Consider the following 72,089-nt stretch of genomic DNA (forward strand, 5'->3'; position numbering starts at 1 on the left):
ACTACAACATATAGAAAATCTTTTGTGTGTTACAAAGTTAAACTATTCTTCATTAAAAACTAAAGAAATTAAAATAGTTGAGTTTAAAAGAAATTATATATAATTGTATACAATTTTATATATTCTTGATGATCATAAGAGAGAAAGTAAACTTAATTAAATACATATAATACCCACATAATCCAAGAATTGGAGGCAAGTTTGCAAGCTTAGCATAACTGATTCCTTGAGGTATGGCCAAGCTAGCAATGGTGATTCCGGCAATGAGGTCCGATTTCAAGAACTGAAACGTATAGCTCGGACCCCATTCAAATATCGGGAAGAAATACTGGAGGCCAAGAATCAACCTCTTCGAAGGAGGCTGGTTCTTGAACCTCCTCAACGGGTCGTCCGGAAAGAATGTCTCCTTCAATGAGTATTTTAGAAACTTGAAAAATGGTTGTGGTGGTGGAACAACCACACGAGGATGTTGTTCACTCTCATCACTATTCATGGATGAAGGGTATGATGAATAATCAACATTACCCATTTTTCTCTAATAATACTATATCTTATCCTTAATAATTAGTACAAATATAATTAATGGTGCTAAAAATATGTATGACTACTATGTGTTATATATACTACTAAATATTAATAAAGTGGTTTTAGTTTGGTGTATGTTGGGAGGAATAATAATTAGGAGAAATATATGTGTTATATCTAAATTATGGTGGATGAGGTTGGTTTTTTTGGATAGAAATTTAGGTATAAGAAGAAGGCCAGAGAGGGACAAAATATTTGAGGAAGAAGAAGGAGGGTGGTGTGTGTTTAGAGTGTGAATGACATGGCTTTATATAATAGTTTTTGTGCACATATAGCCTAACTTATATTATATGCACTATATAATAAGTTATTAAATTATTGACATATTGTTGAAAAAAAAAGTAGACAATTATATGATTTATTAATATGATTTTTTTATTATTTTATTAGTTTTAGTTTTCTTTTTAGCAACTTTTTTAGGTTTAATAATTTTCTCACTTTCCATGGATGTGAGATAATTGTATGTATGTCTTAATCGATATAGTTGTTAATATGTTCGTTGTCAAAAGTTCTCTTTAATTAATTGCATCTGATTTAATTTGACCTTAACCCAATATTAGTTCAGTTCTAGTAGTTAGGATTAGGCTCATTAGGAGTTATAGGGAGGTTTTAGTTATTTGATTAGGCATATAAATAAGTATATTGTCCCATTGTGTATTAACAATTTATACTCTCTTACAGAATTATAAATCAATTAGCTATTGATTCTTTTTTATTTATTTTAAGATGATGACTACTCACGTGAAATTTTTATGTAAAAATAATATTTAAAAATTATTAAATAATTTAACATATTTAATTAAATTATTATTTAATAATTTTTAATTATTATTTTTATATAAAAATAATTTTATGTGAATCGTGACAAATTAAGTTGAAACACATATCAAGGGAAATTATTTATTACCATGTCAACACCATCAATTCATTGCTTTTTTTCTGATAATATGCTAACTGCTTCTTTTTAAAAGCCTATATTTACTAGATTATTCTAGTATAAAAACTTTAATTAATCTTGTTTAACTCATAAAAATTATAAAGAAGACATTAATTTCTCTAAAAAAATTATTTTAAAATCTCAAATGTGAAACATCTAATGATTTAATTATTCTATTAGTTTTATAATTTTACTAAATTTTTAGTTAAATTTTTATATTTTTTAACTAAATTTATATATTATTTTTAATTTTGTAATTAAATTTTTTTAGTATAAAAATATTAAAATTAACAAAATATTTCTTTTAAAATACATGTAATCAAAGATTTAATTAGATTTTTAATTATGAATATTTTTAACTTATAAAAAATATTTAATTAATTTTAATATTTTTTATATTAAAAAAAAATTTATTATAAAATTAAAAATAATATAAAAATTTAATTAAAAAATATATAAATAAATTATAAATTTAATAAAATTATAAAAAATAAAAAATAATTAAATCGATAAAGACACGGCATATACATGAAACACCACCTTTGAAGAAATACATGGTAGTATTAATTTCTCTCTGCTTTAACCAATGACATTGTGTTTATATGTTGATTACGTTACTACCTTAAAACGTGAAATGAATAAAAATTGAGTAGTGGGGTCAAGGAATTGAAGATTCTCTAGAAATTTGAAGTGCGCATATAGATATGCATGGGACCAATTGATATTAGATGATTGCTACAAAAGAAGGATAGTGGGTGAAGAAGGGTAAGGGATGGAAGCTAAGGGTATCCCAATAATGTTATTTTCCATTAAACTATTCTCCCAATATAATATAGGACTGTCAAATGGGCTAGTCTGTTCCATTTAGATCTGGCCCATTAAGTCTGTGGGTTAAACAAACTAACCCGTTTAAGTCCGCTTTATTTGTGGACTAGAATTTTTTGACCCAAATCGTTTATGGTCAGCCCGATGGGTTAAACGGACCAGTCCGTTTATCATTTTATTTTATTTTTGAAAAATATTTTTGATAAAAAATATCACTTTTAGGTCAAAAATCATTAAAAAAAAATATTTTTTTTAATTGATGGGTCGAATTTTCAGGTTGGATCGAGAGAAATATTAGCTAAAAGTATTACTTTTTTTTTTAAAAATGTAAAAAAAATTAAACGGGCCATCCGTTTAATCCGCGGACTAGCCTGTTTAACACGTCATTTTTTTTGGGTTAATCGAGTTCAGCCCGTTTAGCTCGAAATTTAAATGGGTTTAATTTTAGAGACAAAACCCACCCATTTAAACGAATAAATAAGTTGGCCCGATAAATTTAACCAATTTTCACAGCTCTAATATAGTACCACTGTATGTGAAGATTGCACCTCCCAATTTCGTGCCTATTTCTACTTTTATTTCTCAATAATAGAAAAATTATATTATTAATTATAGTTGTATATTTGTGTGCCAAACAATGTGGAAGCAAAATAAGCTAGGTCACGTATCTTCTCTTGTTTTGTACGTGATGATTTACGTTCTAATTACAAGGAAAAAAAAAATCAAAAGAGGATCAAAATTTATTATTTTTAGTCATTAATTAAATTTTTTTAATTTAGTAATATAATAATATATTTTAATTTATATTTTTAAAAATTTATAGTTAATTAATAATAAAAAATAATAAATTTTGATAATTTTTTAATATTTCTTTTAGAAGAATATTTGGTGTGTTCACTATTTTGCGAGTTATTTTACCACCTTAGACTTTGCATTTCTTCTCCGAATAGAAATACCAAGACGAAAATAAAAACAGAGACGTTTGATTTGTTATTTATTGACGGTTTTAATTCTTGTTAAAAAATTTTACAATAATTCAAAAACTGTCGCTAATTGAAGTGTCGAAAGCGTATTAAGTGGCATTTTTTTCGACCACTGGTTAAACTATTATTGCTAAAACATTTGTCTAACCGTTGCTAACTACTGGAATTTTAGCAACGTTATAAATCGTCGCAATTGAAAATAATCGTCGCTAAATTACAATAATTTATGTGGTGATTTTTTGCTATATTAATTAATAAGTGTGAATAACTGTTACAATTAATATACTCATATTGTTGATGAATAAAGCATAATATTACTTATACATCACATTTTTAATAATTAAAATAATTTTGAGTTGATATAATATATTTTGGATAAACTACTATTTTTACACACGAATATTATTAAATATTATTATTGAATATTCAATAATAATATTTAAAAGTTGTTAAACATCATCTCTTTCATGGTCTACTATTAAATATTCTATTTGTATGCTATATCTTTTTTTATTTTCATTCAGTGATAAAAGGCATATAAGTGAGGCATTAAGAAAAAGTCATTGAAAGAAAATACAAAGAGAGAAACTTAGAGAGAAAAGCTAAGATTTATGTCTAATCTTTTTTGATTGTATTTCTGTTTTGTATCATGTACTTGAGAGGTATCCTTTGCTAAGTTGGGTGAGCATTTAGTGGTTGAAAATCTAGGGAGTGAACCTAGTCAAATCTAGTTTGAGTAGAAGTTGGGTTTGTCCCATATAGGATTGGGTTGAATCCTAGGAAAAATTGGTGTATGTAATATTTAAAAAGATAGTGAAAATTTCACCACTATTGTAGTAGAGACTGGATGTAGGTTGCATTGCACAAGGCAGCTGAACCAAGATATATGGTTGTGTTATCTTCTTCCTCCCTATTCTAATTCTGTTTTTCACGATTTATGAGACAAAATAAAATTGTCTCCTACATAATCAATCTCGCAAACTAAACTGAAGCCAAGTTTCATCTTTTGATTTGAGGACTTATTATTCAAGATTAAAAGAAGGCCATAGATTCAATCCCCCTTCTCTACGCTATCAAAACCTTCACTATCTTATCCGGTTATTCCTAATTCCCAACTCTTTTTATTACTATAACTCAAATCTTTTCTCATCCACTTTCATCTCAGTTACTACCACCACTACGGTCATCATCACTGTTATTACTAGAAAAATTATTTTTACTGATAATTTATATTGTTTTTAGCGGCAATAAAAATTAGAACTAATATATTTACCGGCAATTAAACATTAGTCATCTTATATTTTATCGCTAAAAAATTTTAGCAATAACTATCAATAAAAACTTTTTAATAACCACAAAAAAATATATAATTATCTTTATAACATATATAATAATAACAATAATTATATAATTATTATGAAATATAAATTAAATAAAATATATAATGATCATTATATTATTGTTGTTAAAAATTTACCACCAAAAATAATTCTTCTCGTAGTGTGCCCAAAGCTACTCGTTCATAAATTTATTACCATCCGGTCATAAATTTCTTTGATACACACGTAATGAAAGTTATTGATTTTAAAATAATATATATATATATATATATAAGGGTAAAATATTAAATTGGTCTTTTACATTTGGGTTTAATTCTATTTTGATCCATAAGATTTTAAGTATTCTATTTACATTTAAAAAGGTTAGCTTCAATCAAATCCTGCCGTCAAGTCATGGTAAAATTAGTAACGGTGTGTTCTCACTGTTCTACATGGCCGAAGCATCCTCAGTCCATCCTCTGTATCTTCTTTTGGAAACTTGTACCACATCATAGCGATATTTTCTACCAAATAGCCATGTTCGACTACTATCTCAACAGTCTCGAACCTACTCCATCTATCTTCATGACAATAATCTACCATGGAAGTCTCACCACCCACGTAGTGTAACGGTTCACCATCAAACCCAAATCTCCCACTATAGTGTATCTTGACACTAAAATAACTCATTCCCTTAACAATCTGTCAGATAAACATAAACTACTCAATAAAAATCACATATTGATAAACAACAACAAAAAGGCATAAACTCATTCATTAGGGAAAAACAAAAAATCCCAAATCAAATAAAAAAAGACTATTGAACATAAAAAATATCCAATCATACACACAGCAGCATCACATACATCATGCATTAACATAGGATCCAAATGGGTAGAGGAGATTTTATTCATGAATACATGACATGTCGTTCTTCAGGCGTTGGAGGGTTTCAAACTAACTGCCTAGGTAGAACTTGTATACGAGCGACCGCCAATGTCGCCTCTCTACACTTGAATCGCAATCCTTGATTGAAGATCGATAGGGTCTGTGGTTCGTTTTTGGTTTCGTGGTTGACAAAAAGAAGAACAAGAGTCAGTGTGAGTGTATGCGTTCTAAGTCCCAACATGAGAACACTTACACGTTTATTAACCACAAACCCTTAAACAACCATGTAAGACATGCCGTTACTAATTTTACTGAGTCTAATCAAATTTTTTTTGGATGTAAATAGAACATTTAAAACCTTAGGAACCAAAATAGGATTAGGCCCAAACATAGAGACCAGCCAATTTAGCGCTTTACCTTATATATAATTTAAAATTTAGATTCCTATACTAAATATAACCAGGGATGAATCCACTTATACAAGGATATTAAATTTTAAGAAAACAAATAATAAATATATATGTGTATTTGTATTGTCCCTATTACAATAATATATTTTCTCCCACATTTAAAAAAAATTATTTATGCGTGAAAAAAAATTATACTATTAAATATTTATACAATGATAAAAATTATTATATTACATAAATTTTAAAAAAAGTATAAAAAATAATTTTTGGTTAGTTAATATTAACTTATTTTAATGTTTAGGTTTATAATTTAGGATTTAAAATTAAATATTAATAATTTTAGATTTAGATTTTAAGAAAAACAGAATATTTTTAAAAATTGGCCGATATTAGCTAAAAAGAATTAGTTAATTCCATAAAAAAATTATAACATAAATATTATAGAGTGTCAATTTTGTAATTAAATAATAAAAAAATATTTGAATAATAGTTTAATAAAAAAGAGACATTATTTATAACTATATATAAAGAAATTATGATTTGTTTGAATTTTTAATTTTTATATTTTACACAATTTTTTTATTGTCCCCTCACATAATTATATTTAAAAATCGAAGTTAGTCCATTTAAACACTATAATAGAAGCGGCAGATAGTGGCGGTTGTTTTTTCGGATAGTAGTGATTTTTGACTGCCACAAAACGTATAACAACGGTTGATTGACCATTGAAACATATGGCGCTGGTAAACCTTTAGCAGCGATTTTCTGTGACCACTGGAATAACCACTACTAAATGATATTTAGTAGCAAAAATGTTTTGCAGCGGTTAGTGGCCGCTGCTATTTACCAGAACTGATTTGAATCAGTTAACTGCTACTAAATCTGTCATAAAGAAAAGTAGTTTTTGTGGATTTTAATAGAAACCGCCACTAAAAATGATATTTTGTATTCCATTTACATATCTTATTTGAATTTTCATTTCATATAAAAAATCATCAATTAAAAAAATCTTTTAATCTAAAGCTGATACGTATTAATTTAATTGATTATGTTTTCAATTATAATAAAATAATATAATTAAAGCATAACACAATGTTAGAATAATCCAAATTATATATATAAATGCCAAAATAAAATAGTTAATTGCAATTTGTCCTCCAAGTGCACTTTTCATAAAGCAAACAAAAAAAGGTTGTTAGAAGATTTCTATCTATTTTGTTGCTCTTTCCAAAGACTCCAGCTCTGCAGCAACTTTAGGTGGCAACGTGTCTCCATGCTGTTGGATTATGTATCTCAACAAATTCTACATGGTCTATCTCTTTGCCTTCTCTTCTGCTGCCTCTGCCTTTAGTTCTGCTGCCGCTCTCTTCAATTCTTTAATTTCCTTTTGATACTCCTCAATTTGCACTCTAGAGTTCGATTGTTATATAGTATTATGAATAATTTCGGTTAGACATGGTCCCAAACCTTACCCCTTGACTCGTCCTGAATGCTCCTTTCAAGGACTCGTGCAACCGAGTCATTTTGTGAGGTCTCCTTCGAGGAACCATCTTGGCAAGCGCTTCCTACAAACATACCAGAAGTGGGTTATTGTGATTTCAAAGTTAGCAACATGGATAGAGCAAGACATGTAAATAACTATAAACCAATACTTATTCCAACAACACGTGCATCATCATTCATATACGAGCCATTCTTTTTTTTTTTTATGAACCATAGACCATACCTCTCCTCTACTAATGTGCCTTTGCTGTGCTTTTTCCTATGACCACATTAAATAAGTTCACAATCGTACATGTAACAAATGAATATGACAAAACACGAAAAAATATATGAAAGATAATAGACACAAAATTACTTCTTCATCCTTTCGCCTTGCCAATGTCTTCAAACCCCAATATATGTATAAAGTTGCTTCGACTGATTTAGAGTATTTTGTCTATACTTTTTCCATAAATAAAGACAAAAATAAGTACCCTATTTTTTTAAGGTTTAGAAACATAATGGACTCATTTTTTGGGTTTCTAATTCTATCACAGTCAATCAATCATTTTATTCAGGTATTCAAAATGTTTCAAATTACAACACTAAATGGAATACCAATTCAATGTTACTTACCTTCGTAGAGTCCTTCAAACGATATTGAAAGAACCATTTCCACTGCTGTGCATTTATTCCTAATGGTTTATGCTTAGTATTTTCTTCTAAATTCTTTCTCTCGTCATAAAACTTGTGAAATAAGGTTTTTCTTGATTCCTTCCAGATTTTTTCTATCCTTTGAATCATTAACCGCTTTATTTTCCTGTTGTCATCCTCCTCATATTGAAAGGTCTGCTAAAAATTTGAGACATAATGCGATGCATGTCAAAAAAAGGAAAAATAACGACATAGATCATATTTTACATAACATAATAAGCTATGAAATTTAACACTATACCTTAACTATGTCGTATGCATGTGATGAGCGGATAATTTATACGCTTTTTGGCATTATTTTTAGTATATTTTTAGTAGAATCTAGTTACTTTTAGGGATATTTTTAATAGATTTTATGTTAAATTCACATTTCTGGACTTTACTATGAGTTTGTGTGTTTTTCTGTGATTTCAGGTATTTTCTGGCTGAAATTGAGGGACTTGAGCAAAAATCAAATTCAGAGGTTGAAGAAGGACTGCTGATGCTGTTGGATTCTGACCTCCCTGCACTCAAAGTGGATTTTCTGGAGCTACAGAACTCGAAATGGCGCGCTTTCAATTGCGTTGGAAAGTAGACATCCAGGGCTTTCCAGCAATATATAATAGTCCATACTTTGACGAAGAATAGATGACGCAAACTGGCGTTCAACGCCAGCTCTCTGCCCAAATCTGGCGTCCAGCGCCAGAAAAGGATCCAAAACCAGAGTTGAACGCCCAAACTGGCACAAAAACTGGCGTTCAACTCCACAAATGGCCTCTGCACGTGTAACACTCAAAGCTCAGCCCAAGCACACACCAAGTGGGCCCCGGAAGTGGATTTATGCATCAATTACTTACTTATGTAAACCCTAGTGACTAGTTTATTATAAATAGGACCTTTTACTATTGTATTAGACATCTTTTTGGACGCCTGGTTCTTAGATCAGAGGGGCTGGCCTCTCGGCCATGCCTGGACCTTTACTTATGTATTTTTAACGGTAGAGTTTCTACACTCCATAGATTAAGGTGTGGAGCTCTGCTGTTCCTCAAAGATTAATGCAAAGTACTACTGTTTTCTATTCAATTCATCTTATTTCGCTTCTAAGATATTCATTCGCACTTCAACCTGAATGTGATGAACGTGACAATCATCATCATTCCCTATGAACGCGTGCCTGACAACCACTTCCGTTCTACATTAGAATTGAATGAGTATCTCTTAGATCTCTTAATCGGAATCATCGTGGTGTAAGCTAGAATGATGGCGGCATTCAAGAGAATCCGAAAAGTCTAAACCTTGTCTGTGATATTCCGAGTAGGATTCAATGATTGAATGACTGTGACGAGCTTCAAACTCGCGAGTGCTGGGCGTTAGTGACAGACGCAAAAGGAGGGTGAATCCTATTCCAGCATGATCGAGAACCGACAGATGATTAGCCGTGCTGTGACAGAGCATGTGAGCATATTTTTCACTGAGAGGAGGGGATGTAGCCACTGACAACGGTGATGCCTTGCATAAAGCCAGCCATGGAAAGGAGTAAGACTGATTGGATGAAGATAGCAGGAAAGCAGAGGTTCAGAGGAACGAAAGCATCTCCATTCGCTTATCTGAAATTCTCACCAATGAATTACATAAGTATTTCTATCCCTATTCTATTATTTAGTATTCGAAAACACCATTATCAATTTGTATCTGCCTAACTGAGATTTGCAAGGTGACCATAGCTTGCTTCATACCAACAATCTCCGTGGGATTCGACCCTTACTCACGTAAGGTATTACTTGGACGACCCAGTGCACTTGCTGGTTAGTTGTATCGAAGTTGTGAACCATGGTATTGGCACCATGTTCTTGGCACCATTGCCAGGGAAAGAAAGAGCCATGAATTTTACATAATTAAAGTGTAATCACGATTACGCGTACCAAGTTGCTCACGTTGCCAGGGATTGTTCGAGCCTGGACATCACAATTTCGTGCACCAAGTTTTTGGCGCCGTTGCCGCGGATTGTTTGAGTTTGGACAACTGACGGTTCATCCTGTTGCTCAGATTAGGTAATTTTCTTTTTGTTTTCTTTTCAAAAATTTTTCAAAAATCTTTCAAAAATAAATTTTTTCTTTTGTTTTCGAAAAAAAAAATTTTTTTACTAAAAATAATGTTTTCAAAAATAAATTATTCTATGGCTTCAAAATTTTTAAGAATGAATTCTAGTGTTTCATGAAGTATGTTGAAGCCTATCTGGCTGTAAAGCCATACCCAAACTGCTTTGGGATTGGCTAATCACCTCAGTGGAGTCATGCCCAATCCTTTTGGATAGGGTATGTCTGGCTTGTCATGTCTGAATTACACTCATATTTTTATTAAAGCTTGGCTGGCTGTTAAGACATGCCTGACCCTTTGATTGGAGCTTTAAGACTAACATGACAAGATTCCTGGAATTCATATTAAAGATTTTGGAATCCTTATTTTTATTTTTCAAAATAATTTTCGAAAAAAAAAATAAAAATAAAAATACAAAAAAAAATTAGAAAATCATAAGAATCAAAAATATTTTTGTGTCTCTTGCTTGAGTCATGTGTCGGTGTCAATTGCATGTGCATCTTGCATTTTTCGAAAATTTCATACATTCATAGTGTTCTTCATGATCTTCAAGTTGTTCTTTGTCAGTCTTCTTGTTTGATCTTGATGTTTTCCTTGTTTTGTGTCTTTTCTTGTTTTACATGTACATTTTTTATTTATTAGAGTCTAAACATGAAAGATTTCTAAGTTTGGTGTCTTACATGTTTTCTTTGCATATAAAATTTTTCAAAAATATGTTCTTGATGTTCATCATGATATTCACGGTGTTCTTGGTATTCATCTTGACATTCATAGCATTCTTGCACACATTCATAGTTTTGATCTAAAATTGCCATGCATTGCATCATTTTTCTTGTTTTTCTCTCTCATCATAAAAATTCAAAAAATCAAAAAAAAAAATATCTTTCCCTTTTTCTCTCATCAAATTCGAAAATTTGGATTGACTTTTTCAAAAGTTTTTAAAATCAAGTTGTTTCTTATAAGTCAAATCAAATTTTCAATTTGAAAATCTTATCTTTTTCAAAAAAATTTTTCAAAAATAAAATCTTTTTCAAATTTCTTAGTTATTTTCGAAAATTCCAAAAATATTTTTCAAAAATATTTTTCTTATTTTTATATCAAATTTTCGAAAATAACATAAACAATTAATGTTTTGATTCAAAAATTTCAAGTTTGTTACTTACTTGTTAAGAAAGATTCAAACTTTAAGTTCTAGAATCATATCTTGTGATTTCTTGTGAATCAAGTCATTAATTGTGATTTTAAAAATTCAAATCTTTTTCAAAAACTAATTTCTATCATATCTTTTCAAAAATATCTTCTTATCTTATCTTTTTCAAAATTTGATTTCAAAATATCTTCTCTAACTTCCTAACTTCTTATCTTTTCAAATTTGTTTTAACTAACTAACTTTTTGTTTGTTTCTTAACTTTTTCAAAACTACCTAACTCACTCTCTCTCTCTCTCTCTCTAATTTTCGAAAATATCTTCCCTCTTTTTCAAAAATTTCTTTTTTATTAACTAATTATTTTTATTTTTGATTTTAAAAATTTTTCGAAAAAATACTAACCTTTTTCAAAAACTATTTTCGAAAATCACTAACTCTTTTTCAAAAATTGTTTTCGAAAATTCACTTCCCCCTCTCATCTTCTTCTATTTGTTTATTGATATACTAACATCTTTCCTTCAACTCTCCAAAAATCCGAACCCCCTCTCTCTCTGAGTTCAGATTTTCTTCCCTTCTTTTCTTCTACTAACACAAGGATCCACATACTGTGGTATAAAGGATCCATATTATTATTACTATTTTTTCTGTGCCCTCTTCTTTGTCATATGAGCAGGAGCAAGGACAAGAACATTCTTGTTAAAGCAGATCCAGAACCTGAAAGGACTCTGAAGAAAAAATTAAGAGAAGCTAAAATACAACAATCCAGAAATAACCTTTCAGAAATTTTCGAACAGGAAGAGGAGATGGCAGCCGAAAATAATAATAATGTAAGGAAGATGCTTGGTGACTTTACTGCACCTAATTCCAATTTACATGGAAGAAGTATCTCCATTCCTGCCATTGGAGCAAACAACTTTGAGCTGAAACCTCAATTAGTTTCTCTAATGCAGCAGAACTGCAAGTTTCATGGACTTCCATCTGAAGATCCTTTTCAGTTCTTAACTGAATTCTTGCAGATATGTGATACTGTTAAGACTAATGGAGTAGATCCTAAAGTCTACAGGCTCATGCTTTTTCCTTTTGCTGTAAGAGACAGAGCTAGAATATGGTTGGACTCTCAACCTAAAGATAGCCTGAACTCTTGGGATAAGCTGGTCACGGCTTTCTTAGCCAAGTTCTTTCCTCCTCAAAAGCTGAGCAAGCTTAGAGTGGATGTTCAAACCTTCAGACAGAAAGAAGGTGAATCCCTCTATGAAGCTTGGGAAAGATACAAACAGTTGACCAAAAAGTGTCCTTCTGACATGCTTTCAGAATGGACCATCCTAGATATATTCTATGATGGTTTATCTGAGCTATCAAAGATGTCACTGGACACTTCTGCAGGTGGATCCATTCACCTAAAGAAAACGCCTGCAGAAGCTCAAGAACTCATTGACATGGTTGCTAATAACCAGTTCATGTACACTTCTGAGAGGAATCCTGTGAGTAATGGGACGCCTATGAAGAAGGGAGTTCTTGAAGTTGATACTCTGAATGCCATATTGGCTCAGAATAAAATATTGACTCAGCAAGTCAATATGATTTCTCAGAGTCTGAATGGAATGCAAGCTGCATCCAACAGTACTCAAGAGGCTTCTTATGAAGAAGAAGCTTATGATCCTGAGAACCCTGCAATAGCAGAGGTGAAATTACTTAGGTGAACCATATGGAAACACCTATAACTCATCATGGAGAAATCATCCAAATTTCTCATGGAAGGATCAAAAGCCTCAACAAAGCTTTAATAATGGTGGAAGAAACAGGTTTAACAATAATAAACCCTTTCCATCATCCACTCAGCAACAGACAGAGAACTCTGAACAAAATACTTCTAATTTAGCAAACTTAGTCTCTGATCTATCTAAGGCCACTGTAAGTTTCATGAATGAAACAAGGCCTTCCATTAGAAATTTGGAAGCACAAGTGGGCCAGCTGAGTAAAAGGATCACTGAAATCCCTCCCAGTACTCTCCCAAGCAATACAGAAGAGAACCCAAAAGGAGAGTGCAAGGCCATTGACATAAGCACCATGGCCGAACTTACTAGGGGAGTGGAGAACGTGAATCCCAAGGAGGAAGACCTCCTGGGACGTCCAGTGATCAATAAGGAGCTTCCCTCTGCAAAACCAAAGGACTCTGAGGCTCATTTGGAGACCATAGAGATTCTATTGAACCTCCTTATGCCCTTCATGAGCTCTGATGAGTATTCCTCTTTTGAAGAGAATGAGGATGTTACTGAAGAGCAAACTGCCAAGTTTCTTGGTGCAATCATGAAGCTGAATGCCAAACTATTTGGCATTGATACTTGGGAAGTTGAACCTCCCTTGTTCATCAATAAACTAAGTGATCTGGATCAACTGACATTGCCTCAGAAGAAACAGGATCCTGGAAAGTTCATAATACCCTGTACCATAGGCACCATGATCTTTAAGGCTCTATGTGACCTTGGTTCAGGAATAAACCTCATCCCCCTCTCTGTAATAGAGAAACTGGGAATCTATGAGGTGCAAGCTGCTAAAATCTCCTTAGAGATGGCAGACAGCTCAAGAAAACAGGCTTATGGACAGGTAGAGGACGTGTTAGTAAAGGTTGAGGGCCTTTACATCCCTACTGATTTCATAGTCCTGGATACTGGAAAGGAAGAGGATGAATCTATCATCCCTGGAAGACCTTTCCTGGCCACAGCAAGAGCTGTGATTGATGTTGACAGAGGAGAAATAGTCCTTCAATGGAATAAGGACTCCCTTGTGTTTAAAACTCAAGGATCTCCCTCTGCAACCATGGAGAGGAAGCATGAAAAGCTTCTCTCAAAGCAGAGTCAACCCAAGCCCCCACAGTCAAACTCTACAACCAAACTCTAAGTTTGGTGTTGAACTCCCATATCCAAACTCTAAGTTTGGTGTTGGAGAGTTTCAACAATACTCTGAACATCTGTGAGGCTCCATGAGAGCCCACTGTCAAGCTATTGACATTAAAGAAGCGCTTGTTGGGAGGCAACCCAATCTTTATTTATCTAACTATATTCTTCTTAGTTATATGTCTTTATAGGTTCATAATCATGTGGAGTCACAAAATAAATATAAAAATTGAAAACGGAATAAAAAACAGCAGAAGAAAAATCACACCCTGGAGGAGCATCTGCCTGGCGTTCAAACGCCAAAACAGAGCATGGTTCTAGCGCTGAACGCCCAAAATGGGCAACATCCTGGCGCTGAACGCCCAGAACAAGCATGGTTCTGGCGTTCAACGCCAGAAATGACAACAAATGGGCGTTGAACGCCCAAAATGGGCACCAACCTGGCGCTGAACGCCCAGAGTTGTGTGCAAGGGCATTTTGCATGCCTAAATTGGTGCAGGGATGTAAATACCTTGACACCTCAAGATCTGTGGACCCCACAGGATCATCTCAGGATCTGTGGACCCACAGGATCATCTCAGGATCTGTGAATCTCACAGGATCCCCACCCACCTCACCCTCTATCTCTCCATTCATGACCATCCCTTCTGTTTTCCATCCACCACTCACATCCATACACACATCCCTCCATCTCCTCCATATCTTCTTCTTCTTCTATTCCTTCTTCTTTTGCTCGAGGGCGAGCAACATTCTAAGTTTGGTGTGGTAAAAAGCATAGCTTTTTTGTTTTTTCCATAACCATTGATGGCACCTAAGGCCAGAGAAGCCTCTAGAAAGAGGAAAGGGAAGACAAAAGCTTCCATCAAGGGTCTATAGCTCAGTGGTAGAACATTTGATTGCAAATCAAGAGATCCCTGAGATACCTCAGGGGATACATTTTCTTCCACACAATTATTGGAAGCAACTAAGGGTGGAACATTAAGAGCATTCCATCATCCTTCATGAAATCAGAGAAGATCTAAAAGCAATGAAGGAGGAGCAGCAAAGACAAGGAAGAGACATAGAAGAGCTCAAGGACATCACTAAGGTGGACTCATTCCTTGTTCTTACTTTCTCTGTTTTTCGTTTTCTATGTTATGTGCTTATCTATGTTTGTGTCTTCATTACATGATCATTAGTAGTTAGTAACTTTGTCTTAAAGTTATGAATGTCCTATGAATCCATCGCCTCTCTTAAATAAAAATTGTTTTAATTTAAAAGAACAAGAAGTACATGAGTTTCGAAATTATCCTTGAACTTAGTTTAATTATATTGATGTGGTGATAATGCTTCTTGTTTTCTGAATGAATGCTTGAACAGTGTATATGTCTTTTGAAGTTGTTGTTTAAGAATGTTAAATATGTTAGCTCTTGAAAGAATGATGACTAGGAGACATGTTATTTGATAATCTGAAAAATCATTAAAATGATTCTTGTAGCAAGAAAAAGCAGCAAAGAACAAAGCTTGCAGAAAAAAAGAGAAAAAAAATAGGCGAAAAAAAAATTTATAGAAAGAAAAAGCAAGCAGAAAAAGCCAAAAGCTCTTAAAACCAAGAGGCAAGAGCAAAAAGCCAATAACCCTTAAAACCAAAAGGCAAGGGCAATAAAAAGGATCCCAAGGCTTTGAGCATCAGTGGATAGGAGGGCCTAAAGGAATAAAATCCTGGTCTAAGCGGCTAAACCAAGCTGTCCCTAACCATGTGCTTGTGGCGTGTAGGTGTCAAGTGAAAACTTGAGACTGAGCGGTTAAAGTCAAGGTCCAAAGCAAAAAAAGAGTGTGCTTAAGAACCCTGGACACCTCTAATTGGGGACTTTAGCAAAGCTGAGTCACAATCTGAAAAGGTTCACCCAATTATGTGTCTGTGGCATTTATGTATCCGGTGGTAATACTGGAAAATAAAGTGCTTAGGGCCACGGCCAAGACTCATAAAATAGCTGTGTTCAAGAATCATCATACTGAACTAGGAGAATCAATAACACTATTTGAACTCTGAGTTCCTATAGATGCCAATCATTCTGAACCTCAATGGATAAAGTGAGATGCCAAAACTATTCAAGAGGCAAAAAGCTATAAGTCCTGCTCATTTGATTGGAGCTATGTTTCATTGATAGTTTGGAATTTATAGTATATTCTATTCTTTTTATCCTATTTTGATTTTCAGTTGCTTGGGGACAAGCAACAATTTAAGTTTGGTGTTGTGATGAGCGGATAATTTATACGCTTTTTGGCATTGTTTTTAGTATATTTTTAGTAGAATCTAGTTACTTTTAGGGATGTTTTTAATAGATTTTATGTTAAATTCACATTTCTGGACTTTACTATGAGTTTGTGTGTTTTTCTGTGATTTCAGGTATTTTCTGGCTGAAATTGAGGGACTTGAGCAAAAATCAGATTCAGAGGTTGAAGAAGGACTGCTGATGCTGTTGGATTCTGACCTCCCTGCACTCAAAGTGGATTTTCTGGAGCTACAAAACTCGAAATGGCGCGCTTCTAATTGCGTTGGAAAGTAGACATCCAGGGCTTTCCAGAAATATATAATAGTCCATACTTTGACGAAGAATAGATGACGCAAACTGGCGTTCAACGCCAGCTCTCTGCCCAAATCTGGCGTCCAGCGCCAGAAAAGGATCCAAAACCAGAGTTGAACGCCCAAACTGGCACAAAAACTAGCGTTCAACTCCACAAATGGCCTCTGCACGTGTAACACTCAAAGCTCAGCCCAAGCACACACCAAGTGGGCCCCGGAAGTGGATTATGCATCAATTACTTACTTATGTAAACCCTAGTGACTAGTTTATTATAAATAGGACCTTTTACTATTGTATTAGACATCTTTTTAGACGCCTGGTTCTTAGATCAGAGGGGCTGGCCTCTCGGCCATGCCTGGACCTTCACTTATGTATTTTTAACGGTAGAGTTTCTACACTCCATAGATTAAGGTGTGGAGCTCTGCTGTTCCTCAAAGATTAATGCAAAGTACTACTGTTTTCTATTCAATTCATCTTATTTCGCTTCTAAGATATTCATTCACACTTCAACCTGAATGTGATGAACGTGACAATCATCATCATTCCCTATGAACGCGTGCCTGACAACCACTTCCGTTCTACATTAGAATTGAATGAGTATCTCTTAGATCTCTTAATCGGAATCTTCGTGGTGTAAGCTAGAATGATGGCGGCATTCAAGAGAATCCAAAAAGTCTAAACCTTGTCTGTGGTATTCCGAGTAGGATTCAATGATTAAATGACTGTGACGAGCTTCAAACTCGCGAGTGCTGGGCGTTAGTGACAGACGCAAAAGGAGGGTGAATCCTATTCCAGCATGATCGAGAACCGACAGATGATTAGCCGTGCTGTGACAGAGCATGTGAGCATATTTTTCACTGAGAGGAGGGGATGTAGCCACTGACAACGGTGATGCCCTTGCATAAAGCCAGCCATGGAAAGGAGTAAGACTGATTGGATGAAGATAGCAGGAAAGCAGAGGTTCAGAGGAACGAAAGCATCTCCATTCGCTTATCTGAAATTCTCACCAATGAATTACATAAGTATTTCTATCCCTATTCTATTATTTAGTATTCGAAAACACCATTATCAATTTGTATCTGCCTAACTGAGATTTGCAAGGTGACCATAGCTTGCTTCATACCAACAATCTCCGTGGGATTCGACCCTTACTCACGTAAGGTATTACTTGGACGACCCAGTGCACTTGCTGGTTAGTTGTATCGAAGTTGTGAACCATGGTATTGGCACCAGGTTCTTGGCGCCATTGCCAGGGAAAGAAAAAGCCATGAATTTTACATAATTAAAGTGTAATCACGATTACGCGTACCAAGTTGCTCACGTTGCCAGGGATTGTTCGAGCCTGGACATCACAATTTCGTGCACCAGCATGTTCCTTCATAGCAATGTCCATTGTCTTCCAACTCTCTTCATTAATGGGAAAATGTTGAAAGTCAGCACCCAAACTTTCTAGAAACCCACTTAATAATCCAGTTGCCTGACTGATCGGTTGTAACTCTGTATTAAACTCCAGAATAATATGTCTACTAGGAGGTAGTACTATAGCCTCCTTGATGCTCAAGTTCATCCTTTTTGTGACGCCATCGTCTAAGAAACATATTACAAGGTTTAGTTACATTATCGTTGCCTAAAAATTAAATAGAATACTAAAGTCATCCAATTATAATTAAATAATCAAGACTATAGGAAAAAAATTTACTGACAACAACAACACTCCAATAATCCGTATCTTTGTGACTGTTAGGATTGTTACAGCCTACAGCTTCTTGTTCGGCATATAAGTTGTCAACATGATCATCTCATGACTCAACCTCATCAGCCTCGGGATCATAATCTTCATCCTTCGAAGATATTTGGGCAGCCTCAGCAACATGTTTAGTCTTTGTGCGTCATGCAGAAGCTTCAACGGCATCATTATGAGTTGACGGAGCTAGCCATCTTTCAATACGCGGTGGACAGATCTATTTTTTTTTTCCAGACGTCTGAGCATTGATATGCTGAGTTTTGTCAACAGTGGTGACATCGGGGATACATCTGTATAGTCTCCTCGGCATATTTTCAAACTTCACACAAACTATAATCGTTATACAGTTATTAGAGAGTAGAATCTACAGAAATACTAATAACAAAAAAAGAATAATTTTAAAATTTCAATGTAACCAAACAAATGATTAGCCTAAACTAAAAATCACATCTATCATGAAAAGAATGAAATCAAATTATTAAGATTACATGGCAAATACAATGAATACTTGAAAGTAAATACACAGCACCAATTCATATTTCCATGCGGCCTTTTTCAGAAAAGAGTAAACAATATCTTTTAAACCGGGTTATGACTAACATTTATAACATACTCACGAATTAAAAATAATTTAGAAAAAAATAACCTGGTGCTATTAAAAATAGATTTTCTACATGTTACTCCCAACTACAACGATTAACAAGTTTACTAATCACTCAATAAAACATAATTAAAGTCCATCAAACTTGAATAAGGTTTTAACAAAATTATAGTTAAAAATTAAGGATAATAACATATCACAACACAATTTTCATGAACACATTTCGAGAAAAATAACTAAGGTCTTCACTGAACTTGTTGAAAAGGCTTATATTCTAGGTCTTTACTTTTTATAAATGAGTCTTAAATCAAATAAATTAAATCTAAGTTATACATGAATTTTACAATAAACCAAACTATAAATGGTTAACATAAATCATAACATGCATAACTCTTCTATAACAAATCAGAAATTACAAAAAATAAATTCACAAAACAGAAGTTCACATGAGACATTAAATTTCATAGACCGTCCACTAATTAGGAGTTGGAAGACATACTAATACTAAAAGTTCTTATATAGCCACTACCTTAAAAAGCAACTCACACATAAAAAGCTTTTACAATGAAAGACATACTAATACTAAAAAATTTAATTAATTATAAGGCATGATTTTATTAGCAAAAATTCCAATATCAAGCTAATTATTATGGTCCGTTAATTTCTACTTCTTTTTCCTATAATAATATAAAGGTTTAATTACTCTGTTGGTCCCTATAATTTTGTGAAATTTTTAATTAGGTCTCTATACTTTTTTTCTTTTTAATTGGGTCCCTGCACCAATTTTTTTTTTCAATTAAGTCCCTCTTAGTAATTGGCTTAATTTTATAGGGACCCGACTAAAAAGAAAAAGAATTGGTACAGGGACCTAAATAAAAGGAAAAAAAAAGTGTAGGGACCCAATTAAAAAAAAATTTGGTGCAAGGACTCAATTAAAAGAAAAAAAAGTATAGGGACCTAATTGAAAATTTTGCGAAACTATAGGGACTAGCAGAGTAATTAAACCTAATATAAATTATTTTTGAACATCTAATGAATTAATTATTTTTCAGTCAATAGTAAATAATTTTTTTATTTTTTTTAATTTTATCTTAAATTCTAAATACTAAATCTTAAAATCTAAAATCTAAATTTTAGATTAATGATTTTAAATCCTAATTCTAAATCGTAAAACCCCTAAAATAAGAATTTATAGAAAAAATAGTTAATATTATCTTATTCAAAATTGATTCCTTAAATTTATTCTTATTGTTATGAAATATTTAGGCTCAAATATGTTACCACTCCAAATCCAAAGTGTAATTGAAAAGTGCTGATTATAACATCTTTATTCTGGCACTCTTGAACTGGCTAGTTTGGTCCCTTTTAATATATAGTTCATAATCTCTGCTCATTGGGCAAACAGAAGTAGATCATTTCTAATTTCGTCAAAATTCTATTTTGCATATTTGTATAATTATTTAAATAACAGAGAGGAACACAAAAAAAAAAAGAGAACACTAGAGACAAAAAATTAAAGTGTAACCTACTAGCTATCCAAAATCCATCACCAGCAACAGTGAAACACTTTGCACCTACACCCAGAGCAGTAGCACTTTGCACCAATGCACCCCGATTTCCATTTTATATTTAGGTGGTAGAGCAGAGTAAGAGTTCAAAATCAGAGGTGAATAATATAAGACATTGAGAGAAAGCAAAAACAATTAATTACCAAGTTAATAGATATTTACCTGCTGCCCTTGGTTGATGAGTTGAAGCAATTATGGAATGACGTTGAAATCTACGAGGCTAATAAGAAATGCACTTTCAAGATGTTTGCGGCATTGATGTGGACTATTAGCAATTTTTTAGGATTGAAAAACTTATCTGGGTGGAATACGCATAGCGGCTTGGCATGTCCTACCTGTAATTTGGATCATAAGGCACATCGACTCACGTTTAGTCAAAAATGGTGTTTTATGGGTCATCGTTATTTTCTAAGTCAGGGACATAAATTTAGACTAGACCAGCTAAGCTTTGACGGCTAGATAGAGAACAGGGATCCCCCAAAGATGTTGTCTAGAACAGATATCTTGAGGCAACAATCAAATGTTCACGTGTCATTCGGAAAGATGACAAACGTGATAAGACAAAAAAGATGCAGTGGTGAAGATGCCAACCAGGGTGACTCCAATTGGAAGAAGATGAGTGTTTTCTTTGACCTCCCATACTGGGAAGATAATATGCTCTGCCATAACTTTGGTGTAATGCATATAGAGAAAAATGTTTGCGATAACGTAGTGTTCACTGTATTAAATGATAGTGGAAAGTCAAAGGACAATCTGAAAGCTCGAAAGGATTTATAATGCATGGGCATAAGGCCAGAGTTGTGGCCGCGCAATAATGAAAAATATCCTTCTGCAATATTTACCATGTCAAATTCACAGAACGATATATTTCTGAAGACTTTTCAAAAATTTATCTTTCCAGATGATTATTCTAGCAATATTACGCGTTGTATTGACTTGTGACAGTGTAAGTTAACTGGGTTAAAAAGTCATGATTGTCACATTTTGATGGAACATTTACTTCCAATTCTAGTCAAGAATGCACTACCTGCCCCTGTGGCCGCCGTGATTGCCGATCTTTCATCATTTTTTGAGCACTCTGCGGGAAAGCCATTAACCCTTTACAGCTTGATGAACTCCAAAATCATGTTGTTTATACCCTGTGTCGTATGAAAATTATTTTTCCTCCATCTTTCTTCACAGTCATGGTACACCTTATTGTGCATCTTGTTGAAGAAGTAAAACTTGGTGGCCCCATATATTATCAGTGGATGTATTCAATAGAGAGGTTAGTTTATATATAACCCCGTTTACAACATGCGGTTCAACAATTTGATACTAAGCATATGAATTGGTTTTTTTGAAAGGTATATGGGTTGTTTGAAGCAGTATGTGCGCAACAGCGCTCAAGCAGAAGGCTCAATTGCGGAGGGATACTTATCTAAGAAAATTCTAAGTTTCTACTCTAGATATCTAGATAATATTGAGATTAAAATGAATCGACCGGTGCAAGTTGATGATCAACCTAGTAGAGTACCCCCTAATGCATGTGAAACTATGTTCCCAAAGTTGGAAAGGCGTTAGGGGCTGCAACACATTTTAAGTTAAGCCAAATGGAATGGCATCAAGCACATCGTCACGTGCTAGTCAACTGCGAGGCTATTTCTGAATTTATTGAGTAAGTAATCTTATGTTATACTTCAAATCTTGGATATAAATCTGGTCACCCATGCACTATTGGCGAATAATATTATGCTATTTTATATAGTTCATTTAGAGAAAAAACAAAGAGAAGGCTACGAGATCAAACAAGTTTGCAATCAAAATAGACAACATTGTGCACAAGGAATTTGTTCAGTAGTTCAAACAAGAGGTTAGCATAGAGTATGCGTTATGCCAATTTCCTTGATAGCATAAAACATTTACTACAATAAAATGACCTTTGATGAAATTAAGAATAGTTGTTATATGGTAGTAGGTTTCAATGGAGAGCACTCAGTATTCAAATGAGATTAAATGGCTTGTATGTGGGCGGTGGACCCATACTTCAAGCAACACGTTATGGTACATACAATGTCAACAGGTATAAGTTTAGAACTATGGCAAAGGAGAAAGGGATGAAAACCCAAAATAGTGGAGTATGTCTCGTCTAATACACGAATTTATGCAAGCATGCGTGACAAAAAGTGGCTGTTGGTAACGTTTCATACTATGGCAAAAGAGTAGACATAATTGAGTTGAATTACAGCTATCGGTTCTCAATCGTGTTGTTCAAATGTGTTTGGGTGGATACGTTTGGGTCTTACTAGTGTTAACTTCTCTCGTTCGATACACACTGGTGATCGAGAGGACCATGAACCGTACATATTGGCATCAGAGGTTCATCTTGTATACTATGTGGATGATGAAGTAGATAAAGAATGGAGTGTTATGGTTCATGTCAAGCCACGAGACTTATATGACATGGGAGAAGAGAATGAAGAAGTTGAAGTTTGTTTTTCTCCACAGCCAGGGTTGAACATCTCAGCGGCAGGAGACATTGGAGACTAGCAGTTGACAAGGGATGATGATGCAGACAATGCATCTGAAAATATCGACTAGGTTGTATAACGGAACTAGGATTAAAGTCAACGATTGTTAACAATGGTCTTTTTATAATTAATGTGCTTAATAATGTTCATGGCGTATGTAGTTTGATAGTTATATCACGATTGCTATTTTCAGAATTCAATTAAATCTTTACTAAATTGTTGGTTTTAATAAATAAAAGTCACTTCCTATTTCTTTATATGATTTTTTTAGAAATAGTTAGCTTAGAATAAAGTATTAATTTCGTTATTATTATTGTTGTTCTTAATGTCGTTCTTAAGATAATCATGCTATCTATTAGTTATAATCAATGCTAATATTGTTATCACTAATAAATGTTAGTACACATAAAATGATAGCGTAACTAGCAAATAAAAACGGAGGATTTTTCATCATGATGTGAAAGCACAACATTTGCTAAAGAGATGGCTATGGCCTCTCCATTCTCTTTATTGGAACATACAATTTCTGTTGCTAGAGATATATGGTTTCGCAAAGTGAATGTTAGGTGTTGGTTGGAGGCTATATCAAGACGCTCTTATTTTAACCAATACTTGGAAATGGCTAACGAATCTATCATGTAGGTTTGTTCATCAAGCATACCCTGTTAAACATGTCTTAAACTATATTTGATTAATACATATGTTAAGTTGACATATGCTAACAAACTTGCTACAATAATATTTGCAATGTCAACATTCATATTTGTAAGAACTTTATGAATGATGATCAATGTACGAGAAAAAATTTGGATATGTTTTTGTGATATGTGCATCTGGGAAGAGCTCTGAAGACATACTTGCTGAATTGAAGGTAAAAAAATATATAATATAGAAAGTTCATCATAAAGACACAGTATTGACCGAAAAAGATGATGAACTATATTTTTTATTATATAGATGTGCTTTACAAACAAACATACGGTTAAGTTGGATACTGCATCACAGGAGGAAATGAAATCTATAGAATTGCACATTACAAAACTTTTTTCCAAAAAATCTGCCCAAACTGTCAACAAGAGAGATGATAATTGTTGTTTATTTTTGAAGCCTGTGTTAGCAAATTAACGTACCTTTTTTTTTCTAAATTACTATCTAATGACTTGGAAGTTGTTGGTCTCTTCTAATTATACTAAGATTTTTGTATGCGGGTTGATATTTTCAGTGTTAGCTGAATATTCAGGCGAAATAGTTAATGACAGTCTAGATGAGACAAAGATTAATTCAACAGACAATTTAGATGACATCTCCTCCATTGGAATTGACATGTCCATGCAATTTGATCTGAATAAGGTTTCGGAAGAAAACAATAAAACTTTAGATGACCAACAAGGAGAAGATGACGTACATGTTGCAAAAAGGGGCTTCAATTTGAACAAAAAATATGGTTTGGAGATGACATATCAGATCCTCTATCACCTGAAGCCAGTAGATTCGTGATAGAATATTTTTTGTCAGGTCATTACAATGTTGAAGAGAAAATTTGACCTTTTATTTTAGCACTTACATTGTTTCCTTTAATTTAATGATTTGGATTGCGGTATTACATATTTCACTATTTTAAGAATTTATTGATTTATGATTAGTAAGGTATAACTTTGAAGAGGCCTACTATTAATAAATGCTCAATTGAAATTAGCATTGATTTATACATATTTTACCTATTTCTTTTAGATTTATGCTTGAATGCAAATTTAGAAGATCTTATAGTAAATGAAAAAATCTAATTTTCAAATTTGTTCACATGAGTAAATAAATATATTCTTAAATTAATTAATTTTTTTACGTAAAACAAATCCAAAAATAGTGAAACGGTTTAGGTAACAATGACTTAAATATATTTCTCAAAATAAACTTATTAGAATATATCGAAAATTAAAATATAGGCAAATTCAATTTAATTACTAATGAAAAACTCTAATTTTACGAAAGACAACATTTTTCTATTACAACAGTGAAGAAACTAGTGTGAATTTAAGTAGTTTATACTCTGTTGGTCTTTAAAAAGAGACTACATCAGAATATCGAATTGGAGGTTTTTAATAAAATTGGCGGCGGTTAGGATGAAACTGGCAGTAAAAATAAATATTGAATCAGCCACCGCTTCCCGCCATTAGGTTAATTTAACAGCGGTTAGACCTTAACCGCCGCTAAAAGCCAAATGAATACCAACGGCCCACATAGCCGCTGCATCAACCGCCGTTATTCTTCATACTGCGGTGGTTTATAACTGCCGTCGCTATCTGCCGAAATTGTTGTAGTGAAATTAAAATTTTTAAAGATTTTTTTAAATATTAAAGTATAATGTTTTTATTCTATAAAAAATAATCAATAAAAATAATTTTTTATGAATGTTTAACAAGATACTAGGATTATAATTAAATATTATGTGATATATTAAAAAATTAATTAACATATTTTAAATTTTAAATATATAAATATATTATTATTTTTGTCTTCACTATTAAAATTTTTTGAATCCCTCATTAAATATATATATGCAGAGCAATGCCTAATATTATTTGAACTCATATTTGATGCAAAATTGAAAAGTTTTGGTTAAACTAATGTTTGATATTATTAGTGAGTCCCTATATGATACAATGATTGAAGGTTTAATTTCTTCCATCAAAATGTGACGTAAGATGGCACCGTCTATGATATGTATTGGCTTTGGCAGTAGGTTGGGTGGGTTTGTCCTTTGTCGGTTTTATGTCTTATTTTATTTTTATTTTAAGAAAAACATGAAATTAATTTTTGTGATGAATTGAAAAGATTCTAGACGATCTTCCACCAACTAAATGATCCTAAAGATTTTAATTACTTGGCCCGAAATAAAATCAGAAGTTGAAGTTTCCCACTTTCCTCCATATAACACAAGGATTTTGTTCGTTGCATGTATCCTTCCAACTAAATAAGTGTATTGTAACAAGCTGTCACATTCTTTAGAGAGAGAGAATGAAATTTAGTAATAAGATATCACAAAATGAATAATCATATATGTAGGCATTTTTTTAAATAAATAAAAAAATTATATATTTATTACTTTATATAAAAATACAAATATTTATTATTTCACGTGTTTACTCAATTTTATACAAAATTCACGCTCCAAATCTTAAGAAAGAGGTTATGTTGATTCTATATTATAAAATTTATTATTAAAAAATTTAATTATTATATAAATAAAAAATATTATGTACACAATAAAAATAAATCATTATGTATTTATGTATAATAAATATATATAATTTAATTTATTTTTAATATATATATATAGGTAAATTCTACCCAACCCCCTCTAAAATAACATGTAAGTTACCCTTCATGATGTGTCACATTTTAATTGGTCATTACTTAACTATAGTTGGGTTATTTTGTAATTTATTATTTAAGATGGGTAATTGTATAATTTCTTAAAATATTAAAATTCTACCCCATTAATTGAAGCACGTTCTCACGCAATCTCTTTCTACAGTGCATCATTCCTTAACGAGTCGTTGAATTTCCATGGCTTGTAACTTCTTCGTTCTTCCCAGTATAGTCAGCACTGACTTCCAGTATAGTCAGCACCGACTCCATTGCTATCTCATGTCCTCTCACTCAATCTCTTTTTTTTTTTTTTACCATGGATCATTCCTTACCAATAGAATTAATGGTTAGTTTGGTTATTAATTTTTTTTCATTAAAAATAATATATGGAATATATATTCATATGTAAAATATAATATAATATAATAAAATAAATCTATTAAGAGTACTTAAAAGTATAATTAAAATCAGAAATATACAAATATAATAATAAAATTTGTACTCTAAACAAGTAAACATATCTTTTATCATACATAAATTATTTAAAAAATATATAAATTGTTAAAATTAATAACACAAATTTAAAATGATAAAATTCAACTTTCTTACAAGTAATTTTTATAGTATTTTTATTCTTTTAATTTTTAATTTATTAATATTTTATTATTTAATTAATGATTAAACAAATTATTTTCATGAGAAATATTTTTTGTATAATCTTAAAGAAGAGACCAATATACCAATTTAAAAATTAATGTAAAAATGATATTTTAAATAAAAAATAGTTAATATTAAAATTTTTAAATACAAAAGCAAATTATATAGATATTCAGGATATAAATATAAAATACATGTTTAAAATAAATAAAGGAGACAAAAATAATTATTTATTTCTCATGAGTACTTCCATTTTATCTGTTTTATTTATTTTATGCATATATTTTATATTTATCTTTTAAATATTTATACAAATTATTTTTATATTTAAAAATTTTAATATTAAATATTTTTTATTTAAAATTTCATTTTTACTTTATTTTTTAAACTAATATATTGATCTCTTCTATAAGATAATAGAAAACATAATTTTTTATAAAAATAATTTGTTTAATCATTAATTAAATAATAAAGTACTAATAAATTGTAAATTAAAAGAATAAAAATATTATAACAAATACAGTAAAAAATTGGATTTTATTATTTTAAATTTGTATTATTAATTTTAATAATATATTTATTTTTTAAATAATTTATGTATGATAAAAAATATGTTTACTTGTTTAGAGTACAAATTTTATTATTATATTTATATATTCATGATTTTAATTATACTTTTAAGTATTTTAAATAGATTTATTTTATTATATTATATTTTAAATATGAATATATATTCTATTTTGTAATTAAATAAATATATATTTTTTTAATGAAAAAATTTAATAACTGAACTAACCATTAATGATGTTGATGTTGGTAAAGAGTGATTCATGGCAAAAAAAAAAAAAAAAAAAAAGGTGGGGATTGAGTGAGAGGACAAGAGATAGCAATGAAGTCTGCGTTGGCTATACTGGGAAGAACAGGGAAGTTACGAGCCATGGGAATTCAACGACCCGTTAAGAAATGATGCACTGTAGAAAGAGATTGCGTGAGAACGTGCTTCAATTAATGGGGTAGAATTTTAATATTTTAAGAAATTATACAATTACCCATCTCAAATAATAAATTACAAAATAACCCAACTATAGTTAAGTGATGACCAATTAAAATGTGACACATCATGAAGGGTAACTTACATGTTATTTTAGAGGGGGTTGGATAGAATTCACCATATATATATATATATATATTATTTTAATGTGTATTATTAATAACTGATTTTAGTATATACTTAATACAGTTATAATTAAATATATATCTTACTTTCATAATTTATTTAACTCCCTTACTAGAAGAAAACAAATTCTCCCCTACACTATCGCCTTATGTATAATAAGACCCTTTGACATTGCATCAAGATTCCAGTTTTTTCCGTATTACTCGAACCTTTATCTAAAATTGACACACAAGAATAGAAAACACAAATCAATATCAACATGATAAAGTATAATTAAGATAATCAAACTTTTCAAAATTAGTATTTGATTGATAATAGATCCATATCATAACGCAAGTGCATATATGCACGTATAAGAAATAATAGTACTTTTTTCTTGAAAATTAGGACTACTTTTCTGTTGATGTGGCCAACCAACAACAAACTAAATTGCCAAATGATCTTCTTCTTGTAGCAACTTTTCAAGTTGATACCTACATATACGTGTATTAATAAACCTAATAAAGTAGTACTATATTCTTAATAATAATTAATTATATAATTATCCAATCATGTCTACTTTATTATTTGAATTTCATAATTAATAATATTAATTACTTCAAATTTCACTCACATATTAATAAAATTAATTAATTGATTCATAATGTAATTCTTTTAATAAAATAACACAATAATTCCTTAAAGTTAATTTTATTTTTATATAAATTTACTTTTATATTTAACCTGATAAAATTCGTTGATGCCACAAATTAAAGAAACCATATATGTAAAGTGTATATTATAGTGACTATTATTAGAGTAGTTATGATGGTTATACATTTTTTCACTACAAGAAAACAGTTCTATTGTCACGCTTTTAAAAGGGTCACATTTGTAAGCATGGCGGTTGATCTATTGCTACGCTTTTAGTGACCTACTGCCACGCTTTTTTTTCCACATTTTTTACAGATTACCACGCTTAAAAACGTGGCTGTATGTGCGATATGGCCATGCTTTGTATGTGAGAAGTAGCTTATTTCATGGCAATTTTTAGTCCATCTAACTGCAGATTTCCCGGCACAACCAGCAGAGCGGTTGCACAAAACACACAACATTTTGAAACACAAAAATATACAAGCTTGAAGCTTGGTTCTTTAACTTAAGATAAAACTAAACAATAACTGAAACAAGTGAAAGTCACTTGAAGGCTAAATAATGAATAAATAGATTGCAATTTAGTTCAGCATAAATACAGCTTCTTAACATTAGATGACCAGAAATCTAGAACTGTTCCATGCTAAAATAATGAATAAATAGATTGCAACGAACAGAAAATTCAACAAAATTCCAAATCATTAATATTGAGTGGGGCATAGGAGAAGGTAAAAGAATGGACAATTTCATCAAGGAACAGTGGTAACAAATATCATACATCTTCCAAAACAAAGATGTTGTCTGTGTAGTGCGTACCTTGCCACTGAACTTCTTCTCAAGCTCTCTAACAAGTCTAACATGAATCTTCCGGAAATCTTTCCTTAATCTGAAGGGAACATGGATAACAACAGCCTTTCGACCCCCAGACACATCAACTTGACTGCATATTAAAACCAGCGATACGCATCAAAGTTAACAACTTTCAAATATATATAGAGGATTGAAGAACGAACCTTACAATGAAAAAATAAAGAATCGTATCCACCTCTGACCCCATTCTTACTCAGAAACTCGGACCTATCCTCCAATCGCAAACCACCATCACCATCGCCGCCACCTTCACCACCGCAATCATCATCCACGTCATCACAACGCGCAATAGGTGGAAGACCGTTGCATACACCTTCATCATCATTTAAGACAATGTTCAATCCATCGTCGTCGTCATTATCACTCAAGGAGCATTTGAGACAGAGAGAGCACTGACGGAGGGAGCGCCGAAGGAGGGGTTGGAAGCACGATGAAGCTCTAGCGTTAGGGTTGGAGGTGCGATGAAAAGGCTTTGGGGTCAGGGTTGGAGGCGCGATGAAAAGCCTCTGTGGTCAGGGTTGGAGGTGCGATGAAGAGGGTCTTGTTTAGGGTTGGAGGCGCGATGAGCAGACTCTGGTGGGAGCAGCAATGATAGGAGTGCCGAGAAGAGAGTTAGGGGTTTAAGGTGGGAGCAGCGATGGTGGGAGCGCCGACGGAGGCATTGTGAGCGCTGGCGATGTTCTTCGTTCTTTAGGGGTTATTAGGGTTTCACCGTCAGTGCAGGGTTGTAAGCGGCGGAGGCATTGTAAGAGTGCTGGGGTTATTAGGGTTATTTGCTAAAGGTTGGGTTTCATGAGAGAGTCTCGAAGGTGTTTTGAAATACAAAAGCTTTTTTTTTTCTAAAAGCTTTTGGCCACGCTTTTAAAGTGTGTCAAAAGAGTAACAGAAAACGGCCACGTTTTAAAAATGCTATTGTAATAGAACCATGTTGCCACGCTTTCAAAACGTCCTTGTTTCTCTCTATGGCCACGCTTTTGAAGCGTGGCAGAAAAAAAGTGGCAGTATCTCTAATCAATCGCCACCCTCATGAAAGCGTGGCCATTGACCATTTTCGCTAGTTTTTTGAAGCGTGGCGAGAAAAAATGTGACCGAATCTCTAATCAATCACTACCCTCATAAAAGCATGGCCATTGATCTTTTTTGGCCACGCTTTTAAAGCGTGACAAGAAAAAAGCATGGCCACGGACCTATTTTCTTGTAGTGTTTGCAACACTTACAAAAGTGTTACTAAAATTCAAATAACATCTTTTTAATATTTAAATTTTTTAATTTAAAAAGTAAAAATAAAAATATTCCAAAAATATAAAAAGTTATAAACCAATTTAAGTATGGTCGAAATTATATAACTACCTTAATCGCTATAATTACAATCATGATGAACTCCACTTATCTATAAATCACATCAACAAGAATAACTCTCTCAAAAAAACACGTAATTTTTTTTTTCCTATCTTAGAGGGAACATCAAATTTGACTATGGAGGCATATATCATCCACGGAAATTAGTCATTATATATACACATACAATTTCAGTTTTGAAACAAAAAAATTGAAAACACGCCTTTGACAAGACATAACATGAGTGCCAAGTTTTAGAATTGTCAACGTCACATATATATATTACCAATAATCATCCAATTAAGTTATCAAATAATATATAAAACAAAATTGCTGTTTCAGGAATCAGCCTAAACAATTGCGGCTCAGCACTGTGCTGGCAAAACTTTGTAATCATGTGCCAACGAAATTTCCTGAAGTCATGAATGTTATTGTCTTCTTTTAAAATATTCAAGAAAGTTATTTGTATACTGGTTTTAGTTTATTTAAAAAAATATAATATATTTGTTGTCTTTTAAAAAAAATATTCTTAAGTTTTATTTTATTTCAATTTTGTCTAAAAATTTTTCGATTTGTATCAAATATACTACCGGTGTCAAATTTTTCAAAAAATTTAGAATCAATTCAACAATAATTTCATAAGAACAACCTTCAAGTCCTTCAACACAAGCAAATCAAGCATAATTTTTATGCATTTTTGTTGGATTAATCTTAAATTTTTTGAAAATTTTGCCATGGAAGATATATTTGATGCAAATAAAAAACTTTTAGAACGAAATTGAAACAAAATAAAATTTAGGGATATTTTTAAAATTTTTGCTAAATTTTAAGAATAAAAAATATACTTTATCTTAAAAAAATGAGGATATTTTATAATTTATAGGTAAATGATTACATATTTTAGTTTTTTTATTTTATTTTATGAATAACAATAATTGAAATTTTTTTGAAAATTAAAATTATTAATGATGTTATTATTTGTAGGAGTAGAATTTACAATTAGTAATAATACACATTTTTTTACATATATACAAATTCATTATTTATATAACTAAAATTCTTAGTTATTTATATTTTATTCTAAAAGTATGTTAACATATTTTGATTCGGTTATCATTCAAAAACATATATTACAACGATGTAAGTGTATATATATGATATATATACCATATATATAGATCATTAGTATTTTATTTTTAATTAAAGAAGCAAAATTATGTGTTAAGAAGAGTGTCAAACTGTCAATGTCACAGACATGAGATTCTTTTCCCGAAAGACAAAAGAAAAGTTAATATATGAATTTTCCCTTAGCATGCGTGTTAATAACTCATCCTTTTTATTTGTGTGTTTAATTAAATTAAACATATATAAGACTTTTTTTTTCTAACTTCATAAATATAACAAAGTAAATGAGATAATAAGAGTTCGCATTATTTATTTATTGAATAGTTTTCCCCCCACTTATTGAGTGGCAATTAACTTTAAATAAGATTAAGATGGATGAGGCATGCATATACAGACATGATGGAAGCAAAAGGGTATCAAGAAGTGAGTTTCAGGGAGCAAATTTAGTGGCGGATCACAGAAAGTTTATAATCAATGTTCTAATTAGATATTATTAACTGTCATTAAAGAAATAATAAAGTATTTGAAACTTGAGGTTCTTAATAGTTAAAAGATCTATACATATCTTGATGATCAGCATATACCCCCATAATAATTAAGAATACTGTGAAGTTGAAATAAATTAATCTTATAATTATATATTAAGGATGAGATTTCGGATCGAGTTGTCTTTTTTGTCCTATCTCGTATGTTCAGGTTAGGTCTTTTGTTCTGATCTGAACGTTTATATATTATTTTAAATTTTTTCTTAATATTTGATTTTAATTTTATTAGTAACGTTAAATATGTTTCAATTATAATTCCGATATGGACAACATATATATGATATGACCAAGGTTCTGAATGAACTGCTCATTGAATCGCTTTAGTCATTAATTTATTGGTTTATTAATCTAATTGGTCTAACTATGATTTAATTAAAAAAATTATTTTATAATAAAATAATAAATAAATTATAAATATATATTTTTTAAATTTAAAATCTTACATAAAATATCACCAACTAAATATAATTAATTATCAAAATATGTCAAAAATGGCTCCAAATTTGTTGACAATTCAAAATTACACTTCCATTAAATTTTATAAATCGAATGGTCAAATTTATATAAATTCACAAATAGAAGAGTCAATTTTGTATTTCAAAAATAAAAAAAATTAAACTTCACAAATCTAAAGATTAGATTTATGATCTTCATAAAAAAAAAAAAAAAACGTATTTTACACATTGTTGAAAAACACTATTATGAACTGAACTGAATATTAAAGTTAACAATCCCGTTACATTACCAACAGCATTTTTGCCAACTTCTGCCAATTCTTATTTATGATCGTATTTGATGAACGTGTCTTTGCAAATGTGCCTAATAAAAATATTTTTTTTACAGTTATGTTTAATAGAAGTGTCTTTATAGATGTATTTTCTAAATATGTCTCCTTATACATGTGTTTAAAATATAATAATTAATCATTATTGACAAATAAGTTAACAGATTGTATATTAGTACCTTATACTTTTTCTAAAGTTAAAAAGCGTCAACTATTTAACCTTCTCTCTTCTATGAATTAAAACATAATATCATACCATTGTGATCGACAACTCATAGGAAGCGTTGAAATAGATTAATATTCTGATAAAATGAACATTTTTGTGATAGATATCAATGCTATAATTTGGATGCTTTTCTTTGTCAAAATCCGACCATCAAGCACTGTTGTTAACCAAATCCAAGGCATTCAAATTTCTTCTTCTCACCTTCCTAGTATCTATGATCATAAAATGGTATAAAAGTTGGAATACCACAAAAAAGAAAAAAGAAAAACCTTTACTAAGTTTCATACATCTGTCAATATTAATGAAGATACAATGACAACATAGGCCAGGAAAAAGAAAATGGCAATCTGTATTAAAAACTTGGGATTTTCCCTCATGTTTGGAGATGTCACCGATCTGAAAAAAAAAAGTTTGTATGAGAAAATCACTTAAGAGAAAGATGAAAGGATTTCACCCTCTCAGTCAAGCAAAATGTTTACCTAGCAATTCGCTGAGAAAGTCTATGAAACGGTAAGCTTTGTATGAACACGATGCCTGGTCCTGTGAGAAGAGCTATCACGGCATTATCACCCTGCAATTTTGAGGACAAATCAAATGTAACAAATTATAGATAAAAATATAAGATATGGCATGCAGAAGGGGTGTTATGGTGGCTTACATAATTAAATTAATTGCAGCAAGAACAAACGGTGGTTGCATGTTTGTGGAACAAATTCCATGCATGCAGCGAAAACACCCATAACCACTCATCCTTTTGATTTTTCTTAACTTCTTTTTTTATTATTTTTTATATCACTTTCAAGCATTGTAAATATTTCCCAAAACATAATCAACTGTCAATTACCTGGGATCTCCTTGGGTTAGGAAATAGTAATGTAAGATGTAACTCCCAATCTCTCTCTTAAATCAAACTATACGATACTTTGAATAATAATCCAAACAACAATACAGTTAAAAACTTCTAGAAGCTCACTACGCGCAGAGACAAGATAGGTCTAACGTGTAAAATATCAAACAATATTTATCTATAATTTGTTGCTATACCAACCATGTTAATGCAAAAAATGATAACTGTATATTATGGGAATATTAAGAAAATAATAATAAAATAAAAACAAAAATCAGTAGTAGAAGAGTTACTTACTCCAAACATTGTCCTTCTTGGAGGACCATTATATTTTATTTGGACATTGACCGTACTTGTCACAGCAACAATGCATGAAACATCAACTGCTAGAACTTCACCGCTCTCAAGATTTTTCTGTACAACTAACAATAAACAAAACCCAAGGATAACCAAGATAAGCAATAAAGTAATATTATAGTAATTAGTCAAAAAAAAAAATATTATTCGCATAGACCTTATTCAAGAATGACATTTAAAAGCTGGAAGATAAATTGGAAAGGGAAGAAACAGTTGCAATTGATTTTATTTCTTCCATAAGTAGCATCTTAAGCATTGTAAAGGGAAGAGAATTGTACCAGATCCACCAGCAAGTATGAATGCAAGCCCTTGACCTGATATCTTCTGCCTCAAAAATCCCTATAACAATACAATTGTTGTCTTAGATGAATAATATGGCAATATGTATGACAAGAGGACTTGTCTGATTTCCTTTACTATCGGAAACCTCTAATTTTGAATTGCTATAATAAAAACAAGCATGACAGCATAGATTAGTTACACTGATGCAGAGTATAGTATGTTTAACCCAAATCAATCCTCCAGCACAACCTCTTCCATCTAAACAAACCCATTTGAAAGTCCAAAGCCCCATCTAATGTAAAATATTTTATATGGACAGCTGTGGTTAACAGGATTAATACCAATTACATGTTGCAGATTCAAAAGCTATCTATCCTGATGTATGTTATGTGCGGGAATAATAAAAAATCAAATTCAAATCTGTATTTACGTTTTGATGGCTGTATTTATGGAACAATTATTTTTACCATCTTTGATAAATGTTGGGTGTGCCCTGCAACTGGAGATCAGCTTCTATTGACTAGGTTTGTTAGGTTTGGCAGCAGGAAAGAGGCAAATCTTTGTGGCACTATGCATTATGAAAGATACACCCACCATTTGAACTATTTGGTTGGGGCGTAATGCACTCACTTCCAAAGACAGATTTTCTAACATGTTGTATGGATAGGATTAAATGTCTAGCATCCATTGGGTGTAAAGCTAATGATCTTTATAAGGGACTTTCCTTTTGAAACATGCTGAGAGATTGGAAAGCATGCTTTATAGATAATCCTTTTTTTTGCTTTGCTTTTGTACAGGGGGATTATCCTTCTAATCTTAATGAAATTCTTCTTTAATCTCCCCTCCCCCCCCCCCCAACCCCCAAAAAAAAAATAATAAAAAGGATAATATTTGGAGAAACAAAATAAATTGCTTGCTAGGTAACTGACACCAAGTATCTGATATTTGTTAACAAGAAAATAAAAAATAGGAAACATCCCAGCTACCTCAGCACCAGCAATAAGATTACGTCCCCTCTGATCAATTGTGTTGTTGACTTTCACATCATTGACAGAGCAAAGAAATGCATCTGGCTACAGAAATTGAAAAATTGGTTATGTCATATTTTGGTCCTGGTATTGGAAAGAAAAATCAACAGGAGTAAGCCCAACAAAATCAAAGTTTAGTTTTTAAAATCACTCTAAGAAATTCAAACATACAGATGAAACAACGGCAAACAAATTAATACCTGACACAAAATCTCCCCGTTAAAGCTTGCTAAATCAATCTGTATTTGCATGAGTAAGAAACATATATAGAGAGGTCTTTCAGTCAAATGCATCCAAGCATATGTTCAGGTGATGAATTTGGAGACTTCAAGCAAAGGAGTAACAAAATGTTATGTGAAACAAATTAGAGATGCATATAACCACAAACCGGAAGAATTCTTGCAAAATAAGGTGCAGCAATTCCAACGAATCCATCACTTTGTCCAGAATTACGAAGAACGATGCTACTTATGTTTTTGCCAAATAGCCACTGCCATATGCCTACTTCATTTTCTGGAAGATAGGAATTTTCCATTTCAATGGATCCTGACATAAAGCACATGGAACCTACAATAGCAGTAGAATAAAACTCCACTTAAATTCAGAGGGGAAATCGACAGACTCTAACTATAAATTATATATGCACATAGGTACAATCCATGTTAACATTTAAAGAAACTTAAAAGCGAAATCAGAAATCAGGTTCAGTTTTACTTATACTTCATAATGCTCCCCCCCTCTTTTTTTCTTTCTCCAAAAAAAAAAATTAACTAGAGAAAAATTTAAAAAAAAAATCACAAATGTGTCTACAGGCACACGAACCAACAATCACAAAGGAAAGAATTTCAGTATTTAATTATGCATTTATATTAAGAAAATAAATAAAACAAAATGTTAAGACCAAAAAATACATTAAAATTTGAAAATTTGTCATCTTATCCAATTTGATGTTCAAGAGTCATGCCCAGTATAAGCCATGTTAAACACATAAACATCAATATACATTACACTACAACAGAGTTAAGCCTACATAGCAAATATGCAATATTAGTTATAGTACATGGATATCATTTAAAATATCATATATGCATTGACAGACATGCAAAAATTTTCATTCTAAGTCTACAGAGAAAAAGCAATTAGGAAAAATAAAATAAAATAAATCTAGAGTCACAAATAGAAGTCCCTAAACGACTTACCAGGCTTTGCAATAATTTTTTCTTGGGGCTTCAACATTATCTGTATTGCAACAACAAAGTCAAAGTTAATTTTATGAATACCATTAAAAGAAATATGGGGGAGAAAACCCGACTTTAATTTTTACACCAAGGAGGGTGGTTCATATACCTGGACCACCTGAGCTTCACCCCCTAAAATCTGAAAAGGTGTGATTGCATCTTGCGGACTCTAAACCACAATGAAGAAAAATTTATCATCAGACTGAAGGATATTTCATAGGATAATACAAACAATATAATGTTGAAAATGTCTTTTCCTTTCTTTTTTAGAAGGAGAACGAAAAAGAGTATTATGTCATAATAAGTTGAAGGCCATCAAGATACACTACAAAACAACCAGCAAAACTAAAATTTTGTTGGAGTCTGATCATGAGCAGTCATATGAATAAAAGATAAAAAATAATAAGATATATTTCCTTTTTCTAAACATCATGTTAGGATTAATAGTCAGTTCAGCCCTTCCTATTTACTGCACATGTGATACTACTCCAATTTCACAAAAATACAAACCTGGATGTGGACAGCAAACATACTAACTTAAGCTTACCCAGATAAAATACAACTATATATATTTTTTATTGTCAATGGCAAGAACATGCAAGTACCTGATAAACATAGGGCTGAAAAGGTGTTGAGAAAAATGGTGCCGCCATTGCTGAGACACGGATTACTTTTGATGTTACTAGAGAAATAAAGGGCCTATTGGAATTAAAATCCAGTAAGATATCAATAGGGTTTTAACCAAAGAATGTTGACTCTATTATGCAATAATTTCTCACCTTAAGAGAATTCAATTGAAATATGGTATACATAATTTTCAAATAGCATTTTAAATTGATGGAAAGCACTTTGAACATTATCATTACAACAATAACCTTCACTAGCATATTCAACAATCAACATTAGTTTCACAAGTGAAAATATGGTGCAACAATGGATACAACAATTAAATTAATCAAGCGATAGTTCAATTTTACTATTACAGTTTCACAGCTGTCACATTGTCTTAAATTTTTAAATGTAAACTAGATAGGTAATCCTATGCTAGACAGCGTCTTTCTCTATTAACAAAATTTCAGACACAATTGCCAAAATCAAGTTTCAGAGTCAAACACAACTCACAAACAATATATTGTCGAGCATATCCAACTAATAGTTATCAACTATCTACTTGTCCTTATCATTGCCGATTCATCAGAAGATAGTGTACACCAAAGACTCAATTCATTCTTTACCTCACAAGACTAATATAAAAACAAAAGCCACCCTAATTGTTTTGCATATACCTCTAAGGAGAAATCTCTACACATTATTTCTCAAGCTATCTGCAACAGATTAAACTACCACCAAGAGGAGTGAGCAATATAAAGTAAATTACAGCTTCAATTGCACAACATTAAGATGGGGACTAGGGAAATTAGATTGATTAACAAAAGACGGCAGATACTAATAAATCATTGAAAATCCTTAAACTAAACAATGACAAATGGATAACCGTTCAGCTTTACAACAATTTGCAATTTGGGAACTTTCTGAGCATACAATCTCTATAAACAATAAAAAAGCCCTAGACCACACACAATAAACACACTTTTCTAAACCTGATCAGCTCATCTCATTTTTTTCTTCTCTTATCACTCATGATCAGAAGCCTAGTCTAACCAAGGTTCTGAAAACCGAACCGGTCATTGAACCACTCTAGTCACTGGTTCATGGTTCATTAGTCCAACCAGTCTAACCATGGTAGAACCGAAAAAACCGTTCCATAATAAAATAATAAATAAATTCTAAATAAACATCCTAAAATATCTTTCAAATTTAAAACTCTAAATAAAATATCACCAATTAAATGTAATTAATCATCAAAATATGCAAAAAGTTGCTGCAAATTTGTTGACAATTTACATAATTACACTTCCATTAAAAATAGCTGGAGAATTACAATGCACAAGTTAAAGATAGAAAATATTGCCTTAATGCAGCTGATTCAAAAAGTAAAACAAAAAATGATAGTGTTGCACAACAAACACAGAACAGAGCCTGAAACAAAAACACAACAGCTGAAACAAAAGAATACAACACGGAGAGGGGCAGCGAATCGGAGGAGATCGACAGCGGGGACAGTGCAACCAAATAATGAGCAAAACAATGAAAACAGAAGCTTTTTTATATAACAAAACAATCAAAACATGAATCATACAATCACTAATTGTAAATTTTTTCTTCATAAGAACAGAACAATGAAAACATGAAGCATATAATAAATCAAAAGATCACCAATTGCAGATTTTTAATAAGAACAGAAGTTAGAACAGTGAAAAATGAAGAAAGATTAACAGTTTTCAACCCAAGTTTAACAAAGCTCATCACAATGATTAACAACAAAAAAAGCAATGAAGGAACAGTGAATCAGTAACATAGGCAGTGCAAATTCAAGAAACTTTAATAAAATTTAACTACAGAAACAGGCAGTAAAGCAGTAATAGAGTTATCAATTTAAAATTTATCATCAAATACAATCAGTGAGCAAAGCCGATCAACCAAGCCCTGACTGGGCATTCGAAAAAAAAGAAAGAATCAAAAGAACATTTAAATCACAGCAACAACACAAGAACACCAATAGGAACATTTAATACAAAGCTAACAAAAAAGAAATATCTAAAAATCACCATTGTTGAAAACAATAATTTGATCTCAACGAATTAAAAGCTAAGCTTCCAGGAAAATGAAGAATACCCAAACTAAAGAACCTTCAATCACAGCTTAAACCAAAATTCACAATCCCCTCAAATTGAAGCAGCAAGCAACTTGAAAATCAAAGCACCAAAAAATAATTTCCAAGTAAAAGATTCAGATCACCAATCCTAACCAGAAATAAAAATCAAATTCCAAGAACAAAGAAATCTAGAAGCCTAGAACAGAGCAGACCGGTGGAACAGATCTGCGCGACGGAGGCAGGAGGCGAGCCCGGCGACGGTGCTTCCAAAGCTGAAACGGTAGCTGCACGATGGCAACGGTGGCTTCGAAGCTCCAACTTGCGATGGCGGTGGGAGCAGTCCGGCGGCTGGACGGAAGTGAGGGAGTGAGCTCGCTGGTGGTGAGAGGAAGGACGAGCTCGAGGGTGATGGGAGGGAGTGTGTGCTGCGCCGTTGTGTGGAGTTAGGGTTGCTGGGTTGCGTAATGGTCAGGGGCTTAGCGCATCAGCTATCAAAACGGCTGCGTTTTTGATAAATTTAGAAAACCGACCGATTCCCAGTTCAGTTCGACCGGCTAGTTCTCGACCGGTTTGACAGTCCAACGCCGGTTTTTTAATTTCCGGTTTTAGCATATGTTCAAACCGTTATTTCCATCGGTTTTGCGGTTCGAATCACTTTTCAGAACTTTAAGACTAACTCCAATTTTGTTAACAAATTACAAATGATAACAAATATTAATACCTTAAATTCCTAACAGACTCCACAAATTATAATTTATATGCCAATGAGTTATAACTCAAATGGCATAAACTTCCCATATTCAAATAAAAGTTTGCGGGTTCGAATCTTCTATCTTTGATAAAAAAAAAAATTACAATTTATACGACAAAAACTATACACATATATACCTGATTCAGCTTCTCAAATTAATTGATTGAGCAATCAGGTGCCAATTCTGCTTCCGTAAAATCAGAGGCAAAATTAGAGAGAGATCGGTGGTGAGAGTTATATAAAAAAATCACAGAGATTGATGAATGATGAGAAAATTAGAATGAGGTCGCAGAAGAAAAGGGTTACAAATCATTAGATTACTAGTTCAACTGCTGGATCACTGATTGAACTAATTAATCTGATCTCGTTTAATTAAAAATATAAAATTGTCAATCAATAAATATTAAACTTATATTAGTAGAAAATAAATGTTTTTACTAATATTTTTAACAACAATTAAATTTTAATTTTTAAAAATAATTATTAGAAAATTCCAGTTAGCATTAAATCTATATTAATTTAATCATGAATAGTAACAATTAAGTATTAAATTTGAATAATGATACACATTTTTTTTTATCAAAGATATGAGACTCGAATCTGCAACTTCTTAATTGAGTATGGGGAGACTATGCCATTTGAGCTATTACTCATTGGCGAATAATGATACACATTTAAGTCTTTTTATTAATCAAGTTTAATCAAATTGGTCTAATATAACAAAAATTAATTATGGCTAGCATTATTCCAAGTCTTATTGTTTAAATTGATTGGACTTGATTCATAAAAAAATTTAAATGTGTAATATTACTCATTAAATTTACATTAAAACAGCAATAATCAAATATTAATACAGTAATAATCAAGTATTAAATCTACACTAAAAAGGCAACCATCAAGTATTAAACCAACAACAATAAAGTGATTCCAATTAACATCAAATTCCTATTTTAAACATACATTAAAAGTTTAAAACGACAATTTATATACGAATTTCAATTAGCTATTACAAAATAAGAATATTTTATAACAATAAAAAAATTTATTACAAAATATTTCAATATTTTGTAACAATATTATTTCTTTTGTTACAAATTATGTTAGCTTTTATATCGAATTGTTATTTCATTCTAAAATTCAAAATATTTTGTATTAAAATATTTATTTCTTTCAAAAGCTCTAAATATTTTGTAACAAAAAATTAATTTATCACAAAATACAATATTTTTGTAACAAGTTATTTATTTGTCAAAAAATTCAAAAAAATTTTCGTAACTAATAAAAAATTTTGTTTTAAGATGTTCAATGTAATGCTCCGAATTTTTAAATATTAAAATAATATTATTTATGGTTTATTATATATTTTTAGGATCTTATATTCAAAAAATTATTTCACTAAAAATATTTAAGTCAAATTCATGATACTTTGAGTTTAAAATTATTTTGGACTCATATAAATTATATAATAATTGAATATTTTTTATTTAAAATTTAAAGTTTTAGTAAATAAGAAATAATGAGAATTTGATAATTTAATTTAAAAAATTAGAAATTTTAGTTTAATTTTATGAATAAAAAAATTAATTAGATTGTCTCTAATTTTAAATTAGAGTACATATTTGAAACTAATTAATAAGTTGAAAAATAAATAGTGTTCTTAAAGTAGTTTTAGTGCTTATTTTGGTGCCATTAAATTTATAGAAAAAGAACTTTCTTAAGTAAAAAATAATTTTTTAATTTTTTATCGTGTTTGGTAAATTTCTAGTAGTAAAAGTAAGAGCACTAGAAAATCAAAAGAACATCTTTTTTGAGAAGTTACAATTTACATCTTTTTTTAAAAGATATTTTTTCTTAAAAGAGTATTTTTCTTTTTCATATAATAAATAAATAAATAACTACTTTTATATTGTTATACTTAAACATAATTGACAGATAAAAAGATTTTTTGCATGAGATATGTAAAATCCAGTTAAATTATAGCTACTAAATTAATTATGAGTGAATAAGGTTAAGAATTTAAAGAGAAAGTAAAAATAATTAGGACGTAAATTAAAATACTTATTTTAAAGATTTTCGTCTAAAGTTTGGCCAAACAGACAAAACCCGCCACGGGCCTTCACTAGGCTCAAACCCACATATATAAACCCACACTTAGCTAAATTTAGCCTCATCCTTCCCATTCATTGAGAGATACCAGCTGAAGAAGAGAGAGAAGAGAGAAAAAAACAAACCCTTGGTTACTATTCACCGTCTCCTTCAATCGCTCATAACTTCTAATTCGGAGCTCCGATTAATGAGCCGTTGCAGCCACGCATCGCTCTCCTCATCCTCTTTAATTCTATCTAAATATTGTGGTAAGGAACTTTGAATTCCTTGCCCAATTTTCTCTTCTCTTCAATTTCGCATTTTTGGAGTTGAGTTATTGAGAAGTTTCAATTTTTGATATTTAGGAGAGATTCAACCTTGAGTTCTAATAAATTTTCAATCTAAGATTGTGTGAGACAAGGTAAGGAATCTCAATTCTCCAATTTTTTTTGTCTTATGTGAAAACCTAGGTTGAATTATGTGAAAATTATATGACTAGATGGAATAGAGCTTGTTTGGATTGAATTTGGCGTGAAGCGGAACTTGCTTGGCGTGGTTTCAATGCGGGAGTGATTCCAATGATCAAAGTGGTGAGAAATTTGGTTAAGGCTTGAATTCCGACAGAAAGGATTCGAGGGTTTGAAACCATCGTCGATAAGGTATAGGTTTTGGTTTCAAGTAGGCATTATGTAAAATTATGTGAATGTCTAGGTTAATTGCCCCTAGGATAGGATTGAATAAAATTGATTGTTGTTGTGATTAATTGAGTGAATATATGTATGAGTATGCAAGATTTAATTATTGTGGTATGATTGATTATAAATATAATTGATGTGGAATTGGGCAGAGGCCGTGATAGGGTGAGAAATCCCCTATTTGGTAAGTGGAGGTAAGTGGTGTGAGATGATTGATTCTTGGTTGATTGTGAAGTTTGATATATAAGTGTCAAGTGTTGTTGATGTGAATGGAACGATAGTTGTATGAGTGTATATGCCAAAGGTTTGATTGGTTGATTAGGTGTTGAAATGATTAGACAAAGGTAGGGAATTGATAAATATATGTTGTGAATGCTTAGAAAAGGGTTTACTATGGTTTGAATTTGGATTGGATTGAGAATTTGGTGAGATTGAGTATAAAATTGGTAAAAATAGAATTTTTAACCAACTTCGACGGGTTATAACTTGTTTCTCGGACCTTTAAATTTTGCAGAACTTGTCTTATATGAAAATTGGGTTTGTTTAGTTTATGATGTTCGAAGAACGGACGGAAAATAATTTTTAACGAAAAAGTTATGCACGTTTGAAGTTTATGGTTAAAAACTGAATTTTGTAGAAGTTGTAGAAAATTGAGGTCATGTGTACACACGACCCACGCGTACGCATGAGGGGTGTTATAGAATTGAAAGAGAGTTTTGTGCGCATACCATGCATACGCACAAAAGCCAAGTCATGCGCATGCACGACTCATGCATACGTACGACTTGCATTACATAATTGAATTTTTTTGTGCGTGTTTCCGCGCGTACGCGCCAAAGGAAACTTGTGCGTATGCACGACTGTCCTGTTTTTCAAAAAATGTTTATTTAAACTGTTTTTGCCTATCCAACTTGCTTTTTCATCGCTATAACCCTTGTTTAAGGTCCGCTATCTAATTCTTAGGATCTGGAACGAGTGAGAGTGTATTGAGTAGGTTAAACTGATACGTTTGAGTGGGATGGAGAATTGAAGAATCTAAGTTAATGATAATTGAGGAAAGACTGTGGTTAATGAACTTGCTGATTACAAAAGTGATTAAAAACATGAATGATAAGGCTGATGACGATCTGAATTACTGTATTATGGTAAGGTCAATTGTATAACTCGCTTGCATACTGAACTTATGCTTATTTTTGGCAAGGACGTGGCAAGGACGGTGGTGAATTCCGCTTACACACTGAGCTGAGATATACCAGAACAAGAAAGGTGATAGATCCTGCTTGTTTCGTGGTTCTCTCTGTTTTGCAAGGTGCTAGGACACTAATCCCTGGATCAGTATGGCACGGCCTCACAGGGGAAGGTAGTAGGGCACTCTCTCTGAATTTATGCCCCCTGATGTTTACCTCCAGGAGTAGGTGGTAGGGCACTAATCCCTAGGTTATATGCCTCTTGGAGGTATGTAATCAGAGAAACAATGTCTGGATTAGCAACCGGATGTGGCCAATTCTGGCAGTGTAATCGACACGTGAGCTCATGGTCAATAGGATAGGCATGCATCATATGCATTTATGTAAAATTATTTGATTGTGCATCTTGTACTTGAATTGCCTATGTGTATATCTCTACTTAATTACTATTTGCTATATATGCTATAATTGCTCTTGATTGTGTTTACACCCTATTACTTGTGTTTGTTTCGCTGAATATTTACTGAATTCAATACCAAAATTGTGTGGTATTGAATTGAAAAGAGAAAGGATGAGAGGAGAGTTGGAGAGAACTTGAGATTATGGATCATTATTGACATATAAAAGTATGTAGTATGTTTACCCCGTTTTGGATTAGTATGACCCTAGTCTTGAATCTTGTTTGTTGGAGTTTAAAATCGGCTAATGAGTTCGTGTGGTTTTACATCATCTCTATTTAGAACTATTACCTTGCCAGAAACCTTTCAATTCTCACATATTTCAAAAATTTGCTGTTTTTAGATACAGAACGTGATGCACCTTGCTAAGCGTGCTGGATTCTCTTTGAAAAGCAAAGATTTAATTTTGGGAGTTATATTTTGTACCTAGTTTATATGTATTCTCTACTTTTAATTTGTATATTAACTTATATATATGTTGATTTTGAAAAAAACATAATTTATATTTATGACTATCTTTTGGGACTGTATATATTTTTAGCCAATTTTTATTTCGCGAGTCGAGACTAATATTTATTATATATTTCTTTTGGCATATATATATATACACGAGTTTAAATATAGAGTAGAAATTAAGATATCCATAAATATGCTCAAGATGGATATAAGGCTGCGTTTGTTTTCAGAGACAGGACAGAACATGACACTGAAACGGAGACAATAGGACGGAGACACTAAAAATTATCTTTTGTGTATTGTGTTTGGATACGATGGACAAGACACTAATGTAATGTCTAGTATTATGTTTGGATACACATGGACAAGACTAAAATATTATATGAAATGACTAAAATAGCCCTGTGATTCCAAATTTTCTACATCAATACAAATTAATTTAATAAAAAATGAGAATACGTAGGAGTACAGATGAAACTTGAAAAAAATATTTGAAGAGACAAAAAATTTTAATAAAAAAATATATTAATATTTATATTAAAATAAAATTTATAAATATAATTATTTTATTTTAAAATTTATTATTAATATGTAGGAATACATATGGTTAAGATTAACAAAAAAAATAAATTTAAGTTTGATTAATAAAAAATTTTATTTAAGTTAATAAGTCAAATTAATTTTAAATAAAAAATTAATTTTAAAAAAATCCATTTTTATATGAAAAAACAATTAGTTTTTACATATAAAAATATATTTTTATTTAAAAAAAAAAACTAATTTTTTTTATCTAAAAACTGATTTTTCTTTATAAAAAACTGATTTTTCTTTAAATTATATAAAATCAATTACAATTTATAAATTATTTTTTAACATTTTAAAAGATTAATTTTACTTTTACTAATATTTATCTTTCAAAAGTTTTAAGATTAATTATTTTTGTTATTATTTTTATTACAAATCAAATAATATAATATAAAGTTAAAATGGTATTGAAGTAAAACGATAAAAAGAAAAGAATTATCTACCCCAAATAAAAAATTCTACAAAAAGGAGGGAAGAACAGGAAGAAAAAACTATCTCTGAACAACGCAATAGGAAAAATAAAAAGGGGTAATAGTGGAAAAAAAGGAAAACAAAATTTATAAAATTGTCCGTGTCCACTCTTCCAAATCCCGTGTCCATCGTTGTCCTTCGTGAAAGAGTGGACACAAAATTATAAAAAACTGTCTCAGAGACAATATGTCTACTGTCCATGTCTCTGCTTCCAAACACTTTTTAAACAAGTGTTGTCCATGTCTCCGTGTCTTGCCCCCGAAAACAAACGCTACCTAAATGATTATCAAATATTCGTCTTGCTCCACCCTAATTCTCATTCCTACTAAAAGAAATCAGTTTCATAGAGCAAATTTAGTGGCGAATCACAAAAAATTTAACCAAATCAATGTTCTAATTAGATATTATCAAGTGCTATTAAAGAATAATAAAGTATTTCAAACTTGAGGTTCTTAAAAATAAAGGATCTATACAGATCCTGATCCTGATGATCAAGTATTCCCATATATATGAGAATATTATGAATTGAAGTTGAACTAAAGTAATGTTCTAGCTAGTTGAATGTTAACTATAATTTAAAAAAATAAAGTACAAAAAAAATAATAAAGTAATGTAAGTTTAACTTCTCTCTACATATATAAATGAAAACTGTGAAGCTGAATCAAATCATCAAATGTATCAATGTGAGTGAACACTAACCATCATAAAGAAATAATAAAGTATTTGAAACTTGCATTGGAAGTTCTTTTCTTTAATTAAGAGAAAATTATGAGATCTCAAATACAACTCCAATCTATATATATTGCTTACTAGCTGGATTATTTATTTATAATATAAATAAGTAGGCAGCAGCTCTTTTTCCGATTGAAAATTTTAGTTTTAGTAGAAAATTTTGGGAGTGGATTATTTTTAGTAGGAAAAAAATTGGATGGTGTTAATTGTTTAATTTAATTTTTTATTATTTGTTCTCTCATATTTATTTTTGGTCCCATTTATAGAATTAAAAATGAGAGATCACACTTTTTTCTCAAATATTAAAAAAAATTGAGAGGATTCATTTTCAAAAACTTTTAATAAGAATAACATTATGCTCATTATATCTTTCAGTCAATTTACTTTTATTAATAATATATATTTTTCATTACTATTTTATATATCTTATAATAATAAGTTATATGTTGAGTTTAGAAAAAATTTATCATTTATTGTGATGATAAATATTTAGTTGAATATATTAAGAATTAATTTTAATTTATATTATGATTGATTGTGCAATAAAATTTTATATTGGTTTTTATTTAAATACTGATTTGGATATAATTAAAAAGAATCAACCATCAATAATAAGAAGATATGAGAAGAATATGAAAGAGATTACTGTTTCTAATAAAAAAATTATTATGATAATTATGAGATATGATTGACAACAATGGCTAATAGTACCACAATTTTATTATAAGAAGAAGATCAATTTTCAAGAAGAAAGAGGGGAAAATTCAGAATATATAGACTACACTTTTGATGTTATAATTCTTTTTTGTTGAGTCTCAATTTGAATATTTCAGTTTTATTTTTTAGTCTTCTTAGTAAAAAAAAAAATATATATATATATACTTATGTTTTTAGGAGAAATTATTTTAAAAAAGTCTATGTGAGAGAAAAAACATAAATTAAGAAGAAAAAGCTAAACTAGTTATCATATTAAATTTGAGTCTTTATCATTGGTTTTTGTTTAGTTTTAGCATTTTGACTTGTCTTAATTTGTGAAACTTGGAATTGTAATTTTTTTGGTCTTGGGATAGAACTAGTAATTTAGTTTATTTATTTTTGGTCTTAGTCTTTGAATTGATACTTGTAATCTTGGTGATTGATATAATAAAATTTTGTCACTATTATAATAAAAACTGGACATAAATTTTATTATATTTTAATGTTGAACTGCAATACATATTAGTGTCACTCTCTTTACTCTATTTATCTTTAATATTTTTTTGCTGGTGCAAGAAAATAAACGAAAAAATCCCTTACTAACTCAGTAACACATTTCATATTTAAAAAATTGTCTGGATTCAAATTCACTTTTTTGTACGTCTGTAGAATTTTTACGACTATTAAAAACAGTTTACACTAATGATTGTTATAATTATCACTAAAATATTTTAGTAATTACATATAAAACGACTAATATTTAATTAGTGATAATTTTTGTTGTCGATAAATTAAAATAAATCACCACTAAAAAGTAAATTTTCTTATAATATTTCGGTGTAAAGAATCTTGTCGGTCAATATTTATCACAAATTCACAATAAAATTGATAACTTATGAAATGGTTTTGGATTTTAATTTATGATTATCTTTTTCCATTTATTCATTTTGAAGAATATGTGTGAACCAAAATTTAAGAGTAACTGCAAGTCTGCAAATTTAAAACAAAATTTAAAATGTGTTAAAATCAAAATTTTCAAATTTATAAAAAATCAAAATTTAAAACAATCATATATATCATAAACTCTAATTATTAGAGTTAAATTAGGTCCATGGATCTATTTCTGCGACTATTATTTTTTGGGTGATTGGAAAAATTGACCTAGCCATTTTTTAAACAGGGTTGTTACACATCCATATAACCATATAACCAAGTTGGTTCAAAACCAAATAGAAACAGGCACATTAAATGGCGAGTGAAAACACGTGCCAGACGAAAGAAACCCTTCCTTTTTCATTCGCGCTTCATTATGAAAAAATGTTACATCTTCTTCAACACGAAACCAATAGACGAAACGACTCATTCTCTTCGAATCTCTCTCAACATCACTCAAACTTCAATCACATTCTCTATGAAAATCACTACTGGAAAGGAATCGGAAGAAGATTTCGTAAGCAACAACCAGAAATGAACGAAAACAACAACAAAGACTACCAAAGGTATGAGAAAACTACTGTTCATTTGAAATCTTGCAATGTCGCATTTCTCCTAATTGCATTTTAGTTTTACTGGATTGATTTGCTTCGTTTAGTACATCAAACTATTGTGAATGATTTTTACAGTATAACTAGGCCTTGGAATTCAGTGGATAGTGTAACTAGGGATTTAAGATATACGTGCTTGTTTTTACTGGTGTGGATAGTTTAACTAGAGCTTTAAAATTGGTTGTTACTATCTTCAGTACTTTTGCATGAAAGAATACTATTCTTGTTGATTGAAAGTTGATCATCATTTATTAACCACATGAACATTTTTCGGTTCGGTTGCCTTTGTGATTTTGGTTCTGTGCATGAATGAGTTTCGGTTCGGTAGCCTTTGTGATTTTGGTTCTGTGCATGAATGAGTTTCGGTTCGGTGGCTTGTGGCATTTTAATTGACTTGATTAAGATATACATCCTTGTGCTTGTTGATGTATTGAATGAACTATTGACCAAAATTTTTCATTACTGTAAAATTGTCTCATTATATTGGATAGATTTCAGCACGAATGGTAGTTAACCTTGATACTTAAAGAAAGATATCAAGTTTCAGTAAGAGTGTTTAAAGAAGCCAATTTGCAAATGTCATTTTGAAAGAACACTTAATTCATGAAATTTGAAAAACTTTTCTTTTGGAAGATGTTGATTTGATTAAGATATACGTGCTTGTTCTTATTTGTGTGGATAGTTTAACTAGAGTTTTGAAATTGATTGTTACTATCTTCAATACTTCTTTTGTATGGAGGAATACTATTCTTGTTGATTGAAAATTGATCATCATTTTTTAACCACATGAATATTTTTCAGTTCGGTGGCCTTTGTGATTTTAGTTCTGTGCATGAATGAGTTTCGGTTCGGTGGCTTGTGGCATTTTAATTGACTTGATTAAGATATACATGCTTGTGCTTGTTGATGTATTCAATGAGGTATTGACCAAAATTTTTCATTACAGCAAAACAGAACAAGACAATGACAACAATGAAGGAGAAGCTGCACTATAACGTAAGCAGATTAAATATATTTATCTGCTTTCATTCAAATAATATCTATTTTGTATTTATATATCCTCACATTCTATTTCAAAACTTGCAGAAAACTCATTATTGCATATGCCAAACAAGCAATAGCAACAGTGTACAGGAAAATGAGTAAAAAAAAAAAAGATATAGTGGAAGAAATGGGATTTGGTGCCCTGGCAAATGTCTCAGAAATGAATGTCTCTAATACTCTATTGAAAGAATTGCTTGATCGCTTTGATGAAGAGAAAGGATGCCTGAAAACTCTCCAGGGGAAAATATACATAACTCATCGAAAAGTAGCAGATGCCCTGGGCATAACCAACGGAGGTAATACACTTTCCACTTATTGCTTATTTTCAGTTCATTGGTGTCCAGAAAATTAAACTGATCGTTTTTTACTGATTTTTGCTATTAAAATATTGTAGGAAATCATTTTCCTGATAAGGTTGATTACAACAACCTGAATCTAGTAGGCAAAGAAATATTTGACAGCGTCAAAAATATTTTCTTGGCGACTTTGACAAGGAATGTGCTGGATATGAGTGTAGAAGGGGAGGAGAACCAGAAAAAATTCAAGAGGACTTTTGTTGTCTTCATACAAAAGTGCTTCTTGCTCCCCACAACGGTAAGTGTGGCCTCCCCGATCCATAAGCCACCGATCTTTCATGTGGACAATATTCGGGAATGTGATTGGGCAAAACATGTGCTCAACTTCTTGATGAAAGGAGTTGAAAACAAGAGAAAGGGGAGGAAACAGTCTGTTGATGGCTGTGTTTTTGTGTTAATGTTGATATACTTCCACGAAATCAAATTCCCCCGCCCGTTTGCACCTGATGCCCCCTGCACCGTGGGTGGCCCATTGGACAAGGCAAATGATGCTTGAACGGATTTCATCCAAAACAACAGAACCATTGGTAAATACTCTACTAAAATTTCCCCCAAAAATTGCTTTCAAATGCTTTTAAAATACTCTACTAACTAAATAAACTTCTGTTTTATGTTATAATTAATTTATTTGTCCTACTTGCAATTGTTAGTTTGTTCATTTGAATGTTTCTGCATTAAGAAACATTTTTCTTGATGATTAAATAGTTGTCATGTACTATTCACCATATGAATATTTTTCGGTTCAGTGGGATTGCTTCATTTGGTTCACTGGATTATTAATGTATTTTCTTGCTGATTAAATAATTGAGTCACTGTTTCTGTTTTAGGGACTTATGTACAGAAAGGAAAAAAAGAAAGAAAAAACAAAAACAAGTAACTCGGACAAGAAAGAAAAAGGAAAGAAAATAAAAAAGAAAATTATCGAGATGGATTCTTCTTTGGAAGAGGAAAGATTTTCCGAATCTAAATCTGAAAGCCAATAAGTTTAATTTTTATATTGATTTCATTTAACTTGTATTTGCTTAAATTTGTTCTTATGCGCTTGTTCTTATGTATTGCAGAGAAGAAGAAATATAAAAAAAATCAGAACAAAGAAAAGAAAACAACCACCGAAGGTGGTTAAAAAACAAACAAAAAAAATAAAGCCTGTGCCGATAGATTCAGAGAGCACAAGCAAATCTGAAAGCCAGTAAGTATTGCGTAATTTATGTGAGACGTTTTGTTGATTGCATATCTATCACTTTTTGTTCAGCAAATGAATTTATTTCGGTTCGGTGAGCTTCTAATTTTCGTTTTAGCACTTTAATTTAGTTTGGTTCGGTGGTGTCTATCAGTTTGGTTGACTTCATTGTTAGTATCTTATCTCCGGTATAAATTTGATGTGTTTGTTTATATTCTAGAGAAAATGAAATCGAGAAAACACCCGTAATAAAAAGAAAACAACCGCAAAGGGTGGCAAAAACACAAGCCCAATCTGACAAGGAGTAAGTTTCTCGAATCATATTTTCTTTTATTGATACTTACGTTTTAGGTTCCTTGATACTTATTTTATGAACTTTCAAAACTGAACAAGTAAAAGACAATGCTGCGGAAAGAAGAAAACAAGCATTGGAGATGATAAGAGAAAAAAGATCAAAGAAAAGAAATGATGGAGTTCAGTCAACAAACATTACTCCGAATCACTTTGACTCACCAGAGGCACAAAATGAATTCTCTCAGATGTAAGATTTAGTTTATTATTCCCGAGTTCTTTTTCTTTCTTTGCTTACTTTTGCTACAACCTTTTCTAATTCCTCTAGATTGAATTACTAATATTTATTTATCTTGCTTAGAGTGGCGACTGTAAATCTAGATAGCGAGCAACTCTTATAGACTCAAGGAAGCTCTACACCTTCTGTAAATGCCGCGAGCAATAGCAGGTAAATTGGTTCACTGCATATTGTACTTTCGGTTTAGTGGTTGCCAAAAAATGAATTTAATGTGTTTCTAGACCTCTGCTTTTAATCTTGGTTTCTAATTTTAATTTGTTATCTTTTTTTTAGGAAAAATATGCCGAAAAGCCCAGTAAAATATTTTAGAAAAAAGAAAATCTTCCCAAGAAAGACTTCTAAAACTCCACCAGCGTAAGTTAAAAATATTTATGTTACTCTTTTATATTTAGGTAATAATTTTTGTTTAATTAATCATAAGGAAAATGTGTTTAAATGTCACTAGAGCTACACCTGATTCTGAGCTACAAATCGTTGAGTTTCGACAAGAAACTCGTTCTCAACCTTTGGAAGTGTGAGTTTTTCAATGTGCAAATTCCTATTTTTCAAAACAAATTCTAATTATTCAACATTAACTTTATCCTTGTTTACATTCCTTAGACCTCCTCTTGCATTGTCTCTTCCAAGTTCTGTTCAGGAAGAGTTGATCAGAGATGACTTCATCTATGTCCCTCCACAAAATGAAACACAACAAACTTCTAATAATGAGTAAGTCAATAAATATTTATTCACCACATGAATCTTGTTCAATGTTTATTGCTTATACATGGTTTAATTATGGTTCAGTTGAAACCAGAAATAAATTCAATGTGTTCTTGTCTTTGGACTCTCTTCTGTTTATTACAACTGTCCTCCAGAACCCAAAAAGCAGGGTGTTACAGTGTCTCTTACAAGTTTTGTAATTAAAGACTTAATGAAAGATGACTATGTCTATCAAGTTTCTGATGAAGAGTAAGTTTCACATAAAAATTCTTTTTATTAATTTTAATGGTATAGGATAATAATTTTGGGTTGTTATTGAACTATTTTTTGTTTAATGCAACAGCCCTGCCAAAGAATAAGAGCAACAATCCAAAGAACCTCTGGTGGCACAGCAATCAGAACAAGAAACACCTGTTAATGTGTAAGCATAAAATTCTTTAATATCATTTTTGTTTAATATAATTTCGGTTCACTATAAGTTTGGATTTAGGTTCACTATTAATTTGAATTTCGGTTCACTATAATTAAAAATAAGACCTCTGGAATATGATAATAGTTTGGGATAATTATATAAAAAACCAATTAATAATGATTAATGTCATTTCTGTTAAATATCATTGTTAAATATGATAATAGTTTGAGATAATTATAGAAATATTTACTGTTTAATGCAGCAGACCTCTGGAACAGCAACAACAGCCCTGCAAAGAACCAACAGCGCAACAATCCGAACAAGAAGCACTTGTTGATGTGTAAGTTTTACTGCTTATATAAATACCGATAATGTTTATTGCTTATACATGGTTTAATTATAGTTCAGTTGAAACCAGAAATGAATTCGATGTGTTATTGTCTTTGGACTCTCTTCTGTTTCTTATAGCTGCCCTCCAAAACCCAAAAGTAGGGTGTTACAGGGTCTCTTACAAGTTCTATTATTGAAGAGTTTTTCAAAGATGACAATGTCTATGAAGTTTCTGATGAAGAACAATCCTAAGAACCTCCAGTGGCACGGTAATCAGAACAAGAAACTCTAATCTTGTCATCATTTGATAGGTATGTTACTTGCTTTTCTTTAATATCATTTCGGTTCACTATATGTTTGGATTTAGGTTCACTATGTGTTTGGATTTCGGTTCACTATAATGATTAATATCATTTTTGTTTAATATCATTGTTAAATATCTATCATCTTGCAGTGCTGCTCAACCTAGGCAAAGGAAAAATGAAAGGCCTTCCTTTAGCCTTGGGATAAGTCCACCAGCATCTCAACCAACTCAGCCCTCTCAAGAGAGTGTTTCACAGCTTGAAATCCTGGCAGAGGCGGTGGTAGATGCTGGAGTGACCGCAGCATTAAAGTTTGCTAAAGCAACAACTTTAGAGCCAACCTTACCAGCTGCTGAAGTTTTCAAAACCCCGGAGAAAAAAATAAAAATCTCGAAGGACTTGATCGAAAAATGTTATCATTGGATGACACATGTGAAAAAGACAAATGACAGTAGCAATGAATATGAAGCAATATTCGTCTTGAAACATGAGGCACTTTATGAGGGATTAAGAGAATATTTCATGTCTCTAATGCCTAAAGAACAAGTACATGCCTCGGTAAATTCTTTACCAATTGTGTTAACAATAATAATTTTTCTAAACACTCTTATACAATATATGTAACACCCTAATATTCAAATCCTTATGCTCGAGTCATAAGTCAATGATATTACGGTGGTACGACTCTTAGGGAGATTTTTAATACATAAATATAGTATAATTGAAAGGAGTATTAATCGAGAAGCCTGAAAATGGAGTAGAATAAAATCGCGAAGACGTATCACTCACGTTCCAGCGACTAAAGATAAAACGTGAAGTTGAAAGCGATATAAGGATAAGGGCATAAAGGAGATTAAGAGATAGACAACATATATATATATATATATATAACATAAGTAAATAGCCACTAGTCGCGACCCGCGAAGTTTAGGCCGGCTAGGGTAAAGTATGAAAGTAATTGACAACAGAATCTCTTAATCTCTCCCAAAAAAAATATAAGAGCCTCTATAGGCAAGTTCAAAAGAGTTCGATACATAATATAAGTTCTTTAAAATAAAGGTGGAGAGATTCTAAGCAAAATATAAAGTGGAGAATGTAAAGATCTTCGCCATCTCTCAGATGAACCACAGCTCACTTCTGAGCACCTGGACCTGTATCTGAAAAACAAGAGATATATACGAAATGAGAACCCTCAACCCATGGGTTCCCAATACGGTAAAAGTGCCAAATAAATACAATGCACTGCAATAAAAACTCACTAAGCATCCTAAACTTCTTTCCACCAAGCATTCACCCTATGTTCTCGCTAATCCATGAATGGGCAACTGTCATAAGGGAAAGCTAAATCTAATTCATATACTTCATGCTTCTCAACTTTCTAACTCTCCCATGAATCAAAATTAGAATCATAAACAAAACCATCACCAGTTCTGTCTCAGCAATTCTATATCAATACATTATATCCTCACCTGGAACAAGTGAATTCACTTCACTGCGTCTACCCAGGGAGCTCAAATTATCTCATTCAATAATTGTCATCATTTTTTTAACCTCATCATCAATTCATCTTATCAAAAACAGCCCTCAGCGTCCACCGACACCAGCATGAGGGGTCTCTCAGTTGTACAAACACAAGCAATACAGACAAGTAATACACAATTAAGCTACATGTAGAACAAGTAGCACATAATCAGATAACATAGCATATATGAGATAGCAATCTAAAACAAATAGGCAAACCCAAATAATTCAAACATATGCAAATGATGAATGCCTGCCCTATGGCTGATGACATCATCTGTCGGTTATATAGCCAACTCGACAAGTCCTGGTATCTAACCATTGGACTGTCCCTCTGTCGTGCATCCCCAACTCGAGTTATTTTCAATCATAAACATGATCATAATCATAATCATACAACACCCACACTAGTATTTATTCACGGGGGCGAGCTCATCCGGAACTTTCACAGTGTTCGGCCACACTTACGACATAGGGTCAGCAGAACCTCGGATCTCAACTTGGAGCTAGTGGAGCCGACCCACTGCATCTACCCAAGGAAATCCGAGAGTCAGATAGTTTCAATCTCAAATCATACTCGACTGGGAGCAAGTGGGGGCTAACTGCTGCATCTACCCCAGGAGTCTCAAAGGCTCAACCTGGAGCGAGTGGAATCACCACTACTGCCGCTACTACCAAGGTGCCATCATCTCTGACCCGGAGCAAGTGGGACGAACCACAACCCTTGCTACTACCCAGGCATCACAATCTTTGACCTGGAGCAAGTGGAACGAACCACAACCCTTGCTACTACCCTAGGAGCCTCTATACTAACAAACTTAGAGCAAGTGGGACATAACCACAATCCTTGCATCTACCCAGGAGGTACGTTCTCATATGCCCAGGAGGAACCAATGAGGAGATCCTAACCTCCCACCATCTCATTGGGGGCGATTTTACAATACCAGGAAGAACAAGGAAGGGGATCCTCACCTTCCTCCATTTCTCTGGGGTCGCACTTTCGAGAAAGAGAGCTCAAGATAAAACAATCATTATAAATCAATATTTATCATAGCCATCCGGCTCATGGCATAGCCAATAACCAGCCAATAATCATTATCAAATACATCCCTTTGGCTCACGGCATACACCGCACTTCCATCATCACCCTCAACACCCATACAGTCATCATTAATCATAACTCATAATTAATTCTCCCCTTACTTCATCCCCAAGTTACCACATCTCCTAACCCATTTCCATCGCTAGGCATACTATAAGTATTTAGGGCATAAAGGGTGAGAAAGGAGACTTAGAAGTCTAAAATTGGCTTTGAAAACTCAAAATATCAACCTTGGGGTGAAAACAGGGTCACGCGTACGCGTCGCCCACGCACACGCGTGGATGGGAGAAATATCAAGTGACACCTATGCGTCAGCCACGCGTACGCGTGGGTGCGTTTTGTGCCCCAGGCACAGAACCAGCACAACTCAGGCATAACTCTCTGGAATTTGGCTGGGCCAATTGAATCGCTCATCGACGCGTACGCGTGGGTCATGCGCACGCCTAGGTAGTGAATATTTGAAAATGACGCGTGTGCGTCGGCCACGCCTACACGTGGGGGTGCGTTCTGCCAAAAATTTTACTAAGTTAAAAAGCTGCAGAATTTTATTTTTAAACCTCAAACTTCCACCACACATAACTTCTTCTAAAAAATTCCTTTTTCAACCATTTTTGAACCGTTGGAAAGATCTTTGAATAAATTTTCATAAAAATCCATTTTTGAAGAATTTCAAACTCCGTGGACCGAGTTACGGATAGCCAAAATTGGTCAAAAATTAGTTTTTACCCCAAAACTAGAAATCACCAATTTTTCTAATGTTCACAAGCCAAATTCATTTCCACTCATCCAAATGACCACGACCCAACCACATTCACAAAACTACACTCAACCAAACCAAACCTACTTCCTCTACACAATTTCATCCAAAACTACCAAATTTTACACCTTTATTCCTCAAACCTTATTATTTCAATAACCTGACCAATTATTCACACATTCAATAACTAAAATCCATCCAATCTCTTATATCATCACGTACCACACATATCAACTTACCTTCCTTACCTCTTCCCGGCCTCCGGCCCAAAATTCACGACCTTCGGCCCAAATTCACAATTTAAATGCATAGTCCACAAACGAATATTCATTATTCAATTTATCGAATTCTCAACACACCATACATACAATTCACACAATTTTCAATCCAATCATTAATATACATTACATATCAATTATGCATATTAATACCAACCATTCACACAATCCAAACTTAATCCTAGGGGCATCTAGCCTAGGAATTCTCATCATACCACATGGCACTTAAATGAAACTTAAACCGTACCTCTTGTAGCCAAACTAATTGAGCTTCTTCTTTGGAAGTCTCCACCAACTTTAGCTCCAAGCCTCACCAAAGCTCCTCAAGCAACACCAATCTCCCAATTGTGCACAAAAATCACCAAATACACTAACATAACCAATTTCACATATATACATTAACCTAGGGTTCATGAAATTGATAAATCACAAGGGTTTGAGTACTTCTTACCTTAACCCACTGAAGTTTGTAATGAATATCACCCATGGCTCATACTAGAGCACTCCTAAACAACCAAAATCACAAGGTTTCCTCAAAACCAAAACCAAATTCAAATTTAAAGAGAAAAATGAAAACTGGATAGAGGACAGTGGATTATTCATCACCAAACTTAGATAGAATTGTAGAGGATGAGAAGAGTGATGCGTGGCTGTAAACGGCTCGTCAATTGGAGCTCCGTAGCTCAAGTTATGGTGATTTGAAGATCAAAGAGAGTTAGGTTTTCTCTCTTCTTCCTCACCTCTTTATTTCAGCGCCCCACACCCCCTTCTTTAGGATAAATGAGCTAAAATGCTCATAACTAATATTTATATATGTTGGATCTTGAGCTCACTTAGGCCCAGTTCACTTATTTTTGTCCGTTGGCCCAATTTTGGGCCAAAACCTTTAAGATTAGCGCTCCAAATTGCACTTTAAATATTTCTACCTTTCCTAATTAAAATTCCTAATTTCTTAACCTTATTTAATTATAATCACTTTTCTCAGCTGCAGTACCAGGAAGATCTCAGCCGGTACTGATGGTCAAAATTTCAGTGCGCGTTTTTACGCAGAAAACATAGTTTTCTGACTCAGAAAAATTCACTGAATCCAAATATCATATTTAAATTATCAAATTTTGATTGCCAAATCTTCTAACTATATTCGCTCCTATTTAATTTATTATTTAATTAATTACGGTTAAACTGGGTTTTACAGTATATCTCATAACTTTTCTTCATGTAAGTTGTCAGTATACATAGCATGACTCTCAACCAAATCAAATTTCGGCAATATCAGGAACAAATATACATTGTGCCGATGGATATTGTGGTAAGCTAAATATCTTATTCACTACTGATTCCTGTTCGGTTTAGTTAGAATGTTAATATTGGTTCACCTGATTCTTATGTGTTCTGTTGAGTTCTTTTGCATGAAGAAAACTTTTTTCTTGATGATTGAATATTTTTCACGTTTTATTCAGTATATGAATTGTGTTCGGTTCGGTGGAAATATGATTTAACTGATGTTCATTTTGCAGAATTTTATGTTGGGAACACATGGCGTGGAGTACACTGATAAGAGGACAAACAAGGCCTACATGTTTGATATTGAGCAGTATGCCCACCCCGCCAGTTTCTTGACAAAAGGAAACTTGCATCGCATCCATTTGTAAGTTGTAATTTCTAAAATTCTTTGATAATTCTCTTGTTTGCTATTATTTCGACTGAAATATTCTATAATTTTTCGAAACTTCAGCTATTTGTCCCAATTTGCAATGGAGGGTATCGGTGGTTGTGGATTGCTGATGTCAACAAAAAGAAATTCATAAGCTGCCAGAATATATACCTGATTCGAGGAAGAAACTAAACAAATTTATTGTAAGTTATTTTCTTGTAAATTATTCAAATTATTCTGTACATGAGAGGGGTTCGGTTCACTGTTGTTGATTCTCTTTATTTACTTTTTTTTGTCTCTTTCAGGGTTTAAAAATTTCCCAGATGAGGGTGTATGCTGGGGCGGAACCCTTAATGGAGGATGGATTGGGAAAGGAAGCAGAGTATATCTAATTGAATGGTCAATGTACAAAGTAAGAATCTTCCTCTTCTATAGTGCTATTTTTAATGTGTTTTATTTTGTATACTATTGATCATATTATACTCAATTCTTGCTTAGCTATGATTGTGGAATATACGTGATGAAATAGCTTGAAACAATTGATCCACAAAAAATCAAAAGCGGGAAGAGATATAAATATAAAGCTTGGACACAAGTAAGTACTTTCTAAATTAATAAACTTCTTTTTTTTCTTATTTCATTCAGTTCAGTTGATAGTGTAACTAGGGATTTGAAGTTGGTTGTTACTCTGTTCAATAGTTCGTTTCCATGCAGAAATAGTATTCTTGTTGATTGAAATTTGATCACCCTTTATTCACCACATAAACAATGTTCGGTTCGGTGGCTCTTATAATTTTGATCCACTAAGTGAATGTTTTTCGGTTCGGTGGCGTCCTTTTAATTTGTTTAGGGTTTAGGGTTACTGTGATTGTATTTTTACAGTATAACTAGGGCTTTGAATGAAATTTGTTGTTATTTAATGTGATTTTGATTTACTTGATATTTAATGTATTCACGGTTTAGGGTTATTGTGATTGCATTTTTATAGTATGATTAGGGCTTTGAATGATATTGTTCTTATTTCATTTGGGTTCATTTTTTATGTAACTAATTCATTTCAATTGAAATGTAGAATGAGATTGATGACTTCAGATACCAATATGGTCCAAATCTTCTGTTGCATGAAATGAACAAAATTAGAGACCAAGTGATTTGGGAATCTGAAGCAATAAGACTCTCCAAACCATTTGTTGTCCTCTCCAGCCCTTATTGTAAATTCACATCTGGGAATTTAGATAGCAAAAAGCATATACTAGTTGTAATTAACAATATTTTGTTTAACTTGTTAAAAAAGTAAACGATGCTTCTTTCAAATGTATATATGTCAATGTTAATGTATATATCTATTCTTAATAACAATGTATGTATCAAATGTTAATATTTATATTTGCTTTAAGATGGATTACTCATCTGAGATGTTAATTTATGTATCTATTGGAATTATTTGGCTGCTGTTTTATTCCAAGTTCTCAGTGATTGCAATCAGTGTATTTACCAATACATTACGAATACCAAAAGAACACAGTGAACCGAAATTAATATACTGGGAGAACCGAAAGTTGCAAACATACTGAACCCTGAACCCTAAACCCCTAAACCCTGAAATCTAAACCCTAAACTCTAAACCCTGAACCCTGAAGCCCTAAACCCTAAGCCCTAAATGCTAAATCCTAAACCCTGAACCCTGAACCCTGAACCCTAAAATCCTAAAACCCTAACCCCTAAACCTTAAAACCTTAAACCCTGAACCCTGAACACTGAACCCTAAACCCTGAACCCCTAAACCCTGAACCCTGAATCCTAGACCTTAAACCCTAAACCCTAAACCCTAAACCCTGAACCACTAAACCCTAAGCCCTAAACCCTAAACCCTGAATCATAAACCCTGAACCCTAAACACTGAACCCTGAACACAGAACCCATAAACCCTAAACCCCTAGAACCCTAAACCCAAAATCCAAAACCCTGAAAATCCATCCAAGAAAGAGTTTTAAAACTCCACCAATGTAAGTTAAAAATATTTATGTTACTCTTTTAGATTTTTTTAATAATTTTTATATAATTAATCACACGGAAAATGTAAAACAAATTCTAATTATTCAACTTAGAAATTAATACACTAGACGAATCGAAAAACTGCATATATCAATATAGAATTTCACAAAAAAAGTGACTATTCATTAAAGACTAACAACAATCAGAAATTAACCCTGCTATAACCATGGTGAACCAAAATTCGCTCATGGATGAACAAAAATTTACATTAATAAAAACTAAAACTTGTACAATCCTCTCTTGGATAATTCATATATGGTGCATTGAAAGAGTGGAGCTTGACTGAATCAATGATCCGGAGTCTAAAAGGTTCAACTACAAAAGACATAATTAATTGTATATTAGCAAAATGAACAATTGAATTTTTAACTAATCAAAACCAAGTCAATTTTACCTCGCTTGGAGCTGTTTTTTTCTTTTTCTTCATGGCATTCGAGATCTTTTTTTCTAGGTTTGATCCAAGTCTGTTCTTGGGCCAACCTCTTGTTTTGACACGTGGTAGGTTTTGAAGGTCATTCACATTGCTTAATGTCGCTTCTTCGTGGGTTATTAGCAAACTTTTTCCTTTGCTTCTCTCTTGATATTCTTCCATCTCCGCCATGACCTTGTCAAATGCTCGGTGCAAAATTCTGGTCAACTCTTCAGACTCGGATGCAAATTCACATATATTATACGATCGAAACACCAATTCGTCAAATCTCTTACTTCTTGGCTCCAGTAGAGGTTCATCTTGGCTGCTCTTAATGTGTGTATGCCTCCTTTTTTTATGTTCTTGCTCCAGCGTTTCAATATGTATTTCGGTGCCACATTATCCACTCGCTCAAAGCTTAGGACGCTTAGGGAATGTCGGCACAATATGCCCCTAGACTCAAACAGCAAGCAATGGCACTTTACATCTCGTGATACTGCGTCGTAGGTGACGACAAACTTGTTGAATGTGGAGTTGGAAACCTGCTCTATGACTTCATATGTTGTGAAACCTAGGGTGGAATGCATTGATCTTGTGATACAGTTCACTTTACCTCTGAATTGAGCTTGAACTTCCCTGAACTTCTCATGGGTATATACATGCTGAAATTGTGCCTCTATTGCTGATTTTTTGCGCACGGTATCATGGTGTGAAAATCTGCAGCATCGAATTCTCTCTCTGCTTGCTAGGCAATTGTCGTATTGCTTCACGAATTGTCTCAAGGAGCTATTCCGAGTGATGAACTTGTTGAAAAAGGAATGCATGCTCTTTCTCCTTTGTGTGCTTCTCATCCCGGCCCAAAAGTGGTGATCCAAGTAAACTGGAATCCATATATGCCGATCTTCGTACAGCTCTGCAAACTAAACCGAACCCATAAGGTGTGGTGAACCGAAAACATATATGAGCATGAAAAAAAGATATGAGCATGAAAATAATTCGAATTGAAATCTCAATTACCTGAAAGCCACTTGTTGCCTCCGAGGCCGTACTTTCTGAGGAAATCGATCCAGTTTCTGTCAAATGCTTCTTTTGTGTACGAGTTCCAAACAACATGACTCATCTCTTGTTCAATTTTATTGTGTCACTTGTAGCCATTTAATTTGCTTGGGATCTTCTTCATAATGTGCCAGATGCACAAGCGGTGAATTGTTGTTGGCATGCACAGCTCAATTGCCCTTTGAATCGATGTGCATTGATCGGTAAGAATACCTTTTGGTGCCTTCCCTTCCATGCAACGTAGCCAACACTCAAATAGCCATTTGAATGATTGGATGTCCTCATTTTTCATTAGCGCGCATCCAAGAAGTGTCAACTGGCCGTGGTGATTCACGCCCACAAAAGAACCTAAAACCAAATTGTACCTGCATAAAAAACAAGCAGACCGTGGTGAACCAAAATATATACACTCACTGAACATAAAAAATATATATGACTGAACCAAATACCTGTTTGTGTTATAGGTGGTGTCAAATGAAACCACGTCTCCGAAATAATCAAATGCATCCCTGCTTCTTGCATCAGCCCAGAATGCATGTTTAATGCAGTGATCGCCTTCAAGGTTGAGCTCAAAGAAGAAATTTTGGTTCTTCTCTTTCATTCTTACTAGGTACTTCCCAAATTCTTTGGCATCGTCTTCTTCGAAAATATTCCGTACTTTCCTTTTGATGTAATTCCTCACATCCTTTTCAATAAAACCTAGTTCACGGCGGCTGCCAGCTGCTGCCACAAATGATTGGTATGTTTTGCTCAGTCTGATTCCAGCTTCCTCGTGGGTTTCAATGGTGCGACGCACGAACATGCTAAGCTCCCTGTGTTATTTGAGCATCTCAGCCTGGTCTGGACAATAAGGATGTGAGTGATTCAAAACAACTTTGGAAATTGTCCAAAGACCAACATCCTTCATTATGTGTACGTAAATTCTGGCCGGACAATTTAACCCAGCTGAAGGGTTTGTCTTCAAAGTTGGAGATATCTTGGATTTTCACCTCCCCTCTCTGGTGCATACAATTAGTTGATTCTTAATCTTGTCTCCATCTCGAGTCGTGTTCCTTATTTTTGTAGAAAAATCAGCAAGTTTGGAATAATATTTATAGAACTTTCCAGCTTCTTCTGATGTCTTGAAAATCATTCCCACTTTTGGGACAAATTTTTCATCCACAACACAGCTGGTCTGTACGGTGAACCGAAATCTTAATTATGGCGAACCGAAATATTAATTACGGTGAAAGAATTATATAGTGCTTAGGGAACAAAATAGAATATATTCGTCTAATTTTTTTTACTCCTTTCTGCATAGCGAACCGAACACATGCACATGGTGAATCAACTCTTTAGTACTTACCGAACAGAAAAGTTACTCACAGTTACTCACACTCACAGTTACATATTATCAATTAATTCAATTCAATTCAGATATAGATCACCTCAGTCTATTCAATTCACTTCAAATAAAATTAGCAATTTCATTCCATTGAATTAGATTCAAAATTCGATAATCCAAGCCTCATCAAATTGATACGTTTCAGAAAAATTATCCAAATCGCACTCATTCAACTGATTGGAAGTTGATTCATTCATTGTTTCAATTCAGAAGTGCAGATTGAAGAAGAAAATGAAGAAGAAGATGAACGACGAAGCTAATTATGTTGAAGTCAATCCAGATACATAATGGAGAGAAGAAAAACGCGAATGGAGAAGAACAACGAATTTAATTAGGTTGAAGAAGAAGGAGAACAGGAAGAAGAAGAAGAAGAAAAAAAAGAAGAAGAGCGCGAACAGAGGAGAAGAAGAAGAAGAAGGTACTTGGATTACGTTATATAAAAAGGTTTACGTTGAGAAATGTTGATCACGCAAAAGAAGGATTACGTTATATCCGTTATATGAGACGCGTGTAAAATAAACGAGTATGTAGGTGAGAAAAATGCGTAGAGTAAAAAGTATTTGGATACCATTCATGTAATTTTTACATGGATGTAGAGTTTCTCCGTTTTTTTAAAACGAGATTGGCTATGATATTTGGTTAGTGATATGCATACACTTTCATGGACTTTGAAGTGGGACACTTCTACTCAACCGTACCAAAAAGGTCCTGCTTAATTTGTAAGCACAATGCTACACAAGAATGAATGAATGAATAATTTATAATAATTATTGAATTAAACCCAAGCTGAGTTTTGGTCCCATTTTCACCACATTCAATGGTTCAACTTCTTGATGAAGGTTTCAATCATAGGACCCCGCATCATCATTATCACTACTCTCTCTTATCCATCTACATTGTTCCGATCCTAAGGGTTTTTTTTTTTTTTTTGGGTTTATTTTATTGATAGGGTTATTGTTTAAAATAGTCCTTGAAAAATCATGCACAAGTCAACTTATCTCCTAAAAAACTCAACATCGCAAAATTTGGTTTCAAAGATACCAATGTGAGTTATGTATGTTTATTCTTCTGTTAATTTTTCAAATAATAACGCGTTAGTTACTGATAATTATTTATAGTAAAATCTGTCACGTGTCACGTTTTTAATGTGCTATGTGGCATATATATAATAGGGACACGTTAATAGAAAGAGTAACTTGATTTACATTAATATATCTTGAAGAAACTAAATTGAAATGTTAAATCTTTTTAGAGTTTAGACTATAAATTGAAATTTCCGACATAATTTTTCAGGGACAATTTAAACATTAACCCTTTAAAATTATTTTCCTATACATGTTATGATGTGACATAACATAGGCAAGTACCAAGTGGTATGTCGTATAACACTAAATGTATTGATTTATTACTTTAGAATATATTAACAAATATTAACGATTAACCAACTAGTTAAAGATTAAATTAAAATAATTGACATAATGTAGTTTCATAGACTAAAATTTAATTACATTATAATTTTAGCACTAAAACAAAACTTTTAATTATTTACTCAAACAAACAAACGTCAATAATTTGTTTTGTGTTTTAACCCTCCTTTATTCTAAAGAAGTATATCAACAAAAAAATAATGATAAATAACATTAATGAAGGAGAGAGATGAGAGTTGAATAAAAGTGTAATTTATTATTATTGAATTTTGTTGAATAACTGGTGAATTAATTTCTTAAGAAAAAAATAGATTGGTTTTGAAACTGTAAGAATAATGAGGAACAAATGAGGGTAATAAGAATTTTTTAAGAATTTTAGGTTGAATAAGCTCAAGTTAATTAGAATAAGTAAGCAAAATTATTAGTATTTTTTTTAAGTGGTTAACTTTCTTTATACATTGTGAAAAGTGTGCGATAGAATAAAAAAATACTCTATAAATATTGTTTACTCTTTATGAATTCTCATTTTGTTAATACTGCTAAGTTTTTAATAATGTAATTCACAATTTTTTCCTCTACTTATACTCTCATTTTCTCTCAATCTTAGAGTTTTAATTCTGTTTCCTTGAACCTAAATCTGCTACGTACCTTTATGGTATTAGAGCTTTGGTTCTTCTCTTATCCATGGCAAATTTAGGTGCAAACGTTTTAGAACTATTAAATCTAGGTTCTTCAATCCAAATGCAGTCCAGCTTTACATCTACCCCAATATTTATGAAATTGGATGATGAAAACTACTTACAGTGGAAAGATCAAACAGAATCAACAATCGAAGGCAATGATTTACTGGATCACATCGCTGGAGAATTTTAGGCTGAATAAGTTCAAGTTAGTTAGAATGAGTCAGCAAAATTATTAGTATTTTTTAAGTGGTTAACCTTCTTTTATACAGTGTGAAAAGTGTGCGATAGGATAAAAAATACTCTATAAATATTGTGTACTCTTCATGTATTCTCATTTTGTTAATATTGCTAAGCTTTTAACATTGCAATTTACAATTTTTTCCTCTACTTATGCTCTCATTTTCTCTCAATCTTAGAGTTCTAGTTCTGTTTCCTTGAACCTGAATCTGCTACCTTTATGGTATCAGAGTTTTGGTTCTTCTCTTATACATGGCAAATTTAGGTGCAAACGTTTTAGAACTATTAGATCTAGGTTCCTCAATCCGAATGCAGTCCAGCTTCACATCTACCCCATAATTATGAAATTGGATGATGAAAACTACTTACAGTGAAAAGATCAAACAGAATCAACAATCGAAGGCAATGATTTGCTGCATCACATCGCTGGAGAAGAAATACTAGAAATGTACCTAACAGTATCAGCTATCAGAACAGTAAATCCAAACTACAAGCTGTAGAAGAAGTAAGACGCACTGCTAAAATCGTGGCTCATAGCATTGATGACTAAACCCTTTACAACCAGAATGGTTGGATATGTATTTGCAAATGAAGTGTGGAAAAGACTTGAAGATCACTTCTCTTCTCAGATAGGAGCTAAAGCATAGTTATCAAACCCGGCTCGATCTGGCAAGTTTGACCGAAAATTCGGTCACCCGGTTACCTGGCCGGACCGAGCTACTCGTTGAACCGTCTATGCAACAGACCCGGTTGAACTCAGTTCGATCCGACAGGTTTCATGCGAACTCGGTGACCCGGCCGGTTAATCCAACCCGGTCCAGGTCATGTTTATTTCATGCTTAATGCAGTTGAAAAATCGCTTGAGTAGCGTTCAAATTGGATCCTCTGTGAGTGATTATGTTCTTGCTATAAAAAGTACAATAAATGCACTAGTTTCAGTATGTGAACCAATTAGAGAGAGTGATCATATTAACACAATTCTTCATGGCCTTACGGAAGAATATGCACCACTTATCATCTTTGTGATGACTCATCTACAAGGCATCAGTGTTGGAGAGCTTGAGGTAGTACTAATGGCTCATGAGTGTTTTTTAGAGAAGTTTCGCAAACCTGACCAGTTCATTCAAGCTAATTTAGCACAGCACACACAAGAAAGTTATAGATAGATAGTTCTCAAGGTGGATATCAAGAGAGAGGAGGTAGATCTGCAAGAGAAGGTATAGCTCAGTTTGGTTATGATAGATCAGCAACTTATGATAATAGATCATCGATGAATGAGACTAGATTTGATACATATATCACTGGCAGAGGAAAATGAGATTTTATTGGTGAACTTAATGGAGGCAGAAGTAATTTTAGTTTCAATGGAGATTTTAATAGTGGAAGAGGCAGTTATAGTGAAAATAGAAGAGGCTTTAATGGTGGAAGAGGAGATTTTAATAGAGAAAGAGGAAGAGGCCGTCATTGTGGACGAGGTAGAGGTAATAGCTTCTATAGAGAAAGAGTGCAGTGTCAAATTTGTGGTAAATATGACCACATTACTTTCAGTTGTTGGCATAAGTTTGATGAAAGATTTAGAGAAAGAAAAGAAGGCTTTCTCTATAGTAACAGATCTGTAGAACAGGCCAGTGCAAACTTGAGCAATGTTCTTGCAACACCTACAACTATTGATGATCCAAGCTGATATTCTGATAGTGTAGCCATACATCACATGACATCCAACAATCAAAATCTCATCAAGCATGAAGAATATGATAGCTCAGAGAAAGTTGTGGTTGGTAATGGTGCAGGTTTGCAAATTTTTCATGTAGGAAAGCTATTCTTGACATCTGATTTGAGTTCTAAAACCTTCTTGCTTCATAAGCTATTGTATGTGTCTAACATAACTAAGAATTTGTTGAGTGTGTATTAATTTTACTGTGATAATAGTGTATTTTTTTAGTTTCATGCTAATGGATGCTGTGTAAAATCACAAGAAATCGGTGAGTTGCTTGTTCAAGGAAAAGTGAAAAATGGTCTTTATAAATTTTTAAATATGTCAACTGCTAATATAAACTCTAAAACTTTAGTTTCTGCTGTGAATGAGGATAAATTCTTGTTATGGCATGCACGATTAGGACATGTAAATAGCAATGTAGTAGCCATTGTTTTGAGGTCTTGTAATATTTCATTTTTTTTTGTAAATAAAAAGTTCTGTGATGCTTGATGCATTAGAAAATCACATCAACTTCCGTTCACTATTTCTTCCACAGTTTACCATGAGCCTTTAGAGCTAGTGTATTCTGATATACGGGATCCCTCTCCCATTTCTGGTACTAATGGAAATAGATACTTTGTGAATTTTGTTGATATTTATACTAAGTTTACTTGGTTATATCTAATACGAGTAAGAAGTCAACTCAAATAAGTTTTTCATCATTTTCTTACTGATTGAATTGCACTTTAATAAGAAACTAAAGACCTTTTAAAGTGATAATGCTGCAGAGTACTTAAACTTGTCTAAAGATCTCCAAGAAAAAGGAATCAAGCATATATTCAGTTGTTTATGTGTGTACCAGTAAAATGGCAATGTAGAAAGAAAGCATAGACATATAGTAGAGACAAGTTTAACTCTTTTGATAGCAGCTGTCATGCCTTTTAAATATTGGGGGGAAGCATTTACCTCAGTAGTCAGAATCATTAATACACTTTCTACTCCTACCCTGGAGAATATGTCAGAAAGGTTTTGGCTCTCAGCCTCAATATCAGCACTTCAAGGTCTTTGGATGTCTTCTATGCTTCCCTTATCTAAGGCCTTACAATAAGCATAAGCTCGATTTTTTGTTTCTCCCCTTGTGTGTTTATTAGTTACAGTCCAAAGCACAAAGGATACAAATTCAGCAAGGTGTCTCTTATAACTAGAATCTCTAACCTAATCCGATTATCATTTTCTCACAAACCAAACATATTTTAAACAATTTAAACAAAATTTAGGCAAAAATTTTCCTTAATTCAGAGACATCCACCAAATAAATTCAATAGTTTTCACAGAGAAAATAGTTGCTGGCATAAATTAGAACAAACACGAATTCAATAACACATCAAATCCTAACCGTTCTAGTGCGCAACTCCTTATAACTCCACAATTTTCCAGCAAACAAGGGTTTTGAGAAGGCGCCTCTACGCGACCTTCTCCTAAAATGCTATCCTAGGAAAAATAAGTCCGATATAAAACTTAAACAATTGATTATGTTTAGAGATAGAAAACCTACCTAGAACTTGGATGCACAGAATACGGAAGAAGCAAACTCCAATTGATCTTAGAGAAATAGCACCGTCCTAATAAAAAAAGACAACTTATTAAATTCATAAGGTGAAACTAATTCAACAAACTAAACAAAGTCTTTCAACAGCTCGAGCACTCTTAATCTCACTCTACTTAACCTACCTTAACTTAATTTAATTTCTATTTACATTAAATTAATATAACAAATCCTAATCACAAACTTTATTACACTAATTTGATCAATAATTTGATAAAATACCTAACAAAATCCTAAACTCAAAAAAAATCTGAAAAAATAAAAAAACTATACCAAATCCTAATAACAAACTTCATTATACTAATTTAATCGATAATTTGATAAAATACTTAACAAAATCCTAAACTTACAAAAAATCTAAAAATACTATACCAAATTTTAATCACAAATTTTATTACACTAATTTAATCAATAATTTGATAAACTACCTAACAAAACCCTAAACTTACGAAGAAATCTGAACAAAAAAATAAAAACTATACCAAAATTACCTCTGATGGTGGCTGCAGAATGGTGGAGGCATGGTGGTGACAGGAGACAGCAGTGACGGCGACAATGTGACCACCACTAACGGCCATGAATTGATGGCCATGAACACGACAGCGGGAGTGTTCCTGACAGCTCCAGCAGTGACCGATAGCTCCAGGTGGTGGTGGCTATGGCGGCAGATTCAACGTCGAAGAGAGAAGACGAGAAGAGAGAGAATAAAGAGAGAGAATGAGTTCGCAGAAGTGAGGGGGAGGGATTTCACGTTTGAATTTTACCCCCAATTCTACCGTCGAATTTACTGGCAAAAACTTCTGCCGATAAATTGCTTAAACACGGCTTTTCACTAAACCGATATACCGGAGGTCGAATCTAACAGACAATTCACGAGTAAAGTTGGCGTTATTGAAATAAGAATTTTCACTACTTATTACCATCGAATTTAGTGTCGGAGCATAAAATTCGACAGTAACTAATTTTTTGAACTTAATCTTGCTCGTATCCAACGCAAAAAATATCGCTAAATCCATTAGTAATAATCGTTGCTAACATCAATGATAATTCAACGATATTCAGCTTGTTTTTTGTAGTGTCACAAATATCATATAAGTAGATTTTTTAAAATAAATAGAAATTACATATTTATCACTTTATATAAAAATATAAATATTTATTGTTTACGTATTATTACTCAATTTTACAACCACCTAATTTCATATAG

At 32.3% G+C, this 72,089-nt stretch overlaps 3 protein-coding genes and 1 non-coding gene across 6 annotated transcripts in view; all 4 read right to left on the reverse strand.

The window, feature by feature from the left end:
- LOC112726920 (sulfate transporter 3.1) overlaps nucleotides 1–856 on the reverse strand; it is an 8,178-nt gene extending 7,322 nt beyond the window's left edge. The window contains exon 1 of the mRNA XM_025776483.2: nucleotides 178–856. Within this exon, the coding sequence (XP_025632268.1) occupies nucleotides 178–529 (352 nt within the window). The 5' untranslated portion in view covers nucleotides 530–856. The remainder of the gene's footprint in view (nucleotides 1–177) is intronic.
- Nucleotides 857–12,565: 11,709 nt separating this feature from the next.
- LOC112731283 (small nucleolar RNA R71) lies at nucleotides 12,566–12,673 on the reverse strand. Its single transcript, XR_003167069.1, has one exon. It is a non-coding gene; the product is annotated as a small nucleolar RNA R71 (small nucleolar RNA).
- Nucleotides 12,674–34,020: 21,347 nt separating this feature from the next.
- Nucleotides 34,021–40,940, reverse strand: LOC112726921 (uncharacterized). Of its 3 annotated transcripts, none has more exons than XM_025776485.2 (11): nucleotides 40,655–40,940; nucleotides 38,332–38,425; nucleotides 37,836–37,895; nucleotides 37,688–37,727; nucleotides 36,877–37,055; nucleotides 36,689–36,727; nucleotides 36,447–36,533; nucleotides 35,457–35,517; nucleotides 35,119–35,243; nucleotides 34,454–34,545; nucleotides 34,021–34,370 (listed from the first exon to the last, which is right to left on the reverse strand). In XM_025776485.2, exons 2-11 carry the CDS (start codon nucleotides 38,377–38,379, stop codon nucleotides 34,256–34,258), a joined length of 846 nt encoding a protein of 281 aa, XP_025632270.1. In that variant the 5' UTR covers nucleotides 38,380–38,425; nucleotides 40,655–40,940; the 3' UTR covers nucleotides 34,021–34,255. The 3 variants fall into 3 exon arrangements, with proteins under 3 accessions (XP_025632270.1, XP_025632271.1, XP_025632273.1); XM_025776486.3 differs by having other exon boundaries at nucleotides 38,332–38,381; nucleotides 40,655–40,933; XM_025776488.2 differs by lacking the exon at nucleotides 38,332–38,425 and having other exon boundaries at nucleotides 40,655–40,936.
- A 22,077-nt stretch (nucleotides 40,941–63,017) lies between these two features.
- LOC140176633 (protein FAR-RED IMPAIRED RESPONSE 1-like) lies at nucleotides 63,018–63,913 on the reverse strand. The gene is made up of 2 exons (XM_072208166.1): nucleotides 63,811–63,913; nucleotides 63,018–63,706 (listed from the first exon to the last, which is right to left on the reverse strand). Exons 1-2 carry the CDS (start codon nucleotides 63,911–63,913, stop codon nucleotides 63,018–63,020), a joined length of 792 nt encoding a protein of 263 aa, XP_072064267.1.
- Between the last annotated feature and the right edge of the window lie 8,176 nt (nucleotides 63,914–72,089).

Source organism: Arachis hypogaea, chromosome 12 (assembly GCF_003086295.3).
Source record: "Arachis hypogaea cultivar Tifrunner chromosome 12, arahy.Tifrunner.gnm2.J5K5, whole genome shotgun sequence".
Taxonomy (NCBI): Eukaryota; Viridiplantae; Streptophyta; class Magnoliopsida; order Fabales; family Fabaceae; genus Arachis; species Arachis hypogaea.

What these genes read in the sequence shown, in the direction of transcription:
- LOC112726921 (XM_025776485.2), bottom strand. Translation starts at nt 38,379, where the DNA reads ATGGCGGCACCATTTTTCTCAACACCTTTTCAGCCCTATGTTTATCAG. An exon ending in GTGAAGCTCAGGTGGTCCAG is followed by an intron (nt 37,728 to 37,835) that starts GTATATGAACCA and finishes GTTGCAATACAG; the next exon opens with ATAATGTTGAAGCCCCAAGA. An exon ending in ATTTTGCAAGAATTCTTCCG is followed by an intron (nt 36,728 to 36,876) that starts GTTTGTGGTTAT and finishes ATGCAAATACAG; the next exon opens with ATTGATTTAGCAAGCTTTAA.
- LOC140176633 (XM_072208166.1), bottom strand. Translation starts at nt 63,913, where the DNA reads ATGAGTCATGTTGTTTGGAACTCGTACACAAAAGAAGCATTTGACAGA. An exon ending in AGGCAACAAGTGGCTTTCAG is followed by an intron (nt 63,707 to 63,810) that starts GTAATTGAGATT and finishes TTTAGTTTGCAG; the next exon opens with AGCTGTACGAAGATCGGCAT.